Source organism: Balaenoptera acutorostrata, chromosome 1, assembly GCF_949987535.1.
Source record: "Balaenoptera acutorostrata chromosome 1, mBalAcu1.1, whole genome shotgun sequence".
Taxonomy (NCBI): Eukaryota; Metazoa; Chordata; class Mammalia; order Artiodactyla; family Balaenopteridae; genus Balaenoptera; species Balaenoptera acutorostrata.
The window spans coordinates 103571203-103642555 of NC_080064.1; the positions used below are offsets into that span (position 1 = coordinate 103571203).

A 71353-nucleotide genomic window follows, 5' to 3' on the forward strand; every position below is an offset into this window, starting at 1 on the left:
GGGCTTCTCTCTAGTTGTGGCATGCAGGTTTTCTCTCTCTAGTTGTGGCGCACAGGCTCCAGGGTGTGTGGGCTCTGTAGTTGTGGTGCTCAGGTTCCAGAGTGCATGGGCTTTCTTGTTGAGGTACGCAAGCTCAGTAGTTGTGGCATGCGGGCTTAGTTGCCCCATGGCCTGTGGGATCTTAGTTCCACGACTGGGGTCAAACCCACGTCCCCTGCATTGGGAGGTGGTTTCTTTACCACTGGACCACCAGGGAAGTCCCTGAATTTATGTTTTTAAAAATGAGATTGAGGGCTTCCCTGGTGGCGCAGTGGTTGAGAATCCGCCTGCCAATGCAGGGGACACGGGTTCGAGCCCTGGTCTGGGAAGATCCCACATGCCACGGAGCAGCTGGGCCCGTGAGCCACAACTACTGAGCCTGCGCGTCTGGAGCCTGTGCCCCGCAACGGGAGGGGCCGCGATAGTGAAAGGCCCGCGCACCGCGATGAAGAGCGGTCCCTGCACCGCGATGAAGAGTGGCCCCCACTTGCCGTAACTAGAGAAAGCCCTCGCACGAACCGAAGACCCAACACAGCCAAAAATAAAGAAATAAATAAATAAAGTAGCTATAAAAAAAAAAAAAAAAAAAAAAAAGCTGGTCAGTGTGTCACCACACTCTGGTGCCATATTGACCAGCAGCCCTACCCATCCAATATGGACACAAGCTGCCTTTAAAAAAAAAAAAAAAAAAATGAGATTGAAAATGAAAAGAGAAAGATATACAATGTCACTGAAGTGCAGACATTTCATATGTAGGGTACTCTATTATATTTTGAGTCTTTCTGATTTCATTTTTAATGGGAATTTTTCTTCTGGAAATGCTGGACGTAATTTGTTGCCACTTTATGCACTAATTGCTTTACCCCTAACCCACTCACATCCTACATCTTTCTTGAAAAGTCTTTTGGGTCTTCCCAAACCACTCTGATCTTTTCCCTTCTCTGCAGTTCCTATGCAGAACAGAATTCCTCATTCTCCTCAGTCCAAAGTATATCCTTCATGGTTTGTCTTTGTTTTATTTTCTCCCTTTCACTCTCTTTTTCAATTTCCACTTCCTTCCGTTCTCCAGCACCCCCTCTGGTGCATTTAATGTGTGTCCTTCCAGTCTGACTCGTATATGTTTGTTTAGATAAATGTGCATCCATAAAAAACTGTTTATATGTCTATGTTTTTAAATTACATAAATAATATTGTGTTACAAATCTTATTTTAGTTCTTACTTTAATCCTCCAACATGTTTTTGAGAGATATCCATGTGCTACATGTAAATCTAGTATAACACTTCTGCCTGTTGCATACTATTCTATCAAATGCACATACAAAGTGTACTTACCTGTATTCTTCATGATGGACCCTCAGGTTGCCTCCAAAACACTTCCATGAACGTCCATGTAAATTGACTGTACTTGCAGTGGTCTCTATGCTGGTCAGAGAAACTGTCCATAGAGAGAAAGTTGCAGTTTCTCCTTATGGACTGTTTCTCTGAGGTATGTACCCAGGAGGGCGATTGCTGAGTCATAGGATCATGCCTATATAACTTCAATAACAATTGCCAGATTGTTCCTTACAAGAGCTGCAGTGGTTGACCTTCCCACACCAGTGGTGCAAAGGTTTGTTTCAAGTCATTCTCACCAGCACTTGGTATTGTCAGACTTCAGAGTTTTTGCCAGTCTGATGATGTGAAGTAACATCTCAGTGATGCTCAGTCTGGTTCTTCTCTGATTGCTGGTCAGGTTGAACATTTATTTCCTTGTATGGTTATTAGCCACTCAGGATTCCTCTTCTGTGACATGCCTTTGCATATCCATTGTCCTTTTTTTCTACCTTTTTATTGCTGACTTGCACTAATTCCCTGTACATGCTGGCCGTTAATACCTTAAAGATTTTAGGTATTGCAAATATCTTCTACGCTGTCACCAGCCACCTGTCACTGTTAACTTTGTCTATGAGGTCCTTCATTGAACTCAAGTCTTTCATTTTTTATTATTGTCAAATTCATCAATTTATTTCTTGTCACCTCAAACTTATGAGGTTTTATTTAGCAATGTCTCTACCATCCAAGGGCTAACAGATATTCCCCAATATTTTCTTCTATTAGCTTTATAGTTTTACTTTCACATTTTGAGGGCTTTTTAAAATGGGTCAAGTTAGGGATTCAAGTTTATTTTTCTCCATATAGTAAGATCATTTTCTCCCAAATTTTCTAAATAGTCTATGCTTTTACCACATACTTGTCTTTATCATATATTTCTCATAGATGCATAGTTTCATTTTGAGACTCTTTATTCTTTCCATGATATATTTTCTTGTTCTGCACCTAAATCTTATAACTTTAGTTACTATGTCTTTCTCAAATGTCTCATTTTCAAGTAGAATTGTTCCTTCCCTTTGTCCTTCTTTTTCAAAGTTGCTTAGTTACTCAAGATCCTTACTCTTCAATATAAAATTTAAAATCAGTTTATCATAATCCCAGAAATTCCTGCTGTGATTTTGATTGGACTTACTGTATATGTAAATTATATCACATTGATATAATTTTATAAATTAATATTATATTTTCTATTTATACTCCTTTGGTCTCTTCACGGTTGTATTTGAGGAGAGGCAGCCAATAGCTGAGGGTATATTTAATATATTCAAATACACATTCAATGTCTCTAACCTAATGTTTCATTGGTGGCTAGTGGCCCCAATGAGATCATAATCTTCATTAAGATGGGTACCTGCCCATTGCATTTCACATTACTTTCCTCAAGATCTAGCTCAGTGCTGTGTATATACACACATAGACAGAAGGAGACAGCTTCAGCCTCAGGGGCACACAGTGGACTTGGAATCTGAATGCCTGAGTGTAATCCTTCCTCTATCTCTGACTTTGAAGTAGTCCCTAATCCCTCTGAATCTCTCCTTCCCCATTCCTAGCACAGGACTAATGAAGTTATTACAAAAATTCAAAGAAGAAATAGATGTATCTTGCACAGAATTTGGCATGTAGAAGCAATACCTGCTATTTGAATCTAAAGGCAAAAAATACTTAAATCAGCTGTAGCCAAAAGAAGAGCAATGACAGGAAAGAATTATGAACTCCAAAAACTGTCCCCAACAATTAGAAATTCCTACCACATTTACACCAGCCAAGGACATCAAAGACAATTTATAATTGTGTCTCCAGAAACCAAATGCTTTCATCAGAGGTTTTTAAAATTTGTGGCTAAAAGGAGGAGCTTCCATCCCATGAAGACCACCACTGGCCCTGGGCTTTCTAAAGAAGTCCAGAAAACATGTAGTCTGAAAATCTGGTCTTTTAGGTGTAGGAGGAAGCTGCTGTGGGTGGTGAGATACTCTTCTGCAAAGAGATAGTTTGAGCAGAATCCCAAATACCTAGAGTTATCCGTATTCAAATGCAGATGTTGCAGGTGTTTAAAGCATAGTTGAAACAAATAGGAATCCCTCTTTTTGCTTTGTTATTGTTCATCTTTTCCACTAGGCTAGACACTCCACAAGAGCAGGGACCTGGTCTGTCTTGTTAGTGTGCTTAGACAGGTGCCATGCAGAGTGGACTCTCAATGAATGCTTTTTGAATGAATGAAGGGAGCCCAGATCGATCAGAAATGGAGCGATAGCTCCTTCTTGTTTCCTCACATCACACATGGGCATCAGCTGACCTTTGTGGCAGGAAGTGGAGTTGCTGAATGGAACTTGCTATAATAAGCAACTACTCAATTAAGTGCTATCTCAAGAAGTACTTTGAATTGATCTGCCTGGAATTCTAGCATTAATTAGATAAACACACATTGGCCCTGACTTGACTTAACCCCTTGGTTCCAGGAAATCCACACATTCCTGAGTTTATCTTTCAGATAAACTAAGTAATCTGAGATGTAGAGCCTATGGCAATGGTCTTGGATGAATGAGTAATGCAACAAGTTACAAAGTTCTTAAAAGAAAGTTTGAGGATATGTCCTTATTCTCTTGGGCTTCTCCAGCCTCTATTCATTGCATATGGTGGGGGGCGGGAGGGAGGAAGGATTTATATAAAGCAATAATCAGTTATTCTTTTTTTCATTTGTTCCTACCCCTCTCACTTTATTTTTTGAGAGAAAGAATGAAGAGCATAGGACTGGAAAGGTGGCAGATTTCTAATGAAATCACAATTCTTTTCTAAAAGAAAATGATAACACTACAACCATAAGGCAAACCAGTAGGGGGTATTAAAGATAAAATTACCACTCAGAAGTCAATGGAAATGTAGTTATAGGCAATTATTGCATGTTCTCTGTGTCCTTTGTAAGCGAATTGACCTTTAAAAATAAAATTGCTCTTGATTGTGTTTTATAAATCTCATTTTCTGTGCTTCTGAGATTGTTTCCAACTGTTATCTGTATATTTTTTAAATCTCCAAATATACTGTTATAAATAATAGTAACCAAAATTTCTTGGATTTTTAACTTTCCCTTATATTTTTAAAATATTCATGTTGTATATCTCACCATGAATAAGTAAATCATGCTATTGCCATAAAATGGAATATTATGCAGCCATTAAATAGTACTTTTAAAGAAAATTTTAAGATATATGGTAATGTTCATTATATAATCTTATATTAAAAAACAGGATAGAAAACTGCATATAGAGAATGTTCTTCATTTGTGTTTTGTTTAAAATAGTGATTGTGGGATTATGAGTGTGATTATGGGTGAGTTTTATTTTCTTAATTATATAACTATTTCTCTGTAATTTCCATATTCTGTTCAATAAATGTCACTCTTATAATCAGAAAAAAAATTATTAAAATGCTCAGATATCTTTTCAATAGAATTTAATTTGCCTTTAAAGTATCTTTAGAGGTAGGTAGGGAATAGATACAATTTTTCTATTTTAAAGTGGATATACTGACGTGTCATGAAGTGCCCTGCTTCAAATCACAAAATTCATGACAGAGAACTGGAATCTAAAAGAGAAGCCAGGACTTCCCTGGTGGCGCAGTGTTTAAGAATCCGCCTGCCAATGCAGGGGACACAGGATTGATCCCTGGTCCGGGAGGATTCCACATGCCACAGAGCAGCTAAGCCCGTGCACCACAACAACTGAAGCCCACGCGCTCTAGGGCCCATGTTCTGCAACTACTGAGCCCACGTGCTCCAACTACTGAAGCCCGCACGTCTAGAGCCCGAGCTCCAAAACAAGAGAAGCGGGGCTTCCCTGGTGGCGCAGTGGTTGAGAATCTGCCTGCTAATGCAGGGGACACGGGTTCGAGCCCTGGTCTGGGAAGATCCCACATGCCACGGAGCAGCTGGGCCCGTGAGCCACAATTGCTGAGCCTGCGCGTCTGGAGCCTGTGCCCCGCGACGGGAGGGGCCGCGATAGAGAAAGGCCCGCGCACCGCGATGAAGAGCGGTCCCCGCACCGCGATGAAGAGTGGCCCCCGCTTGCCGCAACTGGAGAAAGCCCTCGCACGAACCGAAGACCCAACACAGCCAAAAATAAATAAATAAATAAATAAATAAATAAGAAAATCCTTTAAAAGAAAAAAAAAAAAAAAAGAGAAGCCACCGCAAATGAGAAGCGCGCTCACCGCAGCGAAGAGTAGCCCCCGCTCGCTGCAACTAGAGAAAGCCTGCACGCAGCAACGAAGACCTAACGCAGCCAAAAAAATTTTTTTAATTAAAAAAATAACAAGAGAAGCCAACCTCTTGGGTTTGTATAAGCTCCAGGGCTGGTCTCTCCTCGGAGCCTCTTGGTGGCTGGCTCTCGGGGACTGCCTTCCTCTCTGCACTGACAGCACCTGGAGGAGACCCCGAGGCTGAGCAGAGGCTCCCCTTCCCTGGGTCAGCCCTCTCCAGCCTTTTGCCAAGGGAAGGGAAGAATCCTGAAATGTATCTCTGGTTTACCACAATTTCCAAATAACTGGATCTACGTGGTTGAGATCATTTCAGATAGAAATGCTATCATCAGCAAAGGCCAACATTCCATGTTGTAAATTACTGGAAGCCTAACTTTCGAATCATCGTGCTCTTCTCACCTTGAACACCTCTTAAGAACAGGGACTTGTGTGTATTCCTTTCCAGAGTCTCCTAGGCAAATTCCTCATACAGTGATATTACACTTGCCGTGGAATCTTTCTAAATACTCATTAACTCATTGACCATCAGCCTTAGAACATTGTACCTTGAGGGCACTAGATCACATTCAGACTTGGTGGACGGTAGGTGCAATACGCAATGTCTTATTACCATGTGCGATGACTCATTCATCAGTGTGGGATCTCTAAATTTCCACTTGGAGAAGCAATAAATTTTATGATTTGCTTTCAGGTGGCTCTTTTTTTTTTTTTTTTTTTTTTTTGAAGTGCCAAATGACAGCTATTTCTTTCCTTTGGTCATGGCTCTTGATAAATAAACAAAAAATATTGATGACCTGGGCTCACCTATAAAGATTTGGCTTCAACTGGGTGCCAGCGGGGCCCAGGCACTGGTTTGTTTGTTTGTTTGTTTGTTTGTTTTTTAAATCTTCCTTGATAATTCTAATGCTCATCCAGGGTTGAGAACTACTAATTTAAACTCTGAATCTTTGCCTCTATGACACATTTAGTATCTCTGATTTATCTGATGCCAAGACTTTGGTCAAGAATGCAACATCCAATTAGAACACAGATTCCATGGGTAAGATCAGACTTAGGACTTTCCATGTGGTTTCCAGAAATGTACTGCAGCAACAACCAAGTAATTCTGGATATTATATATTTGTCTAACACCCCAGTACCTTCCAAAGAAGGACCTAGGAGAGGCGTGTTTTCTTAAATCTATAGCTCAGTTTAGGGAGAATGACTTCTTTGCAATAGTGAGTCTTCCAATCCATGAACATTATTTATTCCTGCATTTATTTAGGTCTTGTATCAGTCAGGGTCCAGTGAATTGCTGAAAACCAGACCAGTACTTTGAACAGACAAATTTTAATATAAAAAATCTTTTACAACTAGTAAAAAGGTGAGTAACTATTCAAAAGGGTAGAAGATGCCTCTAAGGGGTACAGAAGGAGCCACTGCTGAGAGCAGCTGTGACCTCTGGGGCAGAGGGATAGCGAATGTGAAGATACTTGGAAACTTCAAAGGACCCCCTTAAAAGGGGCTGAGATTCAGACTTCTTTGGAGGTGTGGCTGCCATAGAAACATGCAGTCCACCAGTGATGGAAAAACAGGAGGGTGTGAGCTACAGCTGACTTGTAGGAATAGCCTGCCACTGAGTGGAGGGGGAAGTTGCTAGAGGCATGGGCTGAACAGCTGGTCTCAGGACTTGTGTTATGATGGTAGAAGTGGTGATAATGGGTAACAGTCACTCATTCCCAGCCTTAGGGTGAAAATGTTCAATATTTCACCAGATCTGTTTTCTTGATGTTTTTAGAGGCTGTGGGCAACACCCAGGCAAAATCACAATATGGTTCTACCACAAAAAGGCAACCTTTTATTATCAGTGGGGTATGATTTATGGGAAGAAGGGCAGCTTTAAATAGGAAAATAAGGTTACCAAAGAAATCTCTGATCCCTGCATTGAAAAAGGTAGGAATTTTGCTGCTATACCAGCAACTCTTGCCCCCAGGGCACTGGGGCTTATAGGTCCCACCAGCCCCCCTGCAGAAGGATCTAGAATCAGTACTTCGCCGTCCACCATCACTATTCCAAAGTGTGCGGATCTGATTTTCTGTACGTGAAGCATGATCCAGATGCGGGTAGATGGAGTTCTTCTGATTAGAATTTTCAGAGGAGCCAGGAGGAGAGGCTGCTCTGTGGAAAGGCAGGGCTGTGGGTAGCTGGATGCTGTAGCAGCAGAGAGAGAAACAAGAGTGGGCGAAGGAACAAGGAGATCTGAGACACTGTCCATTTGGCAAGAAACAGGAGAGCAAAGAGACAATAATGCCTCAGAGGCTATAAAATATTAGTGATTCTAGATCAATATCAAAAGAGCCCCATCAGACAGAAACTAGTTTTGAGGAGGAAATTGGAGCTTAACTGCTTCAGGACAGGAGATGGTGGATGAAATAATCTTATGGCACCTTTCCAAATGTAGGCAAGTGCCCCTTTATTGGATTAAGAAAAGAGATCTGAGCCAGGCCAAGGAAGCAGAAGGGAGCCTGCTGGGAGTTGGACCAGGCTACTGGAGGCTGCTCTGGCTGCCTCGGCCTCCCACCTCGGCCTCCACTATCTGCGCAAGCCTTACCCCAGCTCCACTTCCAGGCCCTTGCCCCCATGCTACTGCCCTCCATGTTCTCTTCAGCGTGCTCCTCCATCAGTCGGCAGAAGGAAGAGAAAAGTCTGAGGATGTTGGAGCCATGATGGCCATGGAGTGGAGCTGGTCACCCAGCAGCTCGACGAAACCCCATACAGGTGTGATGCGGAGTCCAGGAAACTGTCGTTGGACAGAGAGCAGGCTTCCCAGGAAAGGAGTTAGAGGAGTCTCGTCCTGAGCCTGGGACCCCTGCAAGAGATTTTAATTTAATTTTACCTTGACACCATTCAAGGCTTCCTTGAATTCTCTCAAATTCAAAACAATAGTGTGTGTATTTGTGTGTGTGTGTGTGTGTATTCAGACGTAGCTCCATTGAGACATGAGTGAAAAGAGGTCGAGCGAGATTTTTAAGATGAACCTATATGAGTACCCGGAGCATCATGGAAAATTCTATTTTCAAAAAGCTGATCCTTTAAATTGCATGTTTTGGATAACCCTCAGTTCTTGGTTTGGAAGCAAAACATCTCTGTCCTTAAGTAGATGTTTCCAAGTTGTCCTAAAGCTAAGGAAACAGCACGGTGTAGTGGAAAGAGAAGGGGCTGGGGTCTCGATTTGACATTAAGCAGGTGGTTTGTGACCCTGGGAAAAGCACATGCAGCCTCACACACTCAATTCCTCTGTAAAAGAGGAGAGCAGACTAGGTTATCTGTAGTGTAGAATTCTCATTTCATAAGCTCAGTGTCCCTTGTAAAACCCAAACTGCCTGCGAGCGAGATTTCTGTCCAATGCAGAGCTCCCTTCCCAACTCAAGCATCCCATGCTGCCTGAGCACGGCTCCTAATTGTACTCAGTTCTAGATATTTCAGATACAGGGAAACAGACTTGAAGGAAAGTACAAGGACTTGCTCAAGACCACCCAAGTTCCCAGCATTCTGTTTCCTTTTATATCTTGTCCTTGCTAACCATCCTGCTTGACACCAGCTCTGCTGTGCATGAAAACAGAAGGTGAGGCTGCGAGTTGTACGCAAAGCTAGTGACTCTTTTCCTGGCATGCGGGCATCTCAGGTCAGGGAACGGGACGGCAACCCCATTCGTGCTGCTTGATGGTGCCTCCCTTTGGGGAACAGGAGTGGCTGGCAACCGTGAAGCCTGCTGAGAAGGGCAGGGCATGGCATCCAACCCATAGATGGACACCTGATATTCCTCCCAGGCTGCCCACCCCTCTTTCCACTATTTGAGGAGTTGGAAACACTCAGCCTCCTGAATCCTCTAAGAGAGCAAGGTGATTTCAGTCATACGTATTTCTATCACGTGGATGTCCAAACAGGAAGACAAAGAAAACTGGCTTTTCATTTTTTGTTTTTTTAAGGCAGCATATGACCAGGAATGGATGAGACCAACAGGACTGCTTTCATTCTAAATGTCTGCATTTAGAATCTACCTAAGAAATCTACCATGCATTGAGGTAACCTGACAGAAAACTGCTTTCGCTATTCAGGAATTAAGGTTTCTGTATTGTGCATGGACCACGAGCCTCCGTTTAGAAGTCAATGCAAGACTTCAGCTGACACTTCCATACCTGTCAGGAGCCACTGATGAGAACCAGGTGGGCTACTTCAAGCAGAATTCAATTACCCAGATGGCAACTGTTTCTTAATTCAAAACTTTAACATCACCTTTTTTTTTTTTTTCTTCCATTATGAAAAAAGCAAAGGGGGAAGAGAATACATTGAGTTTGAGCACTCTGGTTGATGAGGTTAAAGGCATGAGAAGGAAGTGGATCCCTGGCCCCCCCTAGCTCCCTGCAGCTCCAGCCTGCCGCGTGGTGCCTGGCAGACTCAGCTGCTTTTTCCAGGATCGGGAGTGATGGCCCCAAAACACAGCATTCTCTTGGGCCTGTTCTTAGGAAGAGGAAGAACCCTCCCTTGCCGATTAGCAACTGCATTAGCAGATGGTATCTTTCTTTCTTTCTTTCTTTTGTTTTGTTTTTTGTTTTTTTAAGTAAAAAGGAAAAAATAAGAAAAGGCTTTGATGGTTTTAAGTTGCACTTGGAGACAATGCTTTCTTTTTCCCAAGGAGGTTGTGCTGTATCAACCCCTGCAATCCAGAACATGGATAGTCAAGCTTCTTATTCTGAAGGTGAAAATTTCTCCATGAGGCCAGTGCTGCAGTGCTTTAGTGCAGGGCTTATTTCCCTGGTTCTCACCTGTGGTTTGGTGATAAGTAGACCAGTTCAGATAGGTGGAGTGTTGCCCTACCCTTGCTCACCTAGCTCCTGCACTCTGTACTCTGCTTTCTGCTACAAGCTGGCTGTGTATCCGCAGACAGGCCCGCTGTTGGATACAGGAGGTTGGTGGGGGGGAGAGGAAAGCCAGCAAAAAGCAGACTCTGTTCTCACTCCCTCCTCCTCTAGACAAATTTTTCATGGATGCCTTCATCCTTCCTTGAACCTTGTTTCTCCCAGGCTGAGTAGGAATTTGAAATCAAGACAAGATCATTCCTTACACTTTTTGAACAGTTACTATGCGACAGGCGTGATGTTTCCTTAAGAGTGTCATGTCAATTGACTCTCACGGCAGCCCGGTGATATGGTTACAGATAAAATAGACTCAAAAGCTTCATGTGAGGAGGAAGATGCAATTGCTTGAAGGAATTATGCGATTGGGATCCTGTTATTGGATCAACTGTTTTGGGTCCACCCCCTTTAGCATCATTGCCGCCCCTCCCCACCACCTCCGTCATCACCACCCCACCAGCATCTCCACCCTGCCTCTACTGCCATGCCCACTACCAGACGCCAAGTGTCAAATCAACAGAGAGTTGTCAAAGAAATAAAGAGCTGAAATTTGTTGACACAGGGACATCTTTTATTTGAACTGTCTCGACCACGGAAGCCAAATTATTCATTCATTTGGCCTCTTACTCTATCGTCACTATCCTTGAGATTGCTGGTCCTTATATGTGAGATGGGGAGCCAGGCAGCTTAAATTTTCTTTAGTCAGTGGAACTGCATCAAGAACTGGTCTCTGGGAGAAGTGGAAGCCAACAAAGTCCTTGGTCTATTTGGAATTCGGCATAGCAAAAAAATATTAGGAAAACTGGGTAAACTGCCGGTACCGTCCCTGCAAATTGAACCATCTTCCAAGGTCAGAGACTTGTATACTAGCAGATTGTTAAAATTATGTCCAAATCCCAGTTTTCCACCGTGTCCAGCCACTTGAAATCCTCTGTTTGGGAGAAGCGGTGCATGATTGGGATTATAATGGGGATCAAGACACGCATGTGTGTACACCACAGAGGAAGAAAATAAAATTAACATGCCATCTCAAAGCTATATGGGGAAACGTGGATGTCTTGAGATTCTGAAATCAATAATACCATCAGAAGAGCTTTGGTAAATGCACTGATTGTGAAAGCTTATCCCACGGTTCTGGTACTACCAGCGGAATATTTCCAAAGCACAAATCTGATCCTGCCACCTCCCTGCCTAAAATCCTGCAGTGTCTCCCTGTGGCCTACAGGATAAAGTCCAAGCCCTTAGAATGGGCATCCAAGTCCTCCACGATCTGGACCCTGCTCACCTCTCCAGGCTTATCTCCTGCTGCGTTCTCTCTCACAGCCTACGCTCTAGCGATTTTAAACTACTGGCCAGTCTTCCAACAGACTAAGTTTGTTTAGGTGCTGAGGGTCTTAACCATGCTGCTGCTTTTGCTTGCAACCAACCCCCGCTACACAAACACATACACACATGCACCCACACGAGGCTCCACTTAATGAACTCCCATCCATCTTTCAAGATCCAGCCAAGGGAGCCTTTCCAGCTCTGCAGGCAGAACTGACCACTTCTTCCTTTATGCCCCCATGATACGCTGCATAGATATAGCACCTCTCCCTGTGCTGCTAACATCTCTTTGCGTGTCTTTCTCTATGCCAAATGGTGAACTCTTTGAGGGTAGAGAATGCGTCTTAGTTGTCATTTTATGCCAGCACCAAACACCACGTTAGGCTCAGAGTAGATGCCCAGTAATGGCTATTCTTGGGGTTTTTCTGTTTTGTTTTGTTTTTTGTTTTGTTTGTTTTTTGCATGAACTAGCTCTTACTTCTGTTAAACAGTGTAGAGTGCCAGAGGTAGGGGTTGGAGAAGGGAAGAAAGAGAGGGGACTTTCTTAGGGGCTTATCAGTAAGAGTTCACATGTAGAGGTTACCCATCAACCAAATGGCAGACTCCAGAGTAAAACCTAAGCTGTTAAAAATGAATTGAGCTGGTTACTATTTTCGTACCTGACCTACTTTTGGGTTACTTTCTACAAAAACTCCCAGACTCTTGTAAATGAACCAAACCACTTTTGGATGGTTTTGTATTCTCTCCTATTATGGTGGCTTTTCACTCCGCTGAAGGGAAAATCTGCACAGTCCCTGAAACCCAATTTTAGTGCAAAGTCATCTATGGAAGAGTGCTGTTCTCAGTGGAACCAGCTTTCACAGAACTTTCTCGATTGTTTTTCCATGCAAGATTTAAAGGCCAAGAATAGCAAATCTATCTATCCCAATGGTAGCACTCATTTCCTTAGTGCTCATGCTGTATTCCCCTGAGAACAAGAAGAGTTCGATGACAGTTATCTGCTGCCTCTTCTCTGCCTTCAGCTTGCCCATGCTGGCTTGTAAGCCTGCCTGAGGCCACGTCTCTACTGCCTGGGCACAGATAGGACTCTGGCAATAGACTGTTTTAAGTTCCAGATCCCTTGTTTGTTGCCATTTAATTTTTGTTTGCAATGCCCCAGTGGTTGTTGATTTATAGAGAACAAGGGATGAGTTTTTACATGAGTTTTACAAGGGATGAGTTTTTACATTCCAGGATATTGTAACATTTAATAATGTTTTGAACTGGGGTGAGGGGAGTAGCAGTGTACTGTGGGGAGAGTGCTAGAAAAGAAGACTCAACCTGACTCTGAATTTCAGGACTCAGTGTAAAACACCTGGGGAACAACTTTATAATTGTTTCATTTACAAAGACTGCTATTAATAAGAGCAAATTATTTAAGTGGCAGTTATATTAAAGGAATGCTGAGGAAAAGACTGAGGACTTGACACTGTGTGTTTAATAACAGCCTCCAAGACAGGGACCAAGAAAACGTTGACTTTTCTAAATATCCAGAGGCAAAACCTAAGGGCTTCAAAAATCATTAACAGAAGAAAATATGTTTACAAGCATACTAAAGAGCTTTTATAGGGAGTTAAGAGATGACTGGAAAACGGAGTCGGAGGAAAAGTTTCAGGGGTCAGAATTCTTTAGCTGACAGATTTCTGATGGTCAGTGGTCTGCCTAGAACTGTGCTTTTAAAGCAGGAGGTAATATGTCTGCTGCTAGACAGGAAAAAAGAGATTTGCAATGGTGGGATAGACATTGGCTAGGAGGAACTTTGGAATGGTGACAAGGGTTGTCTTTAATACAGTGATAGTGGCAGCTAAGTGGCTTCCTGGGGTACCAAGGGAATGGTAAAAGATAAAGATGCATGCTTAAGATTGTTTCCATGCAACCTTTAGTGCAAGCTAGGCCAAAGAGACTTCTGTCCTTCCAGATCCCTAGCTCATTGATCTCGCAAATGTTTGCTTCCAATGGAAAATGCTAACTTCATGTAGGTTCCAACTCTTATTCTAAAGCCCTTAATTGCAATGGCATGTTTATTCATTTCAGCAAGTACTTACTCAAAGTGCTAGCACACTTGGCTCAAAATACTGACTTGCATCATATTTTTCAGACATCTGCTGACTATTCACAATGACTGGGCCAGCCCTCCGTGGTGTGTCAAATCCTCCTCAAAGCCATCCACACTTGGCAGCCTTGAGGGCTGTAAATGCTGAGTCTCTGGACCAATCAGTTTAATTGTTTCCCAAGCTAGGAGCTTAATAAGAGCTGATAGAATAAGAGGTAGATAGAATAGAGAGGCAGAATTTGCCCCACCTTCTCTTCTGGAAGTTTCTTTTATCCTCAGCACTGCTCTGGGAGTTTGAAAAGATGCACAATAGTTCTGCCAGTGTCCTGGGACTATCCAGTGCCAATCAATCCCTGGGCCTCAGTTTCTTCATGTAAAATAAGGGGAATGTTTGCTCTCCAAGGTTCCATTTAGAAACCTCTCCCAAGAGGAGGAAAGAAGCCTGTCCCCCAAAAAGGATATTTCCCCCTTTGGTCACCTATGTCCCAAAGCATCTCTCTCACATCTGAGACTTCTGCACCTCAATTCTGGCCACAATGTCCCTTTGTCTTAATTTTATAGGCGTGTTCAGGGCTCCATAGTACAACCCGGCAGGCGTTCTTTACATCATTCTTTCCCATAAAAAGTTTTTAGCTCCTGCTTCCTTATCATGTTTTTTCCCTTCACCTCTTAAAATTTGTCCTCAACACCTGGCAATAAACTTTACCCCTAAAAACACCCCTGAAAATTGCCCAGAAGTGCCTAGGCCATAACACTTGGCTGTAGCATTTGTAGAAACATCAACTTTAGAGGAGTAATAGCAAGGCCCTTTCTGATATTCTGACCCGTTTTTGTCGAATTATGTTTCTTTCAACAGGACTGCAATGAAAAATGGATTATCAAATGACTTGAAAATGGAATGGGATTTGCCTCTAGAGGTGGGATCAGGTGGGCCAGAACAGTGGTGGAGGAGTGTTTGTTGATCTGTATCAGTCATTTTTATAAAAGAAATGGTTCTCTGCCTCACGATGATGCACACGGTAGACTGATGAAGAGTAGGAATAGGCAGAAAAGGCTCTTGCCGAGAGTAGAGGCACATGGAAACCCTCTCTCTGTATTTGTGAGGACAGCCATGTTGAAAGCAATTAGTATTCTTCCACCAAAACTTCCTTGGTGCTATGCTCAGAGACCACATTTTATAAGCAGGAAGATGGGTTCCCATCTTGCAATTTTGAGGCCAGGCTCCCCCATTGCTAGCTGACTGGCCTTGTTAGAAGAAAGTCCTCAAACCTCCAGTTTCCCACACTGGAAAATGCAGCTAAAGCCTTTTACCTTTCAGACTTGTGAGAATTCTAGCGGATTTTATATGTACAAGTGCTATGTGGAGGCGAAAGCAAACTTTGGATTTTAATATTTATTTTTATGCCTTTTCCCCTCTCTGGCATATAGCTAGAACTTTGAGGTCCTCCTGAAAGGACCTTCGGTAATCTTCAGCTACCAAATGAACAGCTGTAGAGACCAAGGGAAATGCCTTGATTTATCAGGTTTATGTTGTTGAATGGGAAAAAAAATGATAATTTTACTTATGAACGGAGGAAAAGGTGATCCGCTAGCAGGAGAAACCTACATTGTTCAGACTTTTGCTTTCTACATTTTGTTGTTGTTCTTGCTGTGCTTTTTCCATTCAGACCAGGGCCCAGGGGATAATGAATCTCAAACAAGCTGAGAGATCTTTAGCAAGCAAAAGCCTCCTACAGGTTAGCGGTAATGGTGGATGTAGGGCATGTAAATAAAGCATTTCCTAGACCCTTGGAGACAGAGCCCTGATAACTCTTCATAAATTCCTTCTGTTGAATAAGCAGCATTGGGAACTCTGTTCTGGATTTGGGGGTTCTTTCCCCAGCAGTCACGAATTTGAATTCAGTTGGCAATTCCTCTGGTCTTCAGGGCCAGCACTGATTTAACCAAGCTTGAAGGTCGCTGGAGGAGGCAACAGCCCTTAATGCATTCTTGGGCAAGGGGAAAGAAACAGTTTCTTCTAAGAAGGAACAAGACTTAGGCTAATGGTCTAACTGATAACACAGTTGCTACTTTTTCCCCCTTTGTTTTTCTTTCTTCCTTCCCTCCTTCCCGTTTCTTTCAAGTTTCACATCTTCACTCATGTTAAATTAATACTTGGAGTTGATAGGGCCGGTTTTAACTTGCTTAGGAAGTTAATGTTTTCCTTGTTTCTAGTCGGAATTTCCAGAGACAAGGAGTGACTTTCTCCTGCAAATCGTGCTTTCCCAGAGTATGCTTGACTTCCCCAAAACATTGTTAATAATACTTCGCTTTTTAACTGTAGGAGACCGTCAGCCATTGCAGCCTCTGCAGAAGCTGTAATGGGAGAAAGCCACACAGCGCAGCCAGGCCAGGGCCCTCTGGGGGGTTCCTGGACTCCTCACCACACTCCAGGCCCAGGTCCCTCACAGCACCAAAGGCTGCAGTGAAAGAGGCCCTGCTGTGCCAGGTGGGGGGCAAGGAGAAGCATGAGACAGGCCCTCAAACATCTCCTCGGAGGAGGAGCCCCTTTTGCTAAGGATATGCATTCCCTGAGGTTTCAGTTATTCCTCCCCCCAAAAATGATCCCCCAAACTGGAAAAGCAGCTTTCATTCACAAAGTAGCGTGAATGAATTCACAGCAGGCCCTCTGGATTATCATTTGGGGGTCTTGAAGCAAAGGAGGGAGAAGGCACTTGGGACCTCCGGCAAGGCCAGCTCAGGCCCTGTGGGGATATGGATAACGGGGATCCCAAGACCACAGGAGGCATTCGGGAGGGCACCAAGAGGCTGGCCGGGGACGCCATCGCAGGTGGGCGCGGGGGCCTGGACTCCGCAGGGGGGCGCAGTCCCTCCTGCGGGCGCTGGCTGCAGGCACATCCGACCCCTCACCCCCATCCCGGTGCTTCCCTTAGTCCCAGAAGAGCTTTCCGATGCCCAGAAAGGCCCCTCCGCGCAAGGTTTCTGCCCCGGGTCCGCGGAGATTCGGGGACCCAGTTCCGTGGACGTCCCCGCACCCACTGTGGACCTTGCGTGCCCTCCAAAGCAGGCCGGTCACGCAGGGCGGCGGGAGTGGGGCGCGGGAGCTGCATGGCCGCCGAGTCCCCGCTGCCCAGCCAGCCGGCGCGCCCGGGAGTGGCGCGGCCGCAGCCTCCCGGGACGTGGGCACGCGCGCCCCAGGGCCCGGCGCCCTCCTGCCGGGAGCCGCGACCGGCCGCAGCCGGCGCGGCCCCGGCCTGGGGGTGGGGTTTGGGGCGGGGGCGGAGCCAGGCCCGCGGCCGGTGTCAGGTTGCTCCGGTAACGGTGACGTGCCGCGGCGTGGGCGGGGCTAGCACGCAGGTTGCATATTTTAGGAAGTGAGGAGGAGGCGCGGGCTTGAGCTGCGGCGGGGTCTGGGGCTCAGAGCAGCGGCGGGAGGAGGCGGACACGTGGCAGCAGCAGCGGTAGCAGCCCCGGCAGCGGCGGCAGAAAAGGCATCGGCCCGAGCCGCCGGCCGTCTTCCCTCCTTCCCGCCCCGCGGCAGCCCTAGCTCCCTTCTCTCCGCTCCCCCGGTCGCGCTTTCTCGGCCGGGAGCCGCTCTCTTCTTTTCTCTCTGATTCTCAAGCAACAGGACCCGGCGCGGGGCACAGACCACCGCCAGTATGGGGAAGGGGGTGAGTGTCCGGGGAGCCAGGGGAGGGGCACGGGGAGCCCTGGAGGGGAGGAGGAGGAAGAGGAGGAAGTCAGGAGGGCGACCACAGCCAGAGGGAGGCGGAGGAGGAGGAAGCGGCGGGGCGCGGAATGGGTTGGCAGAGCGGCGAGGCTTAAAAGACGACGCACTTTGGAAATGGAGGAAGCGCAGTAATGAGGGGCGGGCGGGGGAAGGGAGCGCCGGGGGGACGGAGGGCGGCAGCGCCGGGCAGCGCGCAGACCCTGGAGAGGGGATGCGGGCCCTCGAGTCCGAGCGCGCCCGGGGTCCGGGGCTCCTGGAGGCGGCGCTCGGGAGCCGCGGGCCCAGGAGGAGGAGGGAGGACGGCTGCTGGGCGGCCCCGGCAAGGAGCGGGCCGCCGGCGGCATCCCCAACCCGATCCTTCCCTCCCTCCCTCCGCCCGCCCTCACCTCGCGTCTCTTGCCTTCCTTTTTTTCTCCGCCCTTCTTGCCCAGAGGAAAGGCGTGCTCCTCCCCTTCCCCTGGGGCGCTCTGCTCGGCCCCTTCCCGGGCTGCCGTTCCCGCCGCGGCTCCGGCCCGGCGCTGGGGGGCTTGCGACGCGGGGGCGGCCTTAGGGTCCCAGGCTCCTTCTGGAGGTGCCGGGCTTAGCCAGTTGCCCGCAGAGGCGGCCGCCCTCCGCCGAAGGAAAAAACTGGCTTCCCCTTACTGTGGAGCCGGTCGGGCAGGCTGGTGCCAGAAAGGGTGTGTCTTTGCCCTAGGATGGCCTTTAAGGTATACTCTTGAGAGCTTTAATGGGCCCCTTTCCATAAACATGGGATGCGCCCGGGGCAGCTGGAGCAACTGGAATGGTTATCTCAATGGTGGGGAGAGTGTGTGTAGATTTTTTGGAGGGATGAGCCAGGAAGGAGCACAGGCTGATCCACCAGGGTCTCCGGGTATTATAAACACGAAAAAGGACGGGAAGCCGGGGCGGTACGCGGTAGGAGTGCCGACCTGCGGAAGAGGGGTTCCCGAAGGAACGAGGGGGTCCCCTGGGCAGGAGAGGCGAGCGCTGTGGTGATACCAGAACGACGGCTGGTTCCTGCGTTTCTGTAACTTGGAGCTGTGATAACCCGTAGCCACGGCAAGAGACTGGGTGCCAGACCCCAACGGGACCAAAGTCCAGTCGAGAAAAGTTTATACCAAAGAACAATCAGAAGTATCAGTTGATGGGATAAAATGACCAGGTCATGAGAATACTGGTAGGAGAGAATCCGCTCCATTGTGTCCAGGGCTTGCACAGTGCCTTGGCGGTTAGTAGGTCTTTGAAGGTTCTGAGGGCTCCTCGGTGTGGAGTGAGTGATGGGCGAAGAGGGACGGTGCATTCTTTGGGGACTCTAAATGGATTTTGAAGGAGGTCATTGAAAGGCTTGGACCTGGTCGAGAAAGTAAGGAGAAGTGGGAATGCACAACTTGCATCTTATAAAAGCACAAAATGTGGAGGGCTGGCTCAGGTCAAGTAGCTGAAAAGAGCTGAGTGCCAGCCTCTGTACTTCCAGGATGAAAACTGGGGTAGTGGCCTGTGCTTGTACCACACCATCAAACCCTAAGTCATTCCAGTAAACAAGCTCTTTAAAGCTCATTTCTTTGTCTCTTTCCCCTCAAAAAAAGTTTATTTCTTGAGCCTCACATTACTGACTGGGGGGGCTGTAGAGATCGTAGATATGTACCCGGGGCCTAGGAAGGTGAAGTGATTTGCTCAAGGTCAAACGGTTGGTTAGTGACACACCAGACGTCCCTGATTCGTGAACAGCCTGTGGTCTCCCAGCCTGAATACTCACTCACTCCTTAACATTGCCTGATACGCAGAACTCTCAAGTTATTTTTCCGATGAAACTGGGGTGTTTGTGAGGCTGGATTAATGGACCAGAGAGATGTTTGAATAACTAAGTTATGTCCATAGATCTATATGTCCCTTTCGTAACCACACACATGCACAGTGGTGGTAAAGCAACATACCTGGGTCGTGGAGGTTCAACCTAGATGCCTTATGGATTTTTAATAAAATGCTTAGTAGCTGGCAAACACAAAATTGAATTGTAACTGGTTAACACAGGCTGATATGCTGCTTATCTGCTGGGTTGTAGTTAGTATTTTGGGTACTCTGATAAATTAAACAAGGGGTGGTGGTGTGTGGGTGGGTGGGGGGGGTGATTCCCCTGGGATAAAGTTACCCCTTTGTCCCCAGTGACTTACCGTGATAGTCCAAATGTTCAGAAGGATATTTTATGCTCAAATGTTGGGATTTTTCCACATGGGGATTAAAATGTGGGTGGAGTGGTGACTAAAGCCCTGCTGATAATTGGTTAACCAGGAAGCCAGTGCTGGCAGCTAATTTTTAAGGTCATTGTTAATTTCTTCCCCTCCCCTTCCCATTACTGTTGGGAGCCCAGGTTTTGACGATATTTCAGGTGATTTTATTTCTCCTTAAAAATCGATCTTCTAAGCTTTTGGTAAAGAAATGGAAGAACAGCTCCTGCTGAATCATTCCTGGATGAAATAGGATTTTGTCCTTTTTTTCATACTGGTTGTTTTTGCCAGTCACTTGGCTTAAATCCACAGCTAGGCCTACCACCCACAATCCTTTAGCTCACCAAAGGTACGTACGCAAGAAACTTTCTCTTTTCTCAAGTTTACAAAAGATGAGGGGAGGGGGGATGTCACCTGGTCTTTCATTGCAGTTCTCCATTGTTTGAACATTAACTTAGTTACCTAGAAAAGAAACCATAGCTTATGGGTAGTGATTTAAAGAGGAGCCTGGAAAAAGGTGCAGGTGAAGGTTGCACAAGGGATACAGATGTCAGCAGAAATCCTGGTTGTATGGTAGCACTATCAGCTGCCCTTTGGGAGCTCAGCTCGAAAGTGTGACTAAATTCCCTCTGGCTGCTATAAAGCTAGTACTTTAGACTGAAAACATCGCACGGCAGCGTCCTCGGAGTGGAAGGTTGCCCAGGCCTGGCCCGAGCAAGTGGAGTGGTTACGGGAGGAACTGGTGACTAGCCCTAGGGACAGAGAAGAAGGTTGGGGATGCATCACACCGTTTGCCCCCATCAAGTGTTCAGTGTATGAGTGACGAACACCCCCCCACCCCCCTCGCCTTTCTGTACCCTGCTCTGAGGGTGTATTCTCTTTGGGTAACTTACTGTTTGTTAATTTGTAGTTTTCTCTGCCAGTAAGTTTGTAACACTCTGGTGACTCACCTTTGGGTGGGAGGGTAGGAAAGGGGGAGGTCTGCATCATAAATCTGAGAAGATTGAGAGTAGGCTAAGCCTGACAACCCCCGTCCCCAAAAGAGGGCGAGGAATTTTTAAAAATCCAGTGAAATGTTTATTCAGGTGAGAAATAAAACTTAAAATATGCAGACCCCTGAAAGTGTTATTCCTAAGTTGCACTTAAAAAGTGAATTCAACATTATAAAGCCCAATAGACTGGGTACCCGTCCATTCTCCATCCCAGAACCCTTCTAAAGCATTGTTTTCTGATTATTTTAGCAACAAATGAACAGATAAGTGACTTTCTGTTCAGTCAGGCTATGTTCCATTTTTTTTTTTGGCTGCATTGGGTCTTCGTTGCTGCGCGCGGTCTTTCTCTAGCTCCGGCGAGCGGGGGCTACTCATTGTGGTGACTTCTCTTGCTGTGGAGCACGGGCTGTAGGCACGCGGGCTTCAGTAGTTGTGGCGCACAGGCTTAGTAGTTGTGGCTCGCGGGCTCTATAGAGCACAGGCTCAGTTGTTCTGGTGCACGGGCTTAATTGCTCCGTGGCACGTGGGATCTTCCCGGACCAGGGCTTGAACCCGTGTCTCCAGACGGATTCTTAACCACTGCCACCAGCGAAGTCCAGGCTATGTTCTTTCACGTAGTATATCCAAACTTAAGAATGAAAGAGGCTTTAAGGAAAATAGTTTTCGAAGGATTTTGTATGGAAAAGTAAGTAAAATTAGTTTCTTTATTTAAAACAGTTTTTTAAAGCCCTGAAGTGTCAGTTTCTCATCTGGCCCTTAGGTAGAATACTCACCCAAGTGAAAGTCACCTGTGTTCCGTTTAGAGAGGGTCCGGGGCAAGTGTGAGTGGCAGCTGTTGTTGGGGTTTTAAAGCATTTGGCGTTGAGAGATCTAATCTTTATAAACTATGGGTTTTTGCTGTTCATCAGTCTTAAGTCTTTTCAAAACTAGAGAACGGTTTTTCTTTCACCTGAAAAAAGAATACTGAAGATTGAAAAGAATGGGAAATATTGAATACTATGAATTACCCTCCAAAGGGAAGCTGAGTGGAAGTGTCATTGGACACTGCTGGGATGCTATTGAACGGCGTCTTCGAGTTCTCATTTACTTTCACTTTCCAAGTAAAAGGCTTTACGTTTTTAGAGTCTTGGTCAAAGTCTTGCGAAATAAAATGGGCTTTTCAGCCCTCTATAAGGGGCAGGAGGGTGAACATTTGTGCTGTGGTGCCTTCCTCTAGTCGCCCAGGGCGCTCTGCCAGCCAGCAGGCCAGAAGAAGAAACACGAGTGTCAGATCAGATGGGCTCACGGTAATCAGAGTTGCTGCTTTTGGCCAGCAAAACACTGGGCAGAATGTTTCCCCACCCCTGCCAGAGCTGTCCAATTCTGGATTCCGCTGAAATTACGTGTCCAGTAAGTGATAATGTGAAGGACAGAGAATTTTAAAATCCACTATTTTTTTTTAAAACTCTCCTTCGTTTATATATTTTTGGAAAAGGAGCCATAACCAAGTCAGGTCTGAACTTTCTCACGTTGCTATGAATCGAATGTGTGTGAGAGGAAGTGTATTCTTTGGCTGTAGTCATAGAGAGACTGTTCTTTGCATATGAGTCACCTCCTTAGTTGTGCTTAAATCTGTCGTCAGGAATCCACAAGCAGTGCTTCACATTTATTTGACTAATGTTTCAGATAGCAGATTCTGTCAGTGAGAATAGAAGCACCCCACTCTACCCCCCCCAACCCACGCTGCAGTTTTTCTCTCTGGTTTCATTTGGATCCTGAGCCAAGGGAATTTTGGCCAGTGGACCCCATACCTTAGTTCCATTGTGACTTTACAATGGATTATATCTGAACATTAATTATCTCTGTACCTGGTTTTTATTCAAACCCTGTTCAGTAACAGCTGTTAGATGTTTTTGGTTGGTGATCTGAAAAGTTGATCCTTGACGGCTTGTGTTTTTGTCTTTGGGACCTGTATTGTTTGGGGGCCTGATAATCAGTGTGTTAAGGTTTTGTGGGTCATTGGGACTTGGTGCTTGGTTTATCTTTCCAGTTTGTCAGCATGGTGAGGGCAGGGCCTCACGCACTTTGGGGTGTTACCTTCTTGGGTTTTTCCTTTATCCTCCACATGATGCTCCCTTGCTGCCATATTGGTTTTATTGGTTTCAGCTCAGGTGTCATTCCTCTGTCACTGCCTTTGTCCTCTTCAGCCCTGCAGCTGTTTTACTTCCCACCCTGGGCTTCAAGGTACCAATTGAGGAGTGATCTGGACTCACTGGAAATTGATTCAGTCCCCTTTTAATGCTTGTGCTGGTTATTAAGCCAGGGTCTCTCAAACCAACAACTTGTCTTGAGTAGCACTAGCTAAAGAGTGGTCTGACAAAATGAAAAAAGGCATGAGGAGGGCAGCAAGTGAGGGGAAACAGGCAGAACATTTTAACTCTTCATAACCTAGGTACCTAATGTAGAGGTAGAAAACCCCATTGAAAAGACAAGTTTTTTTTATTTTAGATAACTGAAAAAGCACATTTTTAAAGAGGTCATACATCTAAAGTATAGTGATTATTTAGATGTTTTAGAATCGTTTTGAATGGTCACGGATGTGTACTGACTATTGCAGGTAGGGTGGGCTGGCAGGCCCGTTGAAATCTCACATGCAGGCAGATTGGGGAGGAAAGTTAAGCCTTGTTCATTTTGGGCTGAGGGAACCCGCTGGCTAGAGCTGGAGCTGTTTTCTTTGCCCCCTGCTGGCTGATGGGCTGCAGCCCAAGTTTGGAGGGACTGAGCTGGGCTCACAAAGAGACCCACTGCTTTGGCCTGGCTACTTGATATTCCCCAGCTCGCGGCAGGTTTAGGTGAGTGAGAGAAGGACTGTGAAGGCCAGGTGTCTGTCCCTCGGGTCACGTCCTCTTCCTTCTCTGCCCTAAACGCTGCTCTGGACTGCAGAGCCCTGCAGTGTCACGGCAGTGCCGTCCTCTTTCAGCCCAGCCGTCTCCAGCCTCAGCTCCCTGGCTGAAAAATCCCTTGTACATAAACGAAACTACTTAATCATTTAGGAGCCATCGGAGGTGTGATGAACTGGGATTGGTCATGTCTTATATCTTTATAAGTTTCAATTGACGATGAAATAAAAAATGCCCCAAACGAAGTGTGTTTTTTTTTTTTTAATTCATAAGGACTTTTCATAGTAAGTGACGAGTGGTAGTGATTTACATGTTCATTAAAACCAAGTTATAATAACCTTTGTGTAGTACTTTGCAGAGTACCTTCACATACACATTTGTATTTGATAATGATTAATAATATATCATCCCAGGGAGACTGGAAAGCCTACCCGCACCCCCCTTTTTACATAAAGGAAAGATGTAGCCCAGACTAGGCAGTGCCTCTAGGCAACCAGTGAGGATCGGAGACCATCCCTCCAACTTCCTGCTAAGGTGGAATTTGCCAAATTCGGTTCAGAGGTATCCTTTCGACAACCCTCTTGGCCAGCTTTGAAATGCGCTGCATTGGGGGCAGTTACTTTTACCCTCCTTCTGGCCCCTCTTGATAGTCCAAAGCTTTGTCAGTTTTGGAAACAGTGCTGTTTTTAGCTGTTTTGTTTTTGGATTTGATGGCAGCCCCTTGATACATCTGACTATCAGAATGCCTCTCTAGAGCCTTTAGTAGTTAACACCAAGTGTTATTCCCATTTTAGGCAACGAGGAAACTGAGGCTGACTGTTCAGGGTCGTCTAGCTGGCACATGGCAGAGCTAGAATGACTTGGGACTGACTTAAAAGTACCATCCATAGTCTTGTCCAAAGGGTGTGGACATCTCTGCTTCCAAGTACCCTCCAGACATTATCAGCAGCAGTTTCTTAAGTCTGAAGACCTCTGACCTCCCGGCTGGCCACAGGGCATTGTGCTGATGTGTGGTGGGAACCGTGGCCAGACATCACACTGCACAGTTGAGAAAGCCTCTAAGGTCTGATGGGGGCCAGTTGAGATGGGTCCGAAGGCCTCGGGGTAGCTTCAGCTTGTGCAGACGTCAAGTGACTCACCTCTAGGATGGAAGCTTGTCTCCTAAACTCATTGCACCTTCTTTGTGTGCCTTTGTAAAAATTTTTGGGATGTTTCTCTGCACCTGTCATATCCGCTTCCCACTCCACCCCCTTTAAATTGTTAATTGCTCAAGAAGAGGAAGGAGCATCTCCAGCCCTAGCAGGCCTTGCTCATTGTAAGCGTTTGGTCTATGTTTTTAAAAAAGTGAACGTTGGGGCCTCAACCCTGGGGGCTGAGGGTGGGCGCCTTCCCAACGCTGCACACCAGGCCCACTCTGTGCGTAAATTCACAGACAAACGTGAATGGATGACAACAGAAAATAGCGTTAGAATAGTGGGAATCAGCAATTTTGCACAGGAAGCTTTGGGAGATGTTTACTGACTGTAGTCTCCCTGAAGTTGGGACAGAATTGAACAAATGAGGAGTTCGGTGCTTTGGAAAGTGAAAAAGCTGCTAGTGAACTCTTATTCTCCTCTATCAGGAGAAGTCACTGAAATGAATGAAGCTTTTGCAGAAAATCCAGGGCTTGTCAATGGATCTTGTTATGAAGATGGTTGGCTGATCAAGATGACACTCAGTAACCCTTCAGAACTAGATGAACTCATGAGTGAAGAAGCATCTGAGAAATGCATAAAATCCATTGAGGAGTGACAATGGAACCCCTAAATAAACTAGTTTGAAACAACTTAAAAAAATAAATAATAAACAAGCGCACCTTGCTCCAGGTTTCAACCTTGGTTCCTCCTGTCAAGAATTTTCTCACCCCGAGAGGCCCGCGCACCGCGATGAAGAGTGGCCCCCGCTTGCCACAACTGGAGAAAGCCCTCACACAGAAACGAAGACCCAACGCAGCCCAAAATAAAAAAAAAAAAAAAAAAAAAAAAAGAATTTTCTCACCCCATCTCCTGAGCACCCTTTCCCTCTACCCAGATCAACTGGTGGCAAAACTCATAGTGAACCGTCGAGAGGATGAAATCCCCAGGAAGCACAGGGCGAAGTAATGACGCTCTTTATTTTAGGCTGTGTCACACTGGGCAAGCCCCTGCCCTTGTTGTGACCTCCCACTTCCTAAATTAGAATGGGAAAAACAAATGTTCACAAGTGGCCCTTTTGGGGGGGTGGTATGACAGTGGCCTTGAGCCTCCATCGTACCCTTCCTCAGAGACGGCACAGCGGTGCCCAAGGGTGCTGTCGCAGGGAGTCTGGTCACTGCCTGTCTTCCGTGGAGGAAGGAGAACTGACCTGCATTTCCTAATGGGAACAGTGGGAATTGTGTGCCCAGTGCCCAGAGGAGTGGGCAGGTCATCACAGTAGATTCGGGAGACCATATTATCATTTCCCTTTTCATGACCTTTGTTTTTCCCTAATGCTTTTAAAAGAAATAATAAAGAAAATGCTGTCTACCCAATTTTAGGTTGTTCCCTGTCCTACCCTGTACCACCGCACCCCACCCCAAACACACACACACAGTTTTTTTTTTCTGCTTTGAAACTAGTAATTGAGATTGGTAGGGACTTGAGTAATATTTGGTTCCCATCAAGATAAGCTAGTATTATTGTTTGACTTGTAGGGAAGCACTGAATTGCATAAGCTGCCTGGTCTTCTGGACATTGCCTAGTGAAACAATTAAAATCTTGAAGGAGAAGAAATATCACTTGTTAGCACTTCCCCTGTCTCTTTCACAGATGTCCTGTTTTAAACCACCACCCCTTTTATGCCATGAAGGGATGAAGAATGGGGAGGGTTATTAGGGAATCTTGATTTCCAGCTACCTTAACCATTGACAACTGAGAAGCTTCAGGCAGGAGATCTGTTTTGTAAATGGGGATAACTCTGGAACATGTCCAAGGTCTAGCTGCTCCAATAATTCTCTCCCCCTCTTTTGGAGTGGAAAATATTGAAAGTCGGGGAATAATCAAAGCCTACAGATGGTGAGGCAGAGGGCTTTTAACTCTGATTTCCATATATTGAAATTAAATATGTTTTAATGATACTCAGCTTGCTTAACGAGAATTTGTGAACTGGATTTTAAAAAATCAATACAAACGCTCCATGCGAGTCTTTTAGAGATCCCTAGTCAATGTCTTTAACATGAGTTTTCAGCGTTGTGCTTCCTTATTAAATATATGGAGGAAGTCCCACTTTAGTTCCTCTCTGGTGGGAGCCCCGTCCTTTGTTTTGTTTGTCTGTTTGCTTCCAGTGTGTGTGATGATTTTAAGTCTGGCCCCAGGGCTCTCCCAGAGAGGCTCTCACCAACGTGATTGCTCCATAGTGGAGAGAACGTGGAGAATGTGGACTATCTTTAGACTTGCTTCATTCCTAGCAGATAAGATACAGAAACTAAAGAACACTCTGAAAAAGTTAATGGGCAGGGAACACTGTAAAATGTGACCACACAAGTTGAGCAATGTGAATACTGTACATGTCTCTATGTTTTGGCAACACTAACTAACCTGGGGCCAGGATCTCTTTAGAGTCTTAAGAGGGTATTTTCAAATTCAAGTGAATATGGTATTCATTTGCAACCATATCAGCTATGACTGAAAGATACCTACATGCTTTGATTTTTTAAATTTATTTTATATTCAGCACAGTACAATTTTTTTTTAAATTTCATTTATTTATTTATTTATTTATTTATTTATTTATTTATTTATTTATTTATGGCTGTGTTGGGTCTTCGCTTCTGTGCGAGGGCTTTCTCCAGTTGCGGCAAGCGGGGGCCACTCTTCATCGCGGTGCGCGGGCCTCTCACTATCGCGGACTCTCTTGTTGGGGAGCACAAGCTCCAGACACGCAGGCTCAGTAATTGTGGCTCACGGGCCCAGTTGCTCCGCGGCATGCGGGATCTTCCCAGATCAGGGCTCGAACCCGTGTCCCCTGCATTGGCAGGCAGATTCTCAACCACTGCGCCACCAGGGAAGCCCAGCACAGTACAATTTTAATCTAGACAGTGTTTCTACTTGTTGCTTTAGTAGCTGGTGAGGTACTCCTGAAAATCAGAAATGATTAAGGGAGAGCCACAGATGAATACAAATAGCACCACATAGCCTCCACTGTAAGAAAATTGCTAATATAATTGCCTTTCTTTGCCCTTCTTAGGTGATAGTGGCAGTGTGTGGGCTGGGGGCCTCTGGAGTGAGGGGTGTCTTCTCTCCAGGGACCACTACCCTTGGGAGCACCAAGTTCAGGCTTTGTGTAGCTGGGCTCAGGCATTTTCAACAGGAGGTGGGGGAGTGGAACAATCTAAATTTAAACTGTGGAATCAACGTTTTCTCTAAAAATTGTTCCAGTTTTCAAGAGGCGTAGGTGGATCCTGCAATATGTGTGATAATGCACATGCTTTTCCTACATCCTGCTTATGTCAAAACATTTCCAGGGACTTTCATTTGGGGGCTTTATTCTCAGGCTGCAGATTGGGGTGGGGACTCCCTTTTTTGTCTTTCACTTGAAGAATTTGAAGGATCCTTGGGCTGAGTTTTTTTAATAAGATGAAAAGGTCAGTGCTCTTAAGGCAAACCCTAAAGGTATTTAAAGTTGATACATAATGACTTCTTTGCAAAGATAAGAATTTAAACATCATAATAAAAGTCATTCACATTTAGGTGTATATATCATTTAATCCTCTCAAACCTCTAAGGAGGTAGGCACCATTATCTCCATTCTAGGGAAGAGAACTGAAGAATTTCAGAATTAGTGACTTGCCCAAGGACACACAGCTATTAAGTGGTGGAGCCCAGGGTATGAACCTGTCTGGTTCAGAATCCAAGTGCATAAGTACTATACTGTACTCTTAAGTTAGTGATGTGAAGATAGTTTCATTCTTTCAGTGGGGAAGATGGAGGGCCATGGCATGGAAATGTGGACAACACAACCCTCTCCCCCCATTTACCCCAAATGGAAGCAACGGGCAGGGCCATTCTGAGGCCTGACAGGACTTTCCCATTGGTCTTAGTGCCCTAGGGTGCAGATGGCCTGACCTGAGCTAATGATGGCAGTATTAATCCTAGACTGCTGTTGAGTATGCAGCATTAGAACATATATTTCCATGGATATTAGCCCAGTGACTGTTCAAAATGATGGCTCTCCTAAAACTGCTGAAAATCCTTTCTCCACAATCTTGAGTTTCGAAATGCTGTTCCGAATTCACAACCGCACATTTCCCACATTCCTCTATAGGTTGGACGTGATAAATATGAACCCGCAGCTGTTTCAGAGCATGGCGACAAAAAGAAGGCCAAGAAAGAGAGGGATATGGACGAGCTGAAGAAAGAAGTTTCTATGGTAAGTACTAGGAGGAAGGTTGCTCTTTGTTCATCTTAAAAATTAATTGTATCTTACATCTTTTGAGTGTATGGTACCCCTCCCCCCAGTCATCCTTCAGTCAGAGACTTGCTTCGTTTTCAAAGTAAAGAGATTATAGCAGTCATACAGATTTTACTGAATTGTAGAGGTTGGTATGGAAAAATTTCATTATAAAAGCCGTTAGAGGGTTGGACAAGTTACTCAACACTCTGGCATAACCAAAGGTCCACAGAGGAACTGTGGTTGATATTATCGTGGGCCATTGCTTTTGTGTTTCTGCATCCTGCTGAACACGGGGAACTTCCAACCTCTGCAGGCTGCGGAAGCGTCCACAGATGCAACCTGTCTATAGTCTGCCTGGTCATCAGAGAAGGTAGATGAGGTCTAGTAGGTCTCTAAGACTGTCGGGTTTCTCTGACGATAGGTGGCAGGCAGTCGGGCTCCCGTCACACAGCTTGGGCCATTCTCCAGTGAAGACCATTCAGTAGGTAGCTGTGTGGTTGCCAAGCCATTGGGCAATGGTGAAAGTATACTAACTTGTGCACTGAAGAAAAACTTGTCTTCTGAGCCTAATGATAGTGAGGAGTGGTGATATTGATGCTTTTTTAAATCTTTTTTTTTTTTTTTTTTTTTTTTTTTTAATGGTACAGTGTTTAATTCTTTTCCTTCTGTTTTCCCTTAGGATGACCATAAACTTAGCCTTGATGAGCTTCATCGCAAATACGGAACGGACTTGAGCCGAGTATGTTCTAATTTGTTGTATAGAATCCTGATTTCCCCTATCCCGTTTTCCCCAGTATCACAGGCCTAACCTTAGGGACTCAAGGAGAACAATGAGCGCCACCACCTGAGTGTCTGCTACATGACGTGCACAAAGCTCGGGCCCTTTTTTTTTTTTTTAAAGATTTTTCATGTGGACCAATTTTTTTCTTTTTTAAGTCTTAATTGAATTTGTTACAACATTGCTTCTGCTTTACGTTTTGCTTTTTTGGCCGCAAGGCATGTAGGATCTTAACTGTCTGACCAGAGCTCAAACCCATACCCCCTGCATTGGAAGGCCAAGTCTTAACCACTGGACCACCAGGGAAGTCCCAGAGCCTGGGCTCTTATATGCTGTTTTACTATTTTGTTTCCCTTGAAACTTTTTGGAAGTACACGTTATTTTCCCCATCTTGTAGCAGGTGACAGCCCATAGGTGGGAGTCCCAGGATTTGAAACTGAAAAGCTCCAAAGCCATGCTCATCCCCTGACCTTGTGATTACAAATCTTCCCTTTATTCTTCTACATTTGTTAAATTGAGTTGATTATCTCAACTAGTTGAATCTTGAACGATTCAGATTTTTGCACTTTTATCAGCTAGCTCATTGCTGTATGTCAGAGCCTTTGGTTTATTCTATCATTTATTTGAAACTTGTTTTTTAAACAGCTCAAAGAAACCTTTAAATAAAGTATGTATTGTGTATCCTTGTTATCGAGGGGATTTTGATATTAACTTTGCCACAAACAATATGAAAGTAAACAGTCAGGTGCAGGGGTGGAGTTTGTTATTTTCTAGACAGTCACTAAAAAGTCTGAGGAATGACTAGAGTGCCAGCTAATATGTAGCTATTGTTTCAATAAATTATCAAGAAGTTCTGAGAAGTCTGGGGGCCTTAAGCTCTGAGAGGAGGCCTGACTCTAAGACCCAGCAGGCAGTTCCTCTCTGAGCACATCACATGGGTTATCTCACTGAAGTTTTCACTAGATTCCTATGAAGTATGTTCTTTGGGACCCTAAGTTACTTATTCAAATGCTGTGGGTCTGTTTTCTTACTTGTAAAACGGATTGTGGTGAGAAACAATTCATTGGAAGCACTGGATCGATTCAGTGCTCAACAAGTAGAGACAGCTCAGATGGCTGGTGGTGGTGGTGGTGATTCTGTGCAGGGATCACATCACGAACTTGAGGCAGAGGAGGGTTCTAAATAAGTCCTTGTTTTCCTTGAACCATTCGATGTTCTTTATCCCTTTCCCTATACTCCCTAGTTAACTGCAATATTAAAAATAACATGAAAACACAATATATATACACACTTAAGGCAAAAATGTGTTTTCTGTCATTTTTATGAGTTGGTATTCTATGATGAAAGTAATCACATTTTCCCCTCATGGCCAGAGCCTCGTGTCTCTTGTCTGCTGTCATTGCATCTTGGTTTTAAGGCCCATTAGAAAACAGCAGGGCCCCAGTACAGTGGATGCTTCTTCCAGTGAATACTTTTCAACTGACAGGTGTCCAGGGGGTTAGCTCAAATATGCACATGTGTGAACCCTTCCCTGCCAGACAAGTATTTTAATTGCCATCCAGAGAATAAAGTTCTATACTGAAGCTTGGCAAGTTAACCCAATAACAGGTTGGATTCTGACAGAGATTTTTTTTTTCCTCCTTTGATATTTATAGAGTGATTTTTTTTTTTCCTCCCCCTTCCCTGACAGATTCAATACATAGGAAACTCTTTAAGCTCTTAATTTGCAAAACTGAATCGATTAGTTAAGATTGATATCTTTTTGGTAAAAATGCAGTTTGACATGAATCCCTTATCTAAAACTCAGAAGAGACCAGACCAGATTCCAGTCTGTCCGTTTATCAATTTTAAAAGAATTTTAGTTTGGGTGTTGTAGGTTCCTCAGGAAACTTAGGCTGTTGTTTGCCTGAACTGTTGCGGACGTGGGCCTGGGTTAGGCGGGGAATCATCAGAATTTTCCAGCTTCTACATTGCCCTGGGACATTTAGTTTTCTCCCCAACTCTTTTATTGCAGCTTCCCAGCTGTCTGGTGGTTGTATTAGCTTGTAAGTCCTGAAGCAGTTTGTCTTATTTATGTTGCTCTATTTCTCAGGGCTTAACAACTGCCCGAGCTGCTGAGATCCTGGCCCGAGACGGTCCCAATGCCCTCACTCCCCCTCCCACGACCCCCGAATGGGTCAAGTTCTGTCGGCAGCTGTTCGGGGGGTTCTCAATGTTACTGTGGATTGGAGCAATTCTTTGTTTCTTGGCCTATGGCATCCAAGCTGCTACAGAAGAGGAACCTCAAAATGATAATGTGAGTGCCATAGTTTCTAATTTGGGTTATTAGGTATGCATAAAGTATCCTCTGTCTTTGCCACCTACTTATTTTCAGTTACCACTGGTTACTTGATGGTTTTAAACACCAGGAAAAAGTAGCATCAGCAACGATTGCCTTCAAGGCCCATCCGTTCTTCCTTCTTCGTTTCAAGTTCTCTCTCCCATCTCCTGCCCTGTGTGTAGATGTTCTTCCAAGCTGGGCATCTGCCCTGCATGTTGTTGCTGTGAACAAGCAGCTCTACTCAGGCCCTGGCTCAGGTCTTGCTGCCACTGAGTGGCAGAGCACAGCTTTTAATATTGGAACATTACACACGTCCAGAAATGTTCGGTAGCCATTCTTCAGAAGTCACAAGTTGTTTTGAAAATATCTTTCTTTAATAAAGCAGGAGAAACTGATTCATGTAGAATATTTCCCAAAGTGTTTCAAGCTAGTGACCAAGCGTCAGTGTGACTCCCATTTCTGACACTCTTGTACACCGTCTCTTGGAAGACAAACATGAAGACATGAGTTTTGTATTTCTGAAGCCTTGATCTCTGTCAAAAGTCTGATTTTTATTCAGTCGAAAATTAACTGAATGTTCCCAGTTCTTTACTAAGAGCCATGCATCCTAACTTGTTTGTTCTTTCCCAGCTGTATCTTGGTGTGGTGCTGTCCGCCGTCGTCATCATAACTGGGTGTTTCTCCTACTATCAAGAAGCTAAAAGCTCAAAGATCATGGAGTCCTTCAAAAACATGGTTCCTCAGGTACCTGCCGCTTTGTCCTTCCCCATCAGGTGACTTGACAGCCCCAAGAATGTGAGCTGGTGTGAAGCTAAGGTTTTCCAAATATTCACTGGCTCCATCACAGAGGCAGGGGGATGCCTTCTCCCCGCACCCAAAACCAGATCTGTTTTTCTCATACCCCCAAAAGTGAGCGTCTTCCCTCTGGACGTACACAGCACGATGGCAACATGTGGACTGCCTCTTAGATAACTTGAGCAAGCTTTTGTTAACTTGTATAAGTAAACAGATTAATATCTTTGCTATACATTCAGATAATGAGGATTACAGATCATTTGGTAATTTTGACACTACCTTCTTGCTGCTGTTCGTTTTTACCTGATGGAATGGTGTAAACTGTATTCTCCTTCCAAAGCAAGCCCTCGTGATTCGAAATGGTGAAAAAATGAGCATAAATGCAGAAGAAGTTGTCGTGGGGGATCTGGTGGAAGTGAAAGGAGGGGATCGAATCCCTGCTGATCTCAGAATCATCTCTGCGAACGGCTGCAAGGTAGGTTTAAACAGAGTCTCCGTAGTTCCGGACAGAGTGGGTTGAGTGGTCCAGTAGCCCGGGACGAGGCTTGTGCTGCTCACGTGGCGCGTCTCACTCTTCTCACGGGCAGGTGGATAACTCCTCACTCACTGGAGAATCAGAACCGCAGACCAGGTCTCCGGATTTCACCAATGAAAACCCGCTGGAGACACGGAACATTGCCTTTTTTTCAACCAACTGCGTTGAAGGTAGACCATTTTCAAGCACTCTTCAGCACGGCGTGGCATTTATCTTGGGCATTAACAACCACCACCAAAAAAACCCACGGCCACAATTTCTCTTTTTGTCTTACTGGCCCCATTTCTGACCACTTCAGTTAGGCGCAGGGCAGAAGCAATTGACCTGCTGGCAGGAAGACCCAGGAAGCCTCGGGGCCGTTTTTTCCATCTTCCGTCCACCTCCTGCGTGCCTCTTCTGTTGGCAGTGCTAAGCTAGCATGGGGTTTGGAGCTGCTGTCCTGCTAATGGAGAGAAGTCCCTGTGCCAAAGTCCCTATAGTTTAAAACAGACAGCGTATACCACCAAGGAGCTGGCCCTTAAAAACATGTGTGTTTCTGTCTCTTTTTTTTAAACCCTGCCAGGTAATTGTGCAGAGTCATTGGTAAAATTTAGTACAATTCCCCCTCCTCCTCCTTTTAAGGTACTGCACGTGGCATTGTCGTGTACACGGGGGATCGCACCGTGATGGGCAGAATCGCCACGCTCGCTTCTGGGCTGGAAGGGGGCCAGACTCCCATCGCTGCGGAAATTGAACACTTTATCCACATCATCACGGGTGTGGCCGTGTTCCTGGGCATGTCGTTCTTCATCCTTTCTCTGATCCTCGAGTACACCTGGCTTGAGGCCGTCATCTTCCTCATCGGCATCATTGTAGCCAACGTGCCAGAGGGTTTGCTGGCCACCGTCACGGTAAGAGGCTTGGGGAAGGCGATGCTCGCTCACTCCGACGGCCTGCCTGATTGTGAGACTCATCCGCTACCCTTTCCTCAGGGACTGCGGGGGCTGCCGACTTAGGTTTTTTTTTGCATATGTTTGTACGTGGGTTTTCTTCAGAGCCACCTGGTGGGGTTAGACAGTGAAAAGACCTCAGCATGTTTTCATACGGAAGATAGTAACCCAGAAGCATACTTTTTTTTTTCCTTGAATTTTATCACATGATCCAGAACAGTGTAGGATAGAAAGGAGAAGAACTTGGGGGTAAGTAGGGAAAACAGACTATGGTAAATCCTGGCTATTTTCACTTTTCTTAATAGTCTGCTTTTTGGAGGGGGGTGGGGGAAGCCCCATATACACGTTACCATTATTATTTCCTCCAACTTCAGAGGAAGCTTGGAGAGATTTAGTTTTAGACAAATTTCTCCCATGTTAGGGGGTAGCCAGAGTTAGTATGGAATGGCCGCCTGGTTGAGTTTGAAGTAATCTGGCTCCAACGCTTTAGGTGTGCCTGACCCTGACCGCCAAGCGCATGGCCAGGAAGAACTGCTTAGTGAAGAACCTGGAGGCTGTGGAGACCTTGGGGTCCACGTCCACCATCTGCTCAGACAAAACCGGAACTCTGACCCAGAACCGGATGACGGTGGCCCACATGTGGTTCGACAATCAAATCCACGAGGCCGACACGACGGAGAATCAGAGTGGTAAGACCAGGGCCCGGCCCACACCTGAGCCTCACCTGCTTGCTTGTTTTTTATCATTTGGTAAAGAGGGTTTTAGATGGTTTGGGTGTTTTGTCTTTTGGGGTTTTGTTTGCATGTCAGTACAAACATGGTTGGAAAATGCCGAAAACCTGACTGGTTGCGTTCATTGGGAAATGAGACGTGTCACCTCACATTTCTGTGGGCCCTTAGTACAAAGCTAGCGCATTATTTTCCTCTCTTTTTGCTTCCACCAGGTGTCTCATTCGACAAGACCTCGGCCACCTGGCTCGCTCTGTCCAGAATTGCAGGGCTTTGTAACAGGGCCGTGTTTCAGGCTAACCAGGACAACCTGCCTATCCTGAAGGTAGGCTCAGCAGTTCTGTTAAGGTTGCCTTCGAGGTGTGCAGATGCCACCCAAGAACCACCACCTGAGGGTTCTCTTTAAATAGCACGTGGCCTTTGGGGGCTGTAGAGTAACTGGGACACTTGGAATGGTCCATGGGATGCTTTGCTATGTGTAACTTGAGTTGTGTTGCCTGTAGACCCCAAACTACTTTCAGTACCCTGCGGTCAATATAGGTCAGTAAAGGGGGAATATACAGTAAAAACTGACCAAAGAGGAGTTGGGGGAGGTGGGAGGCAATCTTTACTGGTGAAAAACCTCATAAGTAAAATCCAGCTTTACTACTCTTGAGTTTACGTGGTGATCGCCTAACCTAGCAGACAGTGAGGGCTACTTTTGTGACTTAATAATCGCATTTGCCTATTAGGATACAGCAGATTCCAGTCAATGCCTTAAGCCATTTATTTTCTTAAAATAACTCAGCTATTTCTCTTATCTTATTTGTTCTTAGTTGGCTACTAATGACGCAGAAATAAGCTAAGCGTAGCCTCGTGGAATTTGCATGAAATTTGAAATGACTGAGAGATTTTTCTGTGTGGCCCAGTAAAGACTTGGTCCCAGAAAGGTCACGAGCTGCACAAGGTCCTTGCGGACAAGAGGAGCTGCACGGGGCCCTCTGGGCGGCTCCCTCTCTCCGAAGCTGCCTCTGGTGGTTCTGGGTAGAAACTGGGTTGTCGAAGAGAATGTGCCTCCGATGGAACCGAGATGGCTTCTGTTGTGAAGATAGGATTCCTTTATTCTTTAAAGGAGAGTCTCTTGGCATTTGAATTGATGTTGTTTTGAGGAAGATGTTGTTGATCTTGGGATAAAACTTGAGATGCCAGCTTCATCGTTTTTCTTACCTCAAAGTGGAAATTTTCTAGGCTTTGAGAACAGGGACTCATAAGTATCCAGTCTTCGCTCATTTCAAAGCTCCAGAAAGGTAGCATGAGAAGTTATTTCAGGGGGTTGGGGCCATGTTATATTAATGGCATTATCAAAAAAAAAAAAAAAAAAAAGGCATGCAGCCCAATTCTGCTTTAGTAACTGGCCTTTATTAAAGTGATCCCACTTATTTCATGCTTCTTACCAAACCTGGCCACATTTCTCATTAAACAGGGCTACTATATTTGTAAGTGAGCATTAACTTGCTATCTGCACGTGCGGCCTGGCATGCCAAAGTTCTAAAATGTTTATCTGTGTAAAAGTTGGCTGTAGCCGAAAATGTTTTTAATATGTCAAAATCTAAGTGTTACAGTGTATCACACAAAATATATGTGTTACCAAAAATGATGTATGCATTAACTACAATGGTGGCTGATTACATTACCGTTGGAGCTAATAATAGCTTTCAGTTTGCATCATTCAGGCCCAGACAATCCTGCACAATTGAATTAGTTTAGAACGTAAAGTCCTGTTTTGCCCTTGACACAGACAGCTTGCCCTCTGTCCTGAGAACGCAAGGCGTTTTCTTTTTTAAATTGCAGGGCAGTGAAGGGGACCGTAAATATTTACATTCTCACTCTGTATTTTCAGATTCATAACTAGAAATAGGTGGTTGGGAATGGTTGGCTTTGAGACTTCTCAGCAGGCCCAGGGAAGGTAAAAAAGGCCAGAGTAGGTTGGAAGAGTGTCTTGTGCTTCTTCCAAGCGTAGGTGATGCCTTCTCGTGCTGGTTTGGGTCGGGGGCGGGGGTGGGGGGTGGGGGTGGGCGGGGCTCTGGGTGGGGCGGGAGGCCGGGAGGCCGGCAAGGAAGAGGTTGGAGTTTAGGGGCTGTGACGCCGTGGTCACTCGCCACAACTGTGCTCCTCCTCGCCCAGCTCCCCTCTCCTCCTGACGGGTGGGAAGACATTCTGAGTCTTCTCTGGCTTTCAGCGATGCCTGGGTAGAGCGCTTTCAGGGTGACTAACAGAGGCGTCTCTGTTCGCAGCGGGCCGTTGCAGGCGATGCGTCCGAGTCCGCACTCCTGAAGTGCATTGAGCTGTGCTGCGGTTCTGTGAAGGAGATGAGAGAGAGATACACCAAGATCGTCGAGATACCCTTCAACTCCACCAACAAGTACCAGGTCTGAGGGTCTGGGGACCTTGTGGGGGGCCCGAAGGGACAGAAGAGAAGGACATACGCTGGAAAAAGATCCATCATCCCTTTTGGAATTTTCCACACTGAAATGCTTTCTAAAAACGAATGAGTCACACTCTTTTATGAATGCTTTAACTTTACATCTTACCCTGACTCCGTATTGAAAATCCGAATTTATTTGAGTATTAGTAGGATAAATGAAGCCTCTTCTAATATGTTGTCCGGGCCCTTTTGAATTCTCATTTGTCGGTTGTAGTGGGTGTGGGCGTTTGGAGAGGGGACTGGGTAGGGCTGCAGGTGCACACACGTGTGCCAGTCCCTTTTCTGAATTTTCTTCGGGAAAACTGTGTATGTGAACACGTGTCAGGGATGTATGAGCACCTCACCACGTTTGTTTCTTCTGTAGCATTCAAAGTGTGTTACAATGTGCGAGACACTTCAAAGTTCAGAAATAGGGGCTCTTGGATATTTTTGAAAACAACTACTAGGGACTTCCCTGGTGGTCCAGTGGTTAGGACTCCACCCTTTCACTAACGAGGGCCTGGGTTCCATCCCTGGTCGGGGAACTAAGATCCCACAAGCTGCGCGACGCGGCCCAAAAAAAGAAAAAAATTCCCTCCCTGGGCTGCCCGTCCCAGCCATCCAACGTTTGCATCTCCACCGTCCTTCACAGTTGTCCATCCACAAGAACCTCAACACGGCTGAGTCCCGGCACCTGCTGGTGATGAAAGGTGCTCCGGAAAGGATCCTGGACCGCTGCAGCTCCATCCTCATCCACGGCAAGGAGCAGCCCCTGGACGAGGAGCTGAAGGACGCCTTTCAGAACGCCTACCTGGAGCTGGGTGGCCTCGGAGAGCGCGTGCTGGGTAGGCAGATAGCCTGGCAACAGGGCCGCAGACAAGTCCGGGAGACGATTGCAACTTACTGGGTTAACCTCTGTTTCTCCTTAACTTCCCTTTATTTGCCCCCTATTGTTTTGAAAACAATAAGCGCTGGAGACAGTGGGCGGCAACATGCTGCTGGTTTGCTTCTGACTCGGACTTTGACCTTTGGTCTCATGCTGGTCAGTTCTGTTTGCTCAAAAAAAAAGAGGGGAAAGGAGTTTTATTATCTGGCTTTTGTTGCTGTGCCCATGATCTGTCAACTTAATGAAATGAAAATTAATTCCTTAGGGCATCTAGAATAAAGCCACTTCCTGACTGCCACAGAATGGCTGTGAATTTACACGGGCACTTGTGCCGCCAGCTCATAAATTAGGGCCCCAGGATGCCACCTGTCCTTCCTGCTCTGTCAGCCACCTCGGATTAGAAGTACATTGACCCCACTGTGTCCCTGAGAAAGTGGCATTTATAATCTTGTAGGTTGACAGATAAAAATTCATTATTGATGTAATTCTTCTGTTCTTCGTTTGGATAACTTAGAAGTGGTCCCTTACGCATGTTCTTACCTGCTCTCGTCTAACTTGAGGTGTCTTAGGTCTCTATCCAACTGGAAGGTCGCTCTTAAGTGATGTTTGTTTCTGCACCTCCCACCCCAAAGTAGAAGCAGCCTCTCTTATATGAACTCCACTTGATACCACTTTAAAGTCCACTGTAACCTTCACACAACATTGAAAGAAATATCTTAAATATCATGATTCTTGTGTGAACAGTAATACTAGATACAAACCCCTTGGGCAGAACGTGTCTGATCTGCATTTATCCTCAAAGAAGCTGGCACGATGGCCCACGTGGGTGCTCAGCAGTATACTTTGGTTAGATGAACAGTGAGCAGAGATGTGACCTTGATTTTTCCCAGAGACGGAAGTGGAGACAAAGACTTACACAATGTGCCACGTCTCAGTAACTGAGTGGGCAGGTCTAGGAGCCGGAAACCATGGTGCCTGAGTCGGTCTGCTCTACATTGAACAAAGCCTCTTCCTCTGAGGCTTAGTGATGGATTCTGTCTTTTGCACAGTTTTTCTTCTAGGCATCCTGTGTCATTCATAAACGTTCGATAAAACTCACTTGGTTATAACAGTAGACTTTAAAAAACCTTCCAAGCTAAGTGAATAATAAGCCGCTGTCCTGCTGCTGCCTCTGTCACTGGAAGTCCTCACAGGCTCCCTGCCCTCCTGCAGGTTTCTGCCACCTTTTCCTGCCAGATGAACAGTTTCCCGAAGGCTTCCAGTTTGACACCGATGATGTGAATTTCCCTGTTGATAATCTCTGCTTCGTGGGGCTCATCTCCATGATCGACCCACCACGGGCTGCGGTCCCTGATGCCGTGGGCAAATGTCGAAGTGCTGGAATTAAGGTAATGCCCTGCCCCCCTTTTTGGCATCACCTCTCAGCAGCTCGGGGCACCCTACTTAGTGACGTTGCCTTGTGGGGTCCATGTGGCAGCTGGTGTTTCTCACCCGGAGTATCAATTTCTCATCTCCAAAGCTTTTTAGTTACCACCAGAGAAGACCAAATGGTATTAAGATGTTGGTGTAAACTGCAGATGAGGGATTGAAAAAAAAAAAAAATCAACTTTTTAAGGGAAATGTAATGTAGCAAATTAAAAAGAGCAGAAGACTTGGTAAGTTTTTTTTTTTAATGAATAAATTTATTTTAAAAGTAGTATGGTTTAACAAATTCAACAAAGTTATATTGGCACTTTTTTTTTTTTTAACATCTTTATTGGAGTATAATTGTTTTACAATGGTGTGTTAGTTTCTGCTTTATAACAAAGTGAATCAGCTATACATATACATATATCCCCATATCCCCTCCCTCTTGCATCTCCCTCCCACCCTCCCTATCCCACCCCTCTAGGTGGTCACAAAGCACCGAGCTGATCTCCCTGTGCTCTGCGGCTGCTCCCCACTAGCTATCTATTTTACATTTGGTAGTGTATATATGTCCATGCCACTCTCTCACTTCGTCTCAGCTTACCCTCCCCCCTCCCCGTGTCCTCAAGTCCATTCTCTATGTCTGTGTCTTTATTCCTGTCCTGCCCCTAGGTTCTTCAGAACCTTTTTTTTTTTTTTAGATTCCATATATATGTGTTAGCATACGGTATTTGTTTTTCTCTTTCTGGCTCACTTCACTCTGTATGACAGACTCTAGGTCCGTGCACCTCACTACAAATAACTCAATTTCGTTTCTTTTCATGGCTGAGTAATATTCCATTGTATATATGTACCACATCGTCTTTATCCGTTCATCTGTCGACGGACACTTAGGATGCTTCCATGTCCTGGCTATTGTAAATAGAGCTGCAGTGAACATTGTGGTACATGACTCTTTTTGAATTATGGTTTTCTCAGGGTATATGCCCAGTAATGGGATTGCTGGGTAGTATGGTAGTTCTATTTTTAGTTTTTTAAGGAACCTCCATACTGTTCTCCATAGTGGCTGTATCAATTTACATTCCCACCAGCAGTGCAGGAGGGTCCCCTTTTCTCGACACCCTGTCCAGCATTTATTGTTTGTAGATGTTTTGATGATGGCCATTCTGACTCGTGTGAGGTGATACCTCACTGTAGTTTTGATTTGCATTTCTCTAATGATTAGTGATGTTGAGCATCCTTTCATGTGTTTGTTGGCCATCTGTATGTCTTCTTTGGAGAAATGTCTGTTTAGGTCTTCTGCCCATTTTTGGATTGGGTTGTTTGTTTTTTTGATATTGAGCTGCATGAGCTGCTTGTATATTTTGGAGATTAATCCTCTGTCAGTTGCTTCGTTTGCAAATATTTTCTCCCATTCCGAGGGTTGTCTTTTTGTCTTATGATTTCCTTTGCTGTGCAAAAGCTTTTAAGTTTTATTAGGTCCCATTTGTTTATTTTTGTTTTTATTTCCATTTCTCTAGGAGGTGGGTCAAAAAGGATCTTGCTGTGATTTATGTCATAGAGTGTTATTTTGAAATATTTGCCTTGCTCTAAATGAATACGCTCCGTGCAGTGAATGGCATGTGTTCTGTGTTTTCAGTGAACTGGTTTTGGAATGCTTGGCGTACTCTGTATTGGTCTTAAGTTGCAGAGTATTGTTCAGGTACGCTGATACAGTGTGGTTCAGTGTAGTTCGTGTAGTCTCCCTTGTTGCTGGCTGTTTGATTCTCCGCTTTCTCATTCTCATGAGTACTACTGCCCTGAAAAACTTTGTAAAAACTATTCTCCTACCACCTCGACTGTATTCTAAATATAATCTGGGGTCAAAAAGAGCAGTGACTGACTTGAATTCTTGTTACTTACTGCTTTCCCTCCAAATTGGGCCAGTTTCAGGATGCTGACCCTTTACTCACCAGCATCAGATTTTTATCATTTTTTTTGTTGTTGGTTTCAGTAAACTTGAGTTTTTTTCTGCGGTGGTGTAAAAGGAAAAAGATACTGTTTATTCTGTGTGATTGTGTGCCAAGATAAAAACTGGGTATTGCTTTGTGTCTTCTGTGAACTCATGTCTGTATTTTGGGCTAGTTCATGTTTATCGGTTTTATATTTGCATTTCTTTCCCTTTGATATTCCAAGCCGAGTCATCCTTGACGCTTACTCTTGCGTACTTGTAAGACTTCTCAAGGTCATTTTCTTGGCTGCTGCGTTCAATAAATTGTCCTCTTCCTTGTCACAGGTCATCATGGTCACCGGAGACCATCCAATCACAGCCAAAGCCATTGCCAAAGGTGTGGGCATCATCTCGGAAGGAAACGAGACCGTAGAAGACATCGCTGCCCGCCTCAACATCCCCGTGAGCCAGGTGAACCCCAGGTAAGGCAGAAAGGTCAGAGCACTGTTGCCTTGAATGTGCAGGTGCTGGTAGTTGGGCATCTTCAGCTTGGTTCTACACAGTTTTCTTCTAGGCTTGCTCCGGGTTAGGGATGCCCCTCCAGTGCCAGAAAACAGCCTTGTTGTTCCTAGGGAGGGTTTTCAATAAGAGCGGTCACCATAAGCCACACTTAGATGGTGCCTACCGCTCTAAGCACTTGCTACAGTACCCACGAAGGCAGGTGATACTCCCACCTTGCAGAGCAGGGAGGCTGAGGCCGAGTCACGCAGTACACTCGGCAGTCTAGCTTCTGAGTTCACGCTGTTAACCACTGCGCCATACTGCCCTTTACCCAAGCACCTTGTCGTTTTCAGGTCCACACTAACAAAATAAAATGGGCAAGGCACAATTGTCCAGGTAGCTCAGGCCAGAAAGGGAGATTTTGGTAATAAAGTAAAATAGATAACTTGAGACAACTTTGTTTTTAATGTTCTGTTAAGGTTTAGGGCCACCCCCCCGCCTCACCCCCAGCCAAACCCTACTTTGGGTTTGGTTTTTCATCAGCTCTGTCACCGCCTAAAACTGAGTTATGTTATTTCAATGCGTCTTACAAAGATGGGGAAAGGAAGATGAGAGACAGGCCTGCCCAGTGATTATTGTGAGTCTTGAATGAGATATATGAAAATGCTTTGTAACCTGTGAAACACTGCACAGATAATACATAATGGGGACAGTTCCCTCTGGCTCTGTGGTGTTTACGCAGTGTTCTGCGTAGCGTGGCAACATTCCTTCTTGGGGATGAGCATCGTGCTGGTGAAGTGACGGGTGACTTGTCTTTCGGTCCTAATGGTAGGGATGCCAAGGCCTGCGTGGTACATGGCAGTGATCTGAAGGACATGACTTCCGAGCAGCTGGATGACATTCTGAAGTACCACACAGAGATCGTGTTTGCCAGGACCTCTCCGCAGCAGAAGCTCATCATTGTGGAGGGCTGCCAGAGACAGGTCAGCGCACAGCCGGGGCCGGGCTCTTTCAGGTGCTACTGACCTCGGTGATGGCAGTTCCAGTAAAAACAAAAAGCAACAGTGGTGGAAACATGAGCCCGTTTCTCTCAGTCTCAGTACACACGTGCCAGTAAGACGCTCCAGGCATAGAGAGAAGGGTGGTGACTGGATCACGGTTCAGCCAAGACACGTACTCCACTGTACAGGTCTTCGCTGTGGCCCAGAGTCGGAGCTTCGGCACTCGCCTGGAATAGCAGAGCAGGGTCCTAATGTGTACACCGGAGATGTGAATGTCCAGGAGACTCGCATCCCATACCTGGGAAAGACCTGGAGGTGGGGGGATGCATGAAGGAACGGGGCTTTCCAAAGTGCCACTCGCCCAAGTCATGACTTTGAGTAGCCCTTGTGAACAAGGTGGGGGACACGTTTGTTGTCACTCCTGGATTCTGGCTGTGGCTGTGTGCATTCCCGGCTGTGACGGTTCCGCATCTCTATAGAGTCTCAGTGGGAAAGGAGCAGTGTCTGTCCTGAGAGGCGACTGGAGGCCGCGCCTCCCTTATACCCATCGCTAGACTACACGATTCCTAACCCGCATCCCTCCTTTTTCTGGCAGGGCGCCATCGTGGCTGTAACTGGCGATGGTGTCAATGACTCTCCGGCTTTGAAGAAGGCTGACATCGGGGTTGCCATGGGGATTGCTGGCTCAGACGTGTCTAAGCAAGCTGCCGACATGATTCTCCTGGATGACAACTTTGCCTCAATTGTGACTGGAGTAGAGGAAGGTGAGAGGGCTGCATGTAAAGCGACCAGCAAAACCTCATTCAGATGCTGCCGAGCCGTGTCAGTTTCTGTACGCTTAAGGGATGTGTGCAGTATCTGGTCCCTCTCATTAAGCTCTACAGTAAAAGCAACCTTTTGCTTTCATAGGTCGTCTGATTTTTGATAACTTGAAGAAATCCATTGCCTACACCCTCACCAGTAACATTCCAGAGATCACCCCCTTCCTGATATTTATTATTGCAAACATTCCACTACCCCTGGGGACTGTCACCATCCTCTGCATCGACTTGGGGACAGACATGGTGAGTGACCGTCACGGCTTCCACACACCACAGTGTTAAGGTGTGGCGTTAGCACTCACCGCTGTGCTTCTCTGGGTCCCCGTGGCCACTGTAAGGAAAAGAAATGCTCGGTAGTGACATTTCCGATGTGTGGCAGCCTCAGCATCAAAGATTGAGTGATAGCATTCCTCGAGACAGCTGACAACATCTATTTATCAGATAGAAGTCTTCCCTTTTGTATAACTTTGCCCCTTTTGTTTTTGAAAGTGGGACTCGTAATATCTCATGTTACGAAAAACATTTTTTAAAGGGAGGGCAAGAATTTTAAAACAAAAGGTTCACAACATGAGCTTGCTGGTGTCTGATAACTTGAAATCCCTTCTCGCCCCTCCTCCCCAGGTTCCTGCCATCTCCCTGGCTTATGAGCAGGCTGAGAGCGACATCATGAAGAGACAGCCCAGAAACCCCCAAACGGACAAACTCGTGAACGAGCGGCTGATCAGCATGGCCTACGGACAGATTGGTGAGCCGGCAGGTTTAAAGTATCTGTAGGGGTGGTGTCTGCCTTCTGAGACTTCAAATGTTGGGTGACTTTCAAATCTAGGATGAGCCATGACCTGGAGTGAGACAGGGGATTTTTTTTAGATTCCCTTCCAAGTGAGAATAAATCTTTTGCTGTCTGCCAAGAAACCGTAGTTCTTTAGACTGGGCACCTGTGACTGAGCTCATCTGCCTTAGAACCCAGGACGCCCCTGCTCACAGAGCCTTTCCAGTGCCAGGCACAGTTCCTGGGAGCTGCACTATTAACTCAAAGGCGGCTTTTCCTGGGGGAACCTAGTGTCGGTCACTCATTTGACTCTGCAAACCCTAACTCACTGTCCAGAGTTTGCAGGTTTGGCTGATAGGTCACCGCCAAGTGGCTCCTCTGCACGCCCACTCTCCCCACCCCCAGTGCTTGATTTCTGTTCCACCAGTGGCGCATGACCAGCTAACACATGGTCTAGGTGGTGGGCAGTGAAAATACCCTTTGATCCTAAATCCTTTGCCTTTAGGACAACTTGGTGAAGCCACCATCAGCAACTTGTTCTTCTGGAGTAATGGGTTGCATCACTGTGAACACTTGGGTAAAATGGGACAGATTACTACATTACAGAGATGTGGAAAAGATTGACTTGACAGTTGCTGACAACAAAGTAATTGGCTGATGGCCAGAAAGACCTCTTAATTTTTTTTTTTTTTAATAAAGTTCCTAAGACCGATCACATTTTTTTTTTCTTTTTTTTTTTAGTATTTATTTATTTATGGCTGTGCTGAGTCTTCGTTTCTGTGCGAGGGCTTTCTCTAGTTGTGGCGAGCGGGGGCCACTCTTCATCGCGGTGCGCGGGCCTCTCACTATCACGGCCTCTCTTGTTGCGGAGCACAGGCTCCAGACGCGCAGGCTCAGTAATTGTGGCTCACGGGCCTAGTTGCTCCACGGCATGTGGGATCTTCCCGGACCAGGGCTCGAACCCGTGTCCCCTGCATTGGCAGGCAGACTCTCAACCACTGCACCACCAGGGAAGCCCCCAAGACCTCTAATTTTGAGCAGAAGGAAGACTATGTCCAGAGCGTGGGATGAAATCCCACCCCAAGAAGTTGAGGGCACAGTGATTGGATTGGATCCTGGGGAGAACGATCCTGAAAGTGGGGGAGGAGAAAGATGGGGTCAGAAAGTGCCACATTCATGATTTCCACAGTGGCTGGCAGAAAGGCGATGTGTAAAAGTTTTGAGACATGGGAGGGAAAGTCATAATATTTCAGAAATTAAAATGTAGGGAAATGGATTTTTACCCCCCAGGGTCGTGCCCTGATAGAAGCAGATGATCGAGTAATAGAGATGGGTGTTTAAGAGCAAGGCCCGGGCACCGTCTTTTAAGCTCTAAAAAGTGACTCACAGTGGAGCAGGCGTGAGCACGGAGTGTGTCCCGGGTCGTCCGTCCCACCGGTCATAGCCTGTGAGTGATCAAGACCTTCTTCCAGGCCCTGGCGTTCAAGTTGTCTTTCCAACCTCTCAGGTATGATCCAGGCCCTGGGGGGCTTCTTCACTTACTTTGTGATTATGGCTGAGAACGGCTTCCTCCCGACTCACCTGCTGGGCGTCCGAGTAGACTGGGATGACCGCTGGATCAACGACGTGGAAGATAGCTACGGGCAGCAGTGGGTGAGTGAGGGCTGCCCGCCTGACCAGTGCTGGACGGAGCTCCTCCAGCCCCAGGGGATGGGGCCACACGGCCTCCGGACACGCGGGCTTATCTGTCTGCCTTATGCATTTCAGACCTACGAACAGAGGAAGATCGTGGAGTTCACCTGCCACACAGCCTTCTTTGTCAGCATCGTGGTGGTGCAGTGGGCCGACTTGGTCATCTGCAAGACCAGGAGGAATTCTGTCTTCCAGCAGGGGATGAAGTGAGTAGGGCACAGTCAGGGGTCCTGGCTCAAAGAAGGGGTCGGGTGACGTCTAAACCCTTTGCCAAAAGCCCAGCACCTGACACACAGGGCAGAGTTTCTGGAAACTTATTCGCGGAGCAAATTGAGGAAGCAAAATGTTTTCTAGGTTTTTTCATCTGACCTCAATCAAGTTCCTAAGTACAACTAATAATACATAAAGACATCGACCTGCCATTTGCCACGTAGCATTAGAAGATACACTTCTGTTTGTGTTTTTTTAATTTTTCCCCACTCCTTGTTTTTTTAGGAACAAGATCTTAATATTTGGCCTCTTCGAAGAGACGGCCCTTGCTGCTTTCCTTTCCTACTGCCCTGGAATGGGTGTTGCCCTGAGGATGTACCCGCTCAAGTAAGTCCATCCTCTTCTAGCTCCAGAAAGTGGGAAATAGTAAGTGTGGCTTTTCCTCTCATGACACACGTTAGTAGCTGTTATTGTGGGAACTTTTGGGCGATGTGTACAAGAGTTCCTCTGGATTGGAAAATGAGGAAAGGCTGACTCAGTGATGCAGACGAGCAAATCCACAGACTGTGCTTAGGACTTGCCGTCACTAGGGCCAGCCGGGCTCTGGCCCTTGGGCTTGCTCGCCAGCCAACTGCACTGAGCACTCAGGTCCCCCATGGCCACGGTCCCGTTGTCTTGAGGCCAGCGGGGGATATCCTGGAGTTTGGGGACACAGGTTCCAGTCTTGATTGGCTCACCCAGTCACTGCGTCGCATGGCAAGCGGCTCACCTCTGTGGGCCTCTGACTCTTCTGCTCTCGAAGGACAATGGTGAAGCAGGTCTGAGGTCCTTTTACTTTCCAGTCGAGCACGGGTAGTGTTAGGAGATCATGGGCGGAGGACCGGAGGAGGCTGACCGCTAGTCTTTGGCCAGAACCAGACTGGCCTTAAACATGGTGAATGACTGCACTTTGGATAGACCTGAATTTTCACATATAGGATTTGCCACAAACTCCAGTAGTGTTTTGAAGCATTGAGTGTGTTTGTGGTGTCTGCTAACTGGTTGAGATTAGGCAGCTGCAGCCTATTAAAATATGCTAAACCACAGAAAACGGGACCCTACGAGTCAAGCTTTTGATCTAAACATCAGTCTTCCCGTGCTCACTCAGACCCATCTGGACTCTCTCGACTAGCCTGTTGCCCTTCACCTCCTCTCACTGATCTCATCCCAAAAGTAACCAAACCCTGTTGGCTTCCCTGACTGCCCATCTGTGGTGCAAGGGGAGCCTGGCATCCAGGGTCTTGTTACTGTGCCAGCCTGTCTTCCTAGCCTTATACCCATCCAGGCTTATGTTAGGTGAATTCAGTACTTCTCTTCTGCCTGCATATTTGGGGAAGGCTGTTCCCTTCTCACTCCATCAATCCCGATAGTTCCTCAAGGTTGGTTTTCTCAGGGCTTGTCCCCATGTGATCTCACCCTCCTGGGCATGTGCAGCTGCACCCCTCCTTTGCCATTGTTGTCAGTCACTTCTGCTCGCATAGATTGTTATTTTCAGAGCATGGACCACGACATCTTTTTTGACTTTGTGTCTCCAGCCCCCTGCACAGAGCTGGCACACAACAGGGGCAAGTCTTATCCAAGCTGAATTCTATCATCTTGGGCCATTGTTTGTTAAGAGGAGGCTAGGAGGATCAGAGCTCTCTAAAAGGCCAAAATGGAAAATCTCTACAAAATCTCAGCCTACAACAGGCTGGTGGTGTCTCAGGGCATCTTTTGCTATGACTAGAGAACTTGTTCCCAATAGGTTCTATCCAGTGTGGAAGGTGGCTTAGTTACAAGGGTCCCCAGGTCAAACGAGGTCATCTTCTAGCATGTGGAGGACACACGAGACAGGAAGAGGAGGAGGAGAGATGCCAGAGCTCTGTCCTGGGACAGTCTTCCTCCAGTGGTTGCTGCGGGAAGCTGGTAGTCAAGAAAGCGTCAGCCTCCTTTGGAGGCCGCCTAGGGAGCCTGTCTCCAGGCTGGGGACTGTGGCGGCAGCCCCTGGGCCCCCAAAGACCTCGGATCTCTGCTGGGGTTCAGCTTCTTATTCCCCAGGTCTGGGACTCAACGCACTCCTGACTGTCCCAAGCCCCACTGTCAGAGACCACATTCAAGGGATGATTAAACTGGTTGTGACCCACCCTGGCAGTTCTTTATCTTCAGATGCCAGGACATCAGACAGATAAACTTGAGTGAGCTTCTTAAATACTTTAGAAACAGAAGAAAGAAAATGTCCAGTCGCTCTGGAATCATCAACAAAAAAAAAAATCTAAGCTGACCTACAAACCAATTCTCAAGGAAAACCCAACTGAAGGTGGCAGTCCACTTTCTTCTGCCTCTCCAGGCCCTGAGCACACAGCAGCGGGCTGTTTTTATCATGTGTTCTGTGTTAATGCTCGGCCAGCTACCCATGGCTGTACTTGGCTTCTCCTTTCAGGCTGATTATTTCATTATCACTATGCTGATTTGCAGTTTCTTTTTCCTTTGAGTTGTGCGTACGCGTGTAAATTGTCACTTGATTCTATTTCCAGACCTACCTGGTGGTTCTGTGCCTTCCCCTACTCTCTTCTCATCTTCGTGTATGATGAAGTCCGAAAGCTCATCATCAGGCGACGCCCTGGCGGTAAGTATAGGCATTTTTAGTTGGGGGTGCGGGCTGCAGAGGGGCGCCTGTGGGTCTACCGGCTTTTGCTCTGTTTCCTTTGAAGTGTTTGTTTGGGCTTCTCCACAATCAGTCTGCTTGGCTAAGTCCATTGGAAGCCAACTGTAAACTGACTTGAGTCACAGCCCAGCCTCAGAATGGAGATCTCAGTTGAGGTTTCAGAACTGACCAAATACAAACCAAATAGGATGCAGTGGAAACTTGGTCAGAAATCTAAACCATCTTTCTAATTAACACGTCACTCTTAAAAGCATTTAAATAAATACAGTTGAGGGCCCAGATTGAATTTGGGTTAAACACCCCACCCCCCCATTGGCTTTGTTCCCCTGAGGTCCATTCTTTCTGTCTTTCCCTCTGCCCCCTCCCGAGGAGGAATACTCACTGTCACTTATCTCTGTCTCTCTCTGTGGCCCACAGGCTGGGTAGAGAAGGAGACCTACTACTAGACCCCCTCCTGCACACCGGGGAGCGTCACGCCGCACACTCTGCACCCACCACCCACCCCCTCTTTGTGTACTTCAGTCTCGGAATTCAGAATTCTACCCTGGTAGGAAAGCACCAAAGCATGTGGGGAAGCGAGATGTCCCGGAATGAAGCATGTAGCTATATGGGGGGGAGGGGGGAGGGCTGCCCGAGAAACATCCGTCTGTGGGAACAACATCGGGAAAGGTTTTTATGTGCCTTTTTGTTTTTGTAAAAAGGAAAACTCGGAAAGACTGAAAGAATACATTTTATATCTGGATTTTTACAAATAAAGATGGCTATTATAATGGAATTGGTCTCATGCCCTCATCACTTCCATGGTCCAGATTTTCTCGTGTGTGATCGGTCTGGAGCCGTGGTTCCCAGCGCACGAGTCCCTGGCCAGGAGCTTCATCGGCATCACTTGGAACTTGTTAGCACAGCAAAGCCAGGGCCACTGAACCAGAAGCTAGCCAGCAATCTGTTTAATAAGTCTCCAGGTGATTCTGATTCACATTCAAGTTTAAGGACCACAGATTAAGGGGAAACTTTCTGCCCGTGCTTTTGTGGTCTGAGTGGGTGAGCTTACCTCCCCATTTTCCCGTGGGCTACTGCGGGTGGTATGGCCTGAACTCCCCCTGCTGCCTTCACATCTGCTTCTTGAAGGACACACCTGTCACGAGAAGGCTTTTCAGACCCTCAGGGGAGGGCCTCCTCTTCCCGTCCTGGTCACAGCCCCACCTGTGGTCTCCCAGATCATCACCGGCCACCACGACAGCCTCAAGTGTCTCTAGACCAAGATTTGTCTGAGAAACAGAAACCCACCTATACACAGTCTGTTGGGACATCACAAAGTGCTTCTCTTCCACATAACCCGTTCCTAATTTAGCATCGAATAGCTCCATTTCAGAGAGTGGTTATGTTCCAGAAGCTACTTAAGAAAAAAGGTGAAAGAGCTGTTTACTTCAAGGTCAAGTATACCTCCAGCTTTCAAAGAGTTAGTGTAAAAGGCCCCCTCAAGTCCCATCGCTCAGTAATCCATCCTGCGTGCTGTTAACCACCTGTACTTCAAGGCTGTCCTTGCTTCAAGCCAGTGCAATGAGGAGTACTTCCGGCACCAATGATCATGATCTGCCAGGTGGTCATAGATTGGGTTCGGGTATTTTTCTCTGAAAAGCTGAATTCATTGCTCATGCCTCTTGTGCTGCTCACTTCCAAGCTGTGCAGATGGGAAGGGAACGAACAGGTGATGCCCACATACCAGCCAGTCATTACCCCCAGCCTCTCCTGCTAGGGGCACTGGGAGGGCCAGGTGGTCTGTGCCTTCTTAGTCCAACCCACCAGTCTTCCCTTCTTTCTCGGGGCACTTTCTTCCAGGATGATCTCTATGCCTGTAGGCAAGTCATTTTTAAAGAGACACTTGTTCAGCCCAACATGAGGAAACTAGGATAAAGCTAAGAACCAACAGAGATCTCAGGCTCAGGGCTGATGGTTCCTGGGTCCTCCCTGAGGACATAGCTCTGAGGGCAAGAATGGGGCTGCCCCACGTGCTTAGACTGGCACAGCCTTGTCAGAGGCTTGCTGGCCTCTCTACTCCCTACACATCTGTGTCCTGGCACGCCTGACAGCTGACGAGTGAACATACCCCTGATGAAGGTCATGGGTATTCCCTACTTAGAGGCATTTGAAGCAGCCTGAAACCGTAGACTCTGGAGGTGACCCTGGATAGCTTTCTGGCCAGGCCTCTGTGCAGCCCTGGACTTCTGGGAACACGGCGGGGAAGGCAGAGCAGGGCAAGGGCAGAGTGGAACCTCCCGCCTTCTTTCCACCCGAATACCTCTGCCCTTTCTCTGTTTGACAATCCCTTGAATAAAAAGTTTTACAGCCGAACGTTTGATCTAGAGACCGCAGATAAGCAGCAGGCAAAGCTGGCACGAAAGCCAGGCCTCCCAAAGGGCCAGATTTTTCCAAGCTTCCTACAGGCAGCAAGAGTAAGTGCCCGGGCCTCATCATACCCCTTTACATTCACCCACTAACTTTAGCCCTGTCGGGAGCAGCTACAGTTTGCTCCAGAACAATGGAAACAGTCTACCCCACAAATCTGCAGCTGAGCCCCCTTGAATCCCACCCTCCCCTCCCCTGCAATGCCCTCCAGACATCCCCAGGGTAATGCCCTCTTGGTCACCCTCTGTGATGCCCTCCTGACACTTTGACCACCTGCCCCTTCAGCCACGTCGATATCTGAGCTCTTGCCATTTTCAGCGTCCTTACTGCTTCCTTATCTCTTTAGCTCTCACCCTCCTTCCTTTGATGGACAAGCGTCTAAGGAGAGTGCCCATCACTTCTTCATCCCTCTGCCTCCTCCTGCCGGCTCCCATTAACACTGGTCCACCAAAGTTGTCCTGGTTGAGGTCACTGATCTGATTGTTAATCCACTGGGCACTCCCCGGTCCTTCCTTGGCCTCTGCAGCACCTATGACTCCATCACACGCCTCCTGAAACACCCGCCGTGTCTTTCCGACATCACCTCTGCCCTCTCCTCACCTTTCCCCTCATCTCCACCTGCCCCTTGGCTGCTCGTTTCTTCAGGGAGGTCCTCACCCACTCCCGCCTCATATTCTTCCTGGGGTTTCACAACAGATCACCTACATGATGCTTTCCAACTCTCCAATCTGGTCCTCTCTCCTAAGCCCCAGACCCATAAATCCAGTTGTCTCCTGGACATCTGTATTTTTTCAGAAAGAGCACAGCACACTATAGAGTCTTAACCCCAGTGACAAACCTGAGTCTGAGGTCCCTCACAATGAACATGCTCTAGGCAAAGACATCTGTCGCCCTGTTGCCACTTCAGAACCCTGGAAGTCATGTGAGGCTTCTCTCCCCTACCTTGCTGTGGCCCTGCCGCCCTGCCAATCACTAACCACTGCTGGTTCCAGTTTGGTGGCTGAGAGCATGGGCTTTGTGTCTTAACACCCTGGACACAGTGGCCCTGTCACTGACTGACCACAGGCACGGAATTTAGTCTCTTTGTGCTTCATTTACTCTAGAATAAGGGTGGTGTTTCAGAGTTGTTAAAAGGATTATGTGAGATCATACGTAAAGGTATTAGCACAGTGGCTGGCACTATAAATCCTTTCCTCTGCCACCACTGCCTTTCACATTTGGGCATCAGCAACAGCCTCCTGGCTGGTCTCCTTACTTTCTGCCTTCCTCTAATTCAGCAGCTCTCAAAGTGTCATCTCTAGGCCAGCATCACCTGGGAACTTGTTAGAAAGTGCATTCTAATTCAGACCTACTGAATCAGAAACTCTGGGGAGTGGGGAGAGAACCAGTGATCTGTTTTAATAAGCCTTCCAGGTGATTCTGATGCATGTCAAGATCTAAGAACCATTGCTCTACGCCATCTTCCAAACTCCACTTGGCTGCCTCTCACCATGCATGGCTTCACCCTTGATCTCAGCACAGAAACCCATCTCCGCTCAGCCATCCAAACTCCTGGGCAGTACAAATGTGCTCCACACTGCTTCCCCTGCCATCCTACAAGTCCCCTTGGCATCCCCCTTCCAACCCAACCTTGGCCCAACCTGCATTCTCCTGGCTAATGACTCACCTTTCCAGATACTATTCAGGCCTTTGTTCCTTGGGAAATGTTCAATGGGCCCTCGTTTTTGCACACCTTACTGTTAGCCCCCTAGGCCTCTGTTTATTGGTTTGTTCCCTTATCAGGGAACTAGAGTTCCTGAGTGTGTGGATCAGGCCACACCCGCCCCAACATCTGGCACAATCAGTGCTTGTTGAATGAATTAAAGCATGCTCATTACCAGGCTTTTTTTCTGCTGCCCAAGCAGCCATATTTTTAACATTTCACCCTCATCTCTTGAGTCTCTGTTTTTGGATCAGAATTGATACCACCCAAAGGAAATCCATGCCCACGCTTGCCAGAGATCTATGAGTTAGGGTCTCTCTTCATCTCTCAAGACTCTGAAGTTGGAAATCAGAGAGTATTAAGAACGAGTCATGGAGGGAATTAGGATGGCCAGAAATGGACTAGGAGATCACGACAAGTTGCACAAGAAGGTAAACAAGGTGAGGAGATCTACACACAGACACTGAAAGAGACACAGGTCCTCGGACCTGCCTGGGTTCCAGAGCTTTCAAATCCCTGTCCTGAGCCTCAAATAATCTCACAAGAAACCATTCCCACCCTCCAACTAGGTTGGAATCTCCTATTAGGTAGTTGATTAGTACTCTGCTTCTTCATAGAACTCAGTTCTAATTATTTATTACTCAATTATGTAATAATTAATCTAACATCCATTTTTGCCTGCTAACCTATAAGCCCCATGAGGTCTGGGAGCTGGTCTGTTCTTTTCCATTTTATCCCTGGTGCTCAGTTCAGTACCTTAAAAAGAGAAGTTGGCACTTAGTACAGTGGCCAACACTCCCTATTTAAAGAGAAGGGCGGGTTCCGGCTCAAGAGGACAACGTAGGAAGATCCTGAATTCGCCTCCTCCCACGGACATGCCGAACCTACAGCTACATATGGAACAATTTCCTCTGAAAAAAACCCCTAAAAACTAGCTGAGCAACTCCTACACATCAGGCAAAGCACATTGAAGCAGAGAGGAAAGGCCGAGACACAATCTGGCCGTAAACTCTACCCTCAGTGTGATGACCCACCATCAGGAAGGAATCTAAAATCCAGAGCTTCTCCCTGAGGAGCAAAGGCACCCCAACTTTAAGACCTGCATCTGAGAGACAAGCCCGCAAAACGTCTAGCTTGGAAAACCAACGGGGCTTGCATCCACAAGACTCACAGGCTATAGTGAATGGAGAAACAGCTCTTAAAGGGCTCATATGTTTGGACTCACTTACCCCAGAGAACAGCGTGGAGCTGATTGAGCGGCATCCAGATTATGTGAAAGAGGCTTATTTGCTTGCCTTAAAGCATCAGCCTGAGGGCAGACATCTAATTTTTAACACACACCTAAGGGCCTGCAGGGTTCTTTCTAGGGATGAAGGCTGCTGGCAGGCACCATCTGCACTCCTCCTCTGCCTCGCTCCAGCTTGCTAGTATCTCCTGGGAAGGAACTTGTACCCTCCTCCAACACCCTGATTTTTGTGGCTGCCACCCAAGGAACACCTTTAGACCACCTGGCTCTGGTGGCCATTGAGACTTATGCTCAAGGGTCCCACAAAACTGTAACCAAGGGAGAAAGAGTTTATTTAAACAGCCACCACCTCCGGGACAGGGCATGAGGCAACAGTCCAAGGAGCCCAGTCTTCCTATGAAAGAGGCCTATAGGCTGTTGCCTGAGGGTTCTAATTAGACACACATCTAAGGTCCTACAGAAATCCTTTGCAGAGATCTCAGAAGATGGGCACTGGCTTTACACTCTCCATCTGCATACTTTAGAGCATCAGTATCTCTTGGAGGGGAGCTTTTGCACATGATGGGTGCCCCAGGGTTTTAGGTCTGGTGCCCAGGGGACAATCCTTGATTGCCTGGCTCTCATGGCCAGAAGGGCTTGCATCCTTGAGCCCCACAGGCCTATAACAATCAGAGAGAATGTGTTTGGCTGGCTACCACCCCAGGGCACAGCACAAACAGCAGACTGAAATATATACCCAATCGCTCTGAGGAAGAGGCCTATTTTCTTGTCCTGGAGCTTTAGCCTGAGAAGCAGACTTCTGGTCTGGCACACATCTAGGAGCCCACTAAGGTGCATTTGAGGGATGATGAAGGCCATCTTTGTGCTCTCCCTCTGCCTTGTTCCAGGTAACTGGTTTCTCCCAGAAAGGAACTTATACAATCATCTAGCACCCCTATTTTTGCAACGGCTACCCAGAGGACATATCCACATTGCCTGGCTCTAATGGCCAGTGGGACATATGTTTGTAGTCCCACAGGACTGTATAGTATTTGCATACTTTAAAAGCTGCTGCCTGAGGGTCTGGCTTCCAGTCAGCCTGAATCTAGGTGCTGAGATCCTTTCCTTTGGGACACTGACAGGTCTTGGCATACCCTTAACTACTGGGAGCCACTAAAAATAGACTGCTTAGGCAATCAAAAAATTTGAGAGACAACTGAGAGCTAGGGCAAGTTTGAACAATAAGGTTCATCTCCTACACAAGGCCACTCTTTCCAGACTGGGAGAGGTGGCTGTTTTATCTAATGCATAAAAGTCAACAGAAAGTCAAGGGAAATGAAGAAACAGAGGAATATGTTCCAAATGAAAGAACAAGATAAAATCTCAGAAAAAGTTCTTAAGGAAATAAAGATAAGTGATTTACCTGAAAAGAGTTCAAAATAATGGTCATAAAGATGTTCACCCAACTTGGGAGAAGAATGGATGAGCACAGTGAGAACTTCAACAAAGAGATATAAGAAAGTACCAAATAGAAGTCACAGAGCTGAAGAATACAATAACTGAACTGAAAAAAACACTAGAGGGGTTCAACAGCAGACTAGACGAAGTAAAGAAAGGATCAGTGAACTCAAAGACAGGACAGTGGAACCTACCCAATCAGAGCAGCAACTAGAAAAAACAAAAAACAAAACAGGGCTTTCCTGGTGGCGCAGTGGTTGAGAGCCTGCCTGCTAAAGCAGGGGACACGGGTTCGAGCCGTGGTCTGGGAAGATCCCACATGCCGCGGAGTGGCTGGACCCGTGAGCCACAATTACTGAGCCTGCGCGTCTGGAGCCTGTGCTCCGCAACGAGAGGCCGCGATAGTGAGAGGCCCGCGCACCGCGATGAAGAGTGGCCCCCGCTTGTCACAACTAGAGAAAGCCCTCGCACAGAAACGAAGACCCAACACAGCCATAAAATAAATAAATAAATTTAAAAAACAAAACAAAAACAGTGGCTTAAGGGACTTATAGGAAAACATCCAGTGGACTAATATTCACATTATAGAGGTCCAAGAAGGAGAAGAGAAGGAGAAAGGGGCAGAGAATGTATCTGAAGAAATAATGGCTGAAAACTTCCCTAACCTGTGGAAGGAAATGGACATCCAAATCCTGGAAGCCCAGAGAGTTCCAAATAAGATGAACCCAAAGTGACCCACACCAAGACACATTATAATTAAAATGTCAAAGTTAAAGACAGGGAGAGAATCTTAAAAGCAGCAGGAGAAAAACAATTTGTTGGTACAAGGGAAGCTCCATAAGGCTACCAACAAATTTTTCAGCAGAAACTTTGCAGGCCAGAAGGGAGTGGCATGATATATTTGAATTGCTGAAAGAAATACTTCTAAACAAGAATACTCTTATCCAGTAAAGTTGTCATTCAGAATTGAAGGAGAGATGAAGAAGAGTTCTTTAGACAAGAAAAAGCTAAAGGAGTTCATCATCACAAAACTGGCTTACAAGACATGTTAAGGGAACTTCTTTAAGCTGAAAAGGGTACTAATTATAACAGGAAAACATATAAAAGTATAAATCTCACTAGTAAAGGTAAACATATAGTAAAAGTTAGAATAATCTAATGTAAAAATGGTAGATTAATCACTTATAAAGCTAGTATAAAGGTTAAAAGGCAAAAGTAGTAAAAATGACTATAAATACAAAAATTAGTTAAGGGATATACAGAATAAAAAGATGTAAAATGTGACATCAAAAACATAAAATACAAGATGAGGAGAGTAAAAATGTAGAGCTTTAGAATGCATTCATACTTAAATTATTATCAACTTAAAATAGACTGTTATAATTTTTGTATGTAAGCTTCATGGTAACCACAAAGCAAAAACCTGTCCTAGGTACACAAAACATAAAGAGAAAGGACTTTAAGCACAGCACTGAAGGAAATCATCAAATTATAAAAGAAGAGAACAAAGAAGGAACAGAGAAACTACAAAAGAGCCAGAAAACAATTAGCTAAATGGCAATAAGTACATACCTATAAATAATTATTATAAATGCAAATGGACTAAATGCTCCAATCAAAAGACATTGAGTGGCTGAATGGATTTTAAACAAAAACAAGACCCATCTGTATGCTGCCTACAAGAGACTCACTTCAGATGTAAGTGACTGAAAGTAAAGTGATGGAAAAATATATTCCATGCAAGTTTAGGTAGCTATACTTGTATCAGGCAAAATAGATTTTAAAAAAAAGACTGTAATAAGAGACAAAGAAAGACATTATATAAAGGGGTCAATCCAACAAGAGGACAACACATTTGTAAATATTTATGTACCCAGCATAGGAGCACCTAAATATTAACAAACCTAAAGGGAGAAATAGACAGCAATACAATAATAGTAGGGGACTTTAAATACCCAACTTTCATCAATGGCTAGATCATCCAGACAGAAAATCAATAAGGAAATACTGACTTAAACAACATGTTAGATCAGAGTTAACAAATACATACAGAACATTCCATCCAAAAGCAACTATCTTCTCAAGTGTACATGGAATATTCTCCAGGATAGATCATATGTTAGGCCACAAAACAAGCCTTAATAAATTTATGAAGATTGAAGTCATATCAAGCATCTTTTCTGGCCACAATAGTATGAAACTAGAAAACAATTATAAGAAGAAAACTGGAAAATTCACAAACATGGGGAGATTAAACAACATACCACTGAACAACCATGGGACAAAGACGAAATCAAGAGAAATTTAAAAATACCTTGAGACAAATAAAAATGGATATACAACATACCAAAACTTATGAGATGCAGCAAAAACAGTTTTAAAAGGGAAGTTCATAGCAATAAATCACTATATCAAGAAATAAGAAAAGTCTCAAATAAATGACCTAACTCTACACCTCAAGGAACTAGAAAAAGAAGAACAGGGCGGGGCTTCCCTGGTGGCGCAGTGGTTGAGAATCTGCCTGCCAATGCAGGGGACACGGGTTCGAGCCCTGGTCTGGGAAGATCCCACATGCCACGGAGCAACTAGGCCCGTGAGCCACAATTGCTGAGCCTGCGCGTCTGGAGCCTGTGCTCCGCAACAAGAGAGGCCGTGATAGTGAGAGGCCTACGCACTGCGATGAAGAGTGGCCCCCACTTGCCACAACTAGAGAAAGCCCTAGCACAGAAACGAAGACCCAACACAGCCATAAATAAATAAATAAATAAATAAATAAATAAATAAATAAAATTAAAAAAAAAAAAAAAAAAGAAGAAGAACAGGGCTCCCCCGGTGGCACAGTGGTTAAGAATCTGCCTGCCAGTGCAGGGGACATGGGTTTGAGCCCTGGTCCAGGAAGATCCCACATGCCGCAGAGCAACTAAGCCTGAGCACCACAACTACTGAGCCCGTGTGCCGCGACTACTGAAGCCCTCATGCCTAGAGCCCATGCTCTGCAACAAGAGAAGCCACTGCAATGAGAAGCCTGCGCACTGCAATGAAGAATAGCCCCGCTTGCTGCAACTAGAGAAAAGCCTGTGCACAGCAACAAAGACCCAATGCAGCCAAAAAAAAAAAAAAAAAAAAGAACAAACAAAGCCTGATGTTATTAGAAGAAAGGAAATAACAAAGATCAGAGTAGAAATAAAGGAAATAGAGACTAAAAAAAAAGATCAATGAAACTAAGAGCTGGTTATTTGAAAAGATAAAGAAAATTGGTAAACCTTTAGCTAGACTCATCAAGAGAAAAGAGAGGACTTGGATAAATAAAATCAGAAATAAAAGAGGAGATATTACAACCAATACCACAGAAATACAAAGAATCATAAATGACATGAACAATTATACTCCAACAAATTGGACAACCTAGAAGAAATTAATAAATTCCTAAAAATATAAACCTACCAAGACTGACTCATAAAGAAATAGAAAATCTGAACAGACCGATTACTAGTAAGGACATTGAATCAGTAATCAAACACCTCCCAATAAATGTCTAGGACCAAACAGCTTCACTGGTGAATTCTACAAAACATTTAAAGAAGAATTAATACCAATCCTTCTCAAATTCTTCCAAAAAACAGAAGAGGAAGGAATACTTCCAAACATAATTTATGAGGCCAGTGTTACCATGACACCAAAACCAGACAAGGATGCCACAAGAAAAGTACAGGTCAATAACCTTGATGAACATAGATGCAAAAGTCCTCAAAAAACTTTTAGCAAACTGAATTAAACAATACTAAAATGATCATACACCATGATCAAGGACGATTTCTTCCAGGGATTCAAGGATGGTTCAACATCCACAAATCAATAAATGTGATACACCACATTAACAAAATGAGGGGTTAAAACCATATGATCATCTCAATAGATGCAGAAAAGGCATCTGACAAAATTCAACATCAATTTATGATAAAATTTCTCAGTAAAGTGGGTGTAGAGGGAACGTATCTAAACATAATAAAGGCTGTATATGACAAGCCCACAGCTAACATCATACTCAACAGTGAAAAACTGAAAGCTTTTCCTCTAAGATTAGGAACAAGACAAGGATGCCCATTCTTGCCATTTTAATTCAATACAGTATTGGAAGTTCTAGACAGAGCAATTAGGAAAAAAAGAAAAAGGCATCCAAATTGGAAAGGAAGAAGTAAAACTGTCACTATTTGCAGATGACATGATACTATACATAGAAAACCCTAAAGATGCCACCAAAAACTGTTAGAACTGATAAACAAATTCAATAAAGTTGCAGAATACAAAATCAACATAAAAAATTTTGTTGTGTTTATATGCACTAATAAACTATCAGAAATAGAAATTAAGAAAACAATTCCATTTACAAGGGCATCAAAAAGAATAAAATACTTAGAAATAAAATTAACTAAGAAGGTAAAAGACCTGTACACAGAAAACTATAAGACACTGATGAAAGAGATTGAAGAAGACACAAATAAGTGAAAAAATATTCCATGCTCATGGATTGCAAGAATTAATACTGTTAAAATGTCCATAGTACCCAAAGCAATGAATAGTTTCAATGCAATCCCTATCAAAATTCCAATAGCATTTTTTGCAGAAATAGAACAAATAATCCTAAAATTTGCAAGAAACCACCAAAGACCTAGTATAGCCAAAGGAATCTTGAGAAAGAAGAACAAAGTTGGAGGAGTCATGCGTCCTGATTTCAAACTACATTACAAAGCTATAGTAATAAAAACAGTATGGTATTGTCATTAAAAACATATAGATCAATGAAACAGAATAGAGAGCCCAGAAATAAATCCATACATATATGGTCAATTAATTTGCAACAAAGGAGCCAATAGTATACAGTAGGGAAAGGACAGTCTCTTCAACAAATGGTGTTGGGAAAACTGAACAGTCACATGCAAGAGAATGAAACTGGACTACTATTTTATACTACACACAAAAATTAACTAAAAATGGATTAAATATTTGAAAAAGACCTGAAACCATAAAACTCCTAAAAGAAAGCATAGGTGGTAAGCTCCTTGACATCAATCTGATTTACTGGATTTGACACCAAAAGCAGAGGCAACAAAAGCAAAAATAAACAAGTGGGACTACATCAAAGTAAAAAGCTGGGGCTTCCCTGGTGGCGCAGTGGTTGAGAATCTGCCTGCTAATGCAGGGGACACGGGTTCGAGCCCTGGTCTGGGAAGATCCCACATGCCACGGAGCAGCTGGGCCCGTGAGCCACAATTGCTGAGCCTGCGCGTCTGGAGCCTGTGCCCCGTGACGGGAGGGGCCGCGATAGAGAAAGGCCCGCGCACCGCGATGAAGAGCGGTCCCCGCACCGCGATGAAGAGTGGCCCCCGCTTGCCGCAACTGGAGAAAGCCCTCGCACGAACCGAAGACCCAACACAGCCAAAAATAAATAAATAAATAAATAAATAAATAAATAAGAAAATCCTTTAAAAAAAAAAAAAAAAAAGTAAAAAGCTTCTGCACAGCGAAGGAAACCATCAACAAAATGGAAAAGGGAAACTACTGAATGAGAAAATATTCACAAATCATATATCTGATAAGAAGCTAATATACAAAACATAAAAAGAACTCATACAACTCAATAGCAAAAGCACAAATGATCCAATTATAAAATGGACAGAGGACCTGACTAGACGTTTTTCCAAAGAAGACATACAGATGGCCAATATGTACTATTAAAGGTACTCAGCACCACTGATCATTAAGGAAACGCAAATCAAAACCACAATGTTATCACCTCACACCTGTTAGAATGGCTATTATCAAAAAGATAAGAAATAGCAAGTGTTGGCAAGGATGTGGAGAAAAGGGAACCCTTGTGCATTGTTGGTGGGAATGTAAATTAGTGCAGCCATTATGCAAAACAGTGTGGAGTTTCCTCAAAAAATTAAAAATAGAACTACCATATGATTCAGCAATTCCACTCCTGGGTATTTATCCAAAGAAAATGAAAACACTAACTTGAAAAGATAAATGCATAACCTTGTTCACTGCAGCACCACATTTGACCCTTGAACAACATGGGGTTTGGGGTGACAACTCTCCACACAGTTGAAAACCCGAATAAAACTTCACAGTTCCTCCCCTGTATCCAAGGCTGTACATCCATGGATTCAACCACCCACAGATGGTATAGTACTGTACACATATTTAGCAAAAAAAATCCACATGTCAGTGGACCCACTCAGTTAGTTCAAACCCATATTGTTCAAGGATCAACTTAGTAGGTAATATATGGAAACAACCTAAGCGTCCTTTGATATACACACATACACGTGCACGAGCGTACACACACACACACACACACACACACACACACACACATGCACACACAATGGAATATGACTCAGACATAAAGAAGAGTGGAATCTTGACATTTGCAACAACATACATGGACCTTGAGGGCATTATGCTACATGAAATGACTCAAAGACAAATGATCTCACTTAAATGTGGAATCTGCAAACCAAAACAAAACAGTTAATAGAGCTCATAGATAGAGAATAGATTAGTGGTTTCCAGAGGTGGGGGAGGGGGGGCAGTGAAATGGGTGAAAGGGGTCAAAAGGTACAAACTTCCAGTTATAAAAGAATTGTCATGGCAATTATAGTCAATAATATTGTAGACCATATTTGAAAGTTGCTAATCATATATCTTAAAAGTTCTCATCACAAGAAAAAAAATTTGTAACTATGTAAGTCTAAATAAACTAGACTTATTGTGGTGATCATTTCACAATACAAATACTGAACCATTATGTTGTACACCTGAAACTAATAATATATGTTTATTATACCTCAATAAAAAATAAATAAAATAAAATCATTTGATGTATCATAAATAAAGAGAAGGTCAGAGAGGCAGAGAGACTTTGTCACGATCTCGTGTAGCTGAGAAGAAGAGGCAAGGCTTAGCTGGTGGGTCTCCTGCTCCCTGCCCTCCTGGAGGCCGACCCGGGCGTGCAAGCTGCAGAGGTGAAGAGCCTCCTGGGTGGGCTTGCGCTTGACTGTGGGGCTGCCTGGCCTCTGGGCTCAGAGAGTTTCAGGAGCTGGGTTTCTTTTCTTTTCTTTCTGTTTTGTTTGTTTGGGTTTTTTTAAATTAATTTTATTTTTGGCTGTGTTTGGGTCTTTGTTGCTGTGCGTAGTCTTTCTCTAGTTGTGGTGAGTGGGGGCTACTCTTCGTTGCGGTGCGCAGGCTTCTCATTGCAGTGGCTTCTCTTGTTGCGGAGCACGGGCTCTAGGCATGTGGTCTTCAGTAGTTGTGGCACTTGGGCTCAGTAGTTGTGGCTCACAGGCTCTAGAGTGCAGGTTTCAGTAGTTGTGGCGCACGGGCTTAGTTGCTCCGCGGCATGTGGGATCTTCCCGGACCAGGGCTCGAACCCGTGTCCCCTGCATTGGCAGGCAGATTCTTAACCACTGCGCCACCAGGGAAGCCCGGGTTTCTTTTTTATTCCTTGTCCCTCTCAGCCTGTGTGCCTAGAGAGAAGCGGTCTCAGCAGTGGTTTGGGAAGTCTGTTTCCTCAGCTTGTTAAATGGGAGATCTGGACAAGGAACGGACTTTCTCCAAACCTCTCTTTCTGCCTGCACAATGGAGGCAACTGCCTCCCCTACCATATGAGGGTGCTGTGAAGATTAAATGAAAAGAGCCTGGCTCTTCTTCAGCGTTCATTAAAGGGCAACTCACTTCCCACACTCGCCCACCAGCACATCTGCATGGTAACTATGCTCCAAGTGTCCCCTGAAGACAAACCTAGGAGAGCAGACTTGGTGTCCCCAGAATAGAAATAGCTACGTGGGCTAGGCAATGGCCCAAACTACAACCATTTTACAAATGTGAAAACTGAGGCTCAGAGACGTGGAGTAACTTGCCTGAAGTCACACAGCTAAGAAGTGGCAGAGGTGGACGAGTCTGCCTTGAACCCAGACAGTTGAGCTCGGAGCCCAGACTCCTAAGACTTTGTACCTGGCCCATATTTAGCAAGCGCTACGGATGTGTTGGAGTTGTGACAGAAGGCTAGTGCCGGGGCCAAGAACTGGAGAAGGGCAGTTTTTATGAAAAACAAAGAATAAGGAAGGTTAGAGTTGGTGCTAAAACATAAGATCGTGGAAAGTTTCTTGGAAATTAAGCACACACTGTTGAACAGTTACTCAAATGGATTTGCCCCCAGGAGGTGCTGGGTGACTGAACCTGCAGTTTGCGTAACTGGGCAGCATGAAGGCAGGCAGCTCTAATCCCGGCCAGCTCTGTGCTGCCTCTCCCGTTAGGCTAGTGGCAGATCTGCTTCCCAGGCTGTGGCAGGACTGAGCTGAAGGATGGCGGGTCCCTTGCATCCTGCAGGCTCTGCATTGATGACTGCTCTTCAGGGGTCAGGAGCTAACACTGCCCTTCCCAGCTCTGCCTTCTATAGAAAGGAAGGATCCCTCCCTTCCAGCATTCCTGGCTGCCCTGGTGTGCTTAATTTGTGCGCAGGAAAGCAAAGCTGTTTAAAGAGGTTGTTGAGTAACGCAAAGAATCCTTTTGTAGTATAAATAATTGCTCCCTTTAAAAATAGTTGCAGGGTTTTAATTTTTTCCTAAAATGACAGACATGTGAGGACAATATTGCCAACAAAATACCGTCCCAGAAATATAGTTTCATCCTTTACTATAATGAGTTCTGTGAGGGTTTCTCTCCCAAAGAACAGACAGCAAAACACGCAGAGCCAGTGCTTCCCTACACACGCATGTGCCGGGGGAGAGACCCAGAGTCTCGGCAGGTCACCTGTTTCAGTTCCCTTATCTCTGGTGCTAACAGGGCAGTATTTTCTAAAGGAAAGGGAACTGACGTTTATGGAACAGATACTAGATGCCTACAGCACTCTTTGGGCTTTATACTAATTTCGCTTAATCCTGTGAAGCAGATAGATAGATACTGTTCCCACTTTACAGAGAAGGGACACTGAGGCTTGGAGAGATCTGTCACTTGTAAACGGTGGCTGAGGAAGGGAGCACAGGTCTGTAAGCCTGGACTCCTTCCACCACATCAGGCTGCCTTCCTCTAAGGACATAAAAGCACCCCATGTTGCCATTGGTAGTTTTTATCCGGACATACCCTGAAGCCAGGGACTCCTACACGCTCATGTCGGCTCACAGAGACTTGTGGATCCACATGTGTGGGCACCTCTCCAGGTATACTTGTTCCAAAGCAGCAGGTAGGAAGTAGTTATGGCAGCAACTCACTAGTTTTTCAGCAAACCATGCCCCCTTTCCTCCTGAGCTCCCAGTGAGACCACACTTCCCAGCCTGCCACGTGAGATGCAGCTAGGCTCCGATAGATCACTTCCAGGCCTGGCCCATAAACCCTTCCATGTAAAGTCCTCCCTCTCTTTCCACATCCACCTGCGAACGGAGGAAGTGACAGTAAGGCCCTAAAGCAATGGTTCTCATCCTTGGCGGCACAATGAAATTACCTGGAGAGCTTTAATGATCTCCAGGACCAGGCTACGTCCTAGACACGTTAAATCAGGAGCTCAGGAAGTGGAACCCAGCCATCAGGAGTTGGGTGACCCCTCTCTGCAGCCAAGGTTAAGAAGTATTGCCCTAGAGCGGTGGTTCTCAGCATGTGTACCCTGTCCGGCAGCATCAGCGTCACCTGGGAACTTGTAAGAAAATGCACATCCTCAGGCCCCATCCTAGACCTGCTGAGTCAGAACTCTGGGGAATCACGTTTTCACCTCTGCAGCTGATTCTGATGCACGCTAAAGTTTGAGAGCCACTGCCCTAGAGGAAGGTAGGCGCAAGACAGGAGCCTGGGTCCTGAGCTGCTGTATCAGGAATACCCGTGTTGGAGTATGAGTGAGAAATAAACTTTTATTTGTTAAGCCACTGGTTCAGTAGGTCACTGTTTGCGTAGCTTAATAGAGAAAATGGAAGATCTGAAGGTGGGACTGAGCAGTGGCGTGTGAGAGCTGGCTCCTACCAGCTCACTTGATTGATCCATTTTCGGGAATTTTGCAAGTCTGGTGACTTCACATCAGTAGCTTGAAATTGGCGGAGGCTAGAATATTTACACCATGGAAGTCGTCAAATGCTGCAAACCATGGCTTGTTTTCCCAGAGAGCCGGCTGTTAAACATTAACCAGCTCACTGTTAGGCCCAAGTATCAGCATGAGAAGGCAGCACGGTGCACGGACGCTGGGCTGTAATGAACCATCAAAAGAAATGACACCAATGTGTGAAGCTCCCTAGACCCAGCCAGCACTCGGGGTTTTCTTGACAAGCCCTGTCTTGGCCAAGTCCTTGTATTTAGAGCTTCTGGAAGCTGAGAGAGGGGGACTGTAGGAAGCAGAGGGGGTGAATGGTCAGAACTTTCTTACAGGTTAAGAGTGATTGATAGGTTCAGGGCAGGGTTTCCCAACCTTGGCGCTGTTGACATGTTGGGTCAGTTCATTCTTGCTTGTGGGGACTGTCCTCTGCCCTGTGCACCATTGCATGTTTAGCAGCACCCCTGGCCTCTACCCGCTAGATGCCATTAGTCACCCCCTCTCCCCCCAGGTATCACCAAATGTCTCCTGGAAGGCAAAGCCACCCCCAGTTCAGAAGCGTTGATTAAGAACTACCTAGAAGGGAAGAGACACACACCAAGGGGGAGGGCTGGGCTCAGCCTACCATCTCAGCCCCACAGCAATTTCGAGAAGATGCTCTTGGGTTCAATTGCAATCACGTGCTGGTCTCCCACCACTGTCTTCAGAAAGCTCTTTCCCTTGGTTTCCCATCTCCCTAATCAGGCCCTTTCCTTCTCAACCATGCCTGTGCCCCAGAGCCTTACCACCACCTTTAACTCTCGGTTTGGGAGTGTCTTTGGGTGCTTGCGAAGTGCTGCAGGTGTGCTTTCTTCTCCTTGTAACACCAGTGGCCTCACTCTCTCCCTCAAGACAGTATGGTACAGTGATTGAGGGTATTGGTTCCAATGGCAAATGGTCCAACTGGACCCTGCTCTGCCGAGCTTTAGCTGTGTGACTTTGAACACGTTTCTTAACCTCTCTGAGCCTCCATTTCCTTGTTGACCAAATGGGGAAAGTACTATTTCCTACTTTATAGCGTTGTTTGTGAGCATAAAATGAGACAATGCTCAACAAGCCTTGGCTATTGTTTTTTAATAAACGGAAGTTGTAGAGTACACTGGTGTGGTGGACCCTGTACCACGTGCCAGGGATGCACTACTGTGCAAAACACAACACACAGCCCCACACCCTGTAACTCCCAGTCTGCTGGGGAAGACCATGCAGTCAGCAGATCTTAAGATGTTGTGAAGTAAGTGCCAGAAAAGACCCCTCCCCGCTCCTGCGCCCTTGCCACCCGACCCCTTGCTGCAGAAACTCACAGGAGGGGCCTAACCAAGGCTTGGCGGTTGGAGGGAGGCTCCGTGAGGAAATCAACATGGGCACCGTGCATATCCTGCTGTTTGCCTGCAAACATACATCCGCCGCCCCCACCTTTTGCCCTTATGCATCCCAGGCTCCCCTGGGGGCATCCTGAGTTTTCTGGGCCTTCCTGATGGAACACCAAATAGTTTCTCTATTTTCCTCTCCCTTTTATTCACCATCTCCAACTCCCATTCCTTTCTTCTGCCTTATAGGTACCATTTTAATGAGTATCTTTTTATTTCAGTGTCTTCCCACACCATGGGTATTGCTTTTTGTGTGTTGTTTTAAACTTTAATTATGAAAAATCTCTAAGATACACAAAAGTAGAGATACTATAACAAAGCTCCACATAGCCATGACCTAGTTTGAACAACTACCAACATTTTGCCAAGTTTGTTTCATCTCTTTACCCCACTCCATGCTCACTTTTTTCTTTGAGGAGTATTTTAAGACAAATTCCAGACATCATGTCATTTCATCCAGATGTACTTCAGTATGCATCTCAAACAGAAAATGACCTGTTAAAAAACTCATAGCCACCAAGTAGATTTTTTTCCCCCAAAATACATTGTTTTTAAGATCCACGCATGTTCCATGGGTACCTCTGACTCATCACTTCTAACTGCTGCCTAGGGCCTTGTTGGTGCACCCACATTTGACCTCTTCCTTCTCTCAGTGATGGACGTGGGGTTGTGGACAACGTCCCTCCACCACAAGTAAAGCTGCAGGGAATACCCTCACACATGTTTCCTCTCACAAAGTGGCCTTTGTGAGAACTTGCCTGGGAGTGGAATTGCTGGTCACGTGGTATGTGCATTTACATAATTTGACCAAGAAGACCAGACTGCCCTCCAGAATGGCTGCACCGGTCCACACTCCTACAGGCAGCGTGTATGGGTTCCCATGTCCCCACATCAACAACTGGAAGTGCCCAGCTTTTTAATTGTTAATCTAATGTATATAAAAATTCATTTGAATTCATTTCTTTGGTGATTCACAATGATTTTGAATATTTTGTCATCTGTTTCTTAGCTTTTAGTGTTACCTCTTCTGAAAATTGCATGTTCATATCTTTTGCCCATTTTTCTCTTGGGGTTGCTCTCTTTTTTCCTGGGTGTGTAGCAATTTCTCGTATATTCTAGAAATCAGTTTCGACATTGCAAGCATCTTCACCCACTCTGTCCTCTGGTCCGTGGTCAGAACGCTACTTTGATCAGGTAGCCACTCTTCCCTCCCATCTCCAACTCCAGGGTGATATCCTGCTCAGTCTCTCTATTCATGGGAGTCATATACTTCTTGCCAGTGATACATTTAGGAATACGGTTGTGGCCAATTCCCCACTGAGCTAGAGAAGTCAGCCAGATTTCCTCACTCTTCAGAGCCACAAGAGCCAGTCTCTGCTTTCCGTGATGTTCTCGTGATGTGACAAGAAGCTTCCGTAGCCATGTTGCTACCAGCCTGAGGATAACCAACCCCTCGTGAAGGCTTGCCATCCTTGGTGGCATAGAGGAGCCGGAATCAAAGTGGATCCTGTATTCTGAGGCCTGCCCCACCTTTGGACTTCCTTCTAAGTGAAATAATAAATATCCTTCTTGTCCAAACTAGTTTGAGCCAGGGTTTCTGATGCCTGTAGTGAGAAGGATACGGACAGATATAGCCTCTAAGCCAAAGGCTTTCAATTTTTTGAAATGACCAATGAGAATTCATTTCATACACGTAACTGAAACAACAGGTATCTTTATTACATCTGATGTGCTCGGATGGTCTATGCTATTCCTTTTAATGCTGGGTGTGACCCACTAAATTGATTATACAAGCGACTAATGGGTCATGACCCACAGATTGAAAAACGCTGCTCTAGGTCTCAGCCCTCTGAGCTGAGGCCTGAAAAATAAGCATTAGTCAAGTAAGATAGTGGGCAGGGAGAGTGGCAAACAGAGTTTTTTCTACAAGGCCCCCAAGGGGAAGGGGCCAATCAGATACCTCCCTCCCCGAAGGATGACCACAGAGTGAGCCCTTGATAAGCCTTTGCTGATTAGCTGTGTTCCCTCCCACAGCTCTCCTCCCCCAACATTTCTGTGAATAGATGAGGCCAGAGCTCTTATCTCACTTCTGCCGGGCCCTTAAGATGCCCTGAAGCCTGCTAATTAGAGATGGCTGGGAGGATTACCAGGGCCCTGTTCTGGCAGCTGTGCCCAGCTCTAAATTCAATATCCAGTGCCCCACAGGGTAAGGGTTCACCTTGATAAGCCCCCAAGACAAAGCAGGGAGACAGACAGGGTTTGTTCTCAACAGAGCCCTCACTCTCTGAATACAGTTTCTGTTTAAGCCCCAAGGCTGGGAACATTCCAGGGCTTGGCCAACTCCCCATCTTCTCAAGGTCAGTCCTTCCTCAGCATTCCTCTTTGGAGACATCTCCCACGGCTGGCCCTGCTCCTGCCCCTTGGCTTCGGGGGCAGTTATATAACCCTTAGGAAGACCTAGAAATGCAAGCATACGGTGTCCTCAATTCCCAGCACAGATTGGCTGCTTCACATTTTTAGCTGCTGCCGAGAGACTGGCTTCACACACAGAGGAGCACGCATATACGCACACATCCCAGACTCACCACCACATTTCTGCTGCAGAATTTTTTTTTAAATTAAATCCAACATCTGGAGCCACATAAAGGTGAAAGCATAGGACATTTTGTCCCAGTAACTGGTGGGGAAGGGGAAGTGCATTCACTTAACAGGTGGATGGAAAGGCCTCTGAGGCAGGACCCAGGGAGGCCATATCACGGTGTCATTGCAACTGCAGAGCCAAGGGGCCTTGTACCCCTTGGATTTCGCTCTGAGGACTTGGCTGGGCAGCCGGTGGTTTGCAGCTGCATTCCCTAACCAAACCCTGCTTAGCATGGGTGCTCAATCATGGTGCTGAGCTTACCAATTCAGCATGCGTGTATTATGTGCTTACAATGAATAAAAAGGTTAGTGAAGGAAGCCTGGTTTCAGCAGGTGAAGGAGAATCTAGAAAATGTGTTCTGCAAAAGACTTTATTAGAGGCCCCGAAAATGAAGATACCGAAAGCATTTTATTTAAAGTGGAGAATATGGGTATACATTTAGAGTAGTGTAGTTGTTAAGAGGATACTGTCTATAAATCAGCCCAATTCACATTCTGGCTCTGCTATTTGCTAGCTGTGACCTTCAACAAGTCTCTCAATCTCTGAGTCTTAGTTTTCCAATATGTAAACTGGGTAGAACATTGTGAGGGTGGTCATGAGAGTTAAATGAGATTACAGAGCACTTAGTACAATGACTACAGAGAGAAAGGGTTCTATAAAAGTAGCTGGTACTACAATTCACTTTAAAGGCAAGTGAAACGTCTTTCCTTTGGACAATAGAATAAAGGCATGCCAATTTTCTTTTCTCCAGTACTCTCTA

General features: G+C 45.7%; 1 protein-coding gene and 1 long non-coding RNA gene across 2 annotated transcripts in view; one reads left to right on the forward strand and one right to left on the reverse strand.

The window, feature by feature from the left end:
• Positions 1 to 17348: 17348 nt before the first annotated feature.
• Positions 17349 to 50452, forward strand: ATP1A1 (ATPase Na+/K+ transporting subunit alpha 1). Its single transcript, XM_007169327.3, has 23 exons — positions 17349 to 17646; positions 29121 to 29225; positions 29929 to 29988; positions 32120 to 32323; positions 32978 to 33091; positions 33483 to 33617; positions 33730 to 33847; positions 34299 to 34567; positions 35097 to 35295; positions 35550 to 35659; positions 37608 to 37742; positions 38430 to 38622; positions 39876 to 40051; positions 42346 to 42482; positions 43334 to 43484; positions 44098 to 44266; positions 44412 to 44566; positions 44945 to 45068; positions 46600 to 46745; positions 46860 to 46990; positions 47280 to 47381; positions 49547 to 49638; positions 50095 to 50452. Exons 1-23 carry the CDS (start codon positions 17635 to 17637, stop codon positions 50121 to 50123), a joined length of 3066 nt encoding a protein of 1021 aa, XP_007169389.1. The 5' UTR covers positions 17349 to 17634; the 3' UTR covers positions 50124 to 50452.
• Positions 50453 to 66359: 15907 nt separating this feature from the next.
• LOC130707561 (uncharacterized) overlaps positions 66360 to 71353 on the reverse strand; it is a 5916-nt gene continuing 922 nt past the window's right edge. Inside the window, exon 2 of the long non-coding RNA XR_009007466.1 lies at positions 66360 to 66702. This is a non-coding gene — a long non-coding RNA (uncharacterized LOC130707561). The remainder of the gene's footprint in view (positions 66703 to 71353) is intronic.

Bases quoted from the DNA above. Each gene is read 5' to 3' on its own strand.
- ATP1A1 (XM_007169327.3), top strand. The intron at 42,483-43,333 runs GTAAGGCAGAAA...TCCTAATGGTAG, and splicing joins GTGAGCCAGGTGAACCCCAG to GGATGCCAAGGCCTGCGTGG. The intron at 45,069-46,599 runs GTGAGCCGGCAG...CCAACCTCTCAG, and splicing joins CATGGCCTACGGACAGATTG to GTATGATCCAGGCCCTGGGG.